The sequence below is a fragment of the Cygnus atratus genome, chromosome 9 (assembly GCF_013377495.2).
Source record: "Cygnus atratus isolate AKBS03 ecotype Queensland, Australia chromosome 9, CAtr_DNAZoo_HiC_assembly, whole genome shotgun sequence".
Classification (NCBI taxonomy): domain Eukaryota; kingdom Metazoa; phylum Chordata; class Aves; order Anseriformes; family Anatidae; genus Cygnus; species Cygnus atratus.
Genome location: NC_066370.1, coordinates 17,604,174 through 17,672,848, shown reverse-complemented (window position 1 = coordinate 17,672,848; position 68,675 = coordinate 17,604,174). Strand labels below are relative to the sequence as shown.

Sequence of the window (68,675 nt, the reverse complement as noted above, 5' to 3'; positions counted from 1 at the left end):
CACTAGTGCTGAATAAGCTAATCACCATAAGGATGAACCAGATTTTTCCAGCAACCTTCCTCTACCAATTACCGGCATATAATTGCTGGGAGCTTTCTCATTAGTTATTCATCTGATTAGAGCTCAGCATTATACTAAGACCCTTTGCTATTTTTGTTTGAAATAACCTTTTCTCTGAATATTGCAAGATCGGTAAGATGGTTTCTATGTATGTCATCAGCTCTGGCTTTTATGCTGCAAATACCAGTATCGACCGCTTCAGACATGAAGCATTGGCTTTGGAGACCTCTAAACCAAAGTGTAATGGACAACAGTGAACTTCAGACCCCAAGGAGGAAAATATTTATAGTCCTCCTTTGTTATGTGAAGGATTATTGATTGACAAAAAGAGGCAAACTCTCCTGATCTTAATTCTAGCCACAGCAATTCTATTAGGATATGGAGCCCATACCAGGAGGGGAGAAAAAAAAAAAAAAACACATTTGAAGTGTTAAGGTTGTAACATACACAATCAACAGAGAACATACCCAAACTTCGCACATCCAGATCATCTCTTTTCTACTTATTGCTAGTACAGCTGCGTGTGTTTGCTGCAGTTCTTTCCCCCCGTACCTGTCTGTTGGTGCTTGCACATCCTTGGAAAGTCCTAAGCTATAGGTACTGCATTGATTTTGGAGATGCCAGCAACTGTAGGCTAATCCTCTACATACAAAAAATGAAAAATGGCTGCTATCTCAGAGGTCCCCGAATTTAAAGGCACCAATCACTCTCCTGAAGTACTGAAAGATACCACTGCTGGCTTTGGATTTTCTTCACCTCTTCACGTCGCAGGTATCTTGAAGTAGTTCTCTGGTGTTAACTGGGAGTAACTACTCTAAGATCCCTGGAGCTCAACGCATGTGTTGAGCAAGGAGAGCCAGGTTCTGTCAGCAACTGTTGCTAGCAGACCAAAACGCTGTACATTAGCATTGTTTGGCTTGCACATACGGCTTGGAACGGCAGATAACTGCTCTCATATTCAGGGCCAGCCATAGAGAATTCATTGCCTCGGGGAAACTGGAAATCATACAGCTCGCAGTCATGCAGAGAAAGCAATAGCGAAACGCTTTGCAGCCCCCCTGTATCCCGTTGCCCTAGGCAACAGCCTGCACTGCGGAAGCGGCGGATCCAGCCTCTCTCTTATGAAGCCTGTAACATATGGTGTTAATATATGGGTTGATACTATGCAAGCCCTACAGTAGTACTATTGGGGTGTGCATATATTAGGTGATCCCGGTGGGTGCGTAAACAGTCTCAGGATAAGAGCTGCTGGTTTGCACCCGAGATCTTTGTGACACAGATGGAGATAACGGGAAGCACGGAGATTACAGCCTGTACTCACGGATGTGGGGCACCTGATTCGAGATCCTCTCAGCTGGGTTTTCCTTGAGATCTTACAGGAACTAACCCAAGATCCCCAAATGAACTCAGGAAAGCAGTTCCTGCACTGTGAAGCTTTGCAAACCGAATCCTAGTGTCCACTGCAGTTTGGGGTTGTCTGTTTCAGTTCAGTGCTTCATTCCCTATAGCATACAAGGAATATTCTAACAGAAACAGGAGAAAAGACTATTTCATAATGCTGAATTATTTGTGGGTCTCTTCCCTGAAAAGGCATCAGGCTTCTGTAATGCTGCTCTGCAAATGACAAGATGTGCACAAGGGTGATGTAGTTCACCCCTGAGTAAGTGCCGTTGTGTCAGATTTACCCCAGCCTGAGTTCACGTGCTGGACGTGGCTCGCTTCCAGTCCATGAGCTCAGTCATTCCCCAGAGGCAGCTATGCCTTTGGACTCGCATGTTAGCTACGTTGTGTTTACATGACAGAGGGACTCGAAGGTGCTGTGATCTCATCCTGTCTGCTCCCTGCACACCTGTCCCCATGCCAAAGTGGAGCCTGCCATCCTTTCCTCCACTAAATGCACAAGCTTTTCTTTAGAGTATTCTGAACTCAGAGCAGTACCTCCCTTTCTGCCATGACTTACAGATCTCTTAAGGTATTTACTAGTGATGTTTTTCCATCTATGCATGTAAGAGCTGGCAGTTTCTTCGCCCTGTCTCTCTCACGTTCCTTGGTTTCAATTCTGACCACGTGTGCTGTTCTGGATACTCTGAGTCACCAAAGATGAATGACTAATAATGAGCCATGTGCCATGCTATCCCTTTCACATCTTTTTCCAGCATTTTTGAGGTGACTAGGAGCAGGCAGCTGTGTAGAGAACTCAGATTTCTCCCAGTCATTGACCATCTGGGGAAATCCAGACATTACTGTGCTGCACCCCAAAGTGAGGTAGAAGAGGCTCAGTTAGTGGGCTACAACGCATCAGCATTAACACTAAATATTTGTGGTGTATCTTCCACCCAATCCTTGAACACAAGCCCAGCACTGAAAAACTGGAAGGGATACACAAAAGGGGCTAATACCATATACCAGATATCAAAATGATTTTAGCAGTCATCCAAACCTCATCCAGAAAGGTTCATCCTCGTCTGAATGCTGAGTCGTTCCTCGGGGAGAGGCTTCCAACGTGGTACAGAAAAAGGGAGAAGGAAGTAACAGCAATGAAATTGCTGAGCTTACTCTCCCCTCACGGAGATGGTGTGGTAATGCAAGTACCTTCCCAGGTGCTGAACCTGATTGCCCCAGGAGAGATGTCCTTTCAGGAGATCTCATGGATATGGGCACCATATGGAAGGCGAGAAAAGGAATTAAATAAAAGATGAGGCAAGAGGTGGAAAAAGGCCCTTGTATTTAATGAGCTGCCAGGAATTGTAATTGATGTCACAGCAGTTTAATTTACACTGAGGCCATCTGAGCTTCCCTATGACATGGAAATGGGGACAGACAAGGGCTCCTCTCTGGCTTCTTTTGGCTCTATTTGCTTTTTAATACTGAGACGAAGCAATGCAGAATGGTCACAACCGCCTACCCTGTCAGCAAGCGGTGACTTCTGCCAGCACCAGCTGCTGTCATTGTGCCTGACCCGAGAGCTCACACAGGAGGAAACCTCCTATACTTGCCTTCCCCTGGAGAGTCTCCCCTGCCTTCTCCTTCCAGACTGCCCTGGGGTTGCTCTGGAGTGTTTAAAAGGATAGGGAAGTGCCACAGTCTGAGTAGCTCAGTGAATGATGTTGCAATATGTCATTTTTCCCCTGCTTGCGACCTAAGCTACTGCGTTCTTCTTTATTACTATTACTTATTTTTTAAAAATATGGAAAACATTTGCAAAGGCCTGGTCTGGAAGTTGACAGTTCCTCCTTCCTGCTGTATTGTAATGACCATAGAGGGCTAACACCGTCTCAGGAAATGCAGTCCTGAGATAGAGGTGGGTTTAGGAAAGCCAGGAGAAGAGCTGAGCGCAACAGTAGACAGTCTCGCTTAATAACTTGTTTGAGCCCCAACCTCTTTGCGGGTGCCAACAGCCATATTACAGAGCCCAGGAGAGCTTTCTAAGGATGCAGTGAACCAAGTGCCTGGCATGCACAGCTGTGGAAGGGGCGATGGGCATCACCGGTACTAACAGCAAAACCCAGATTCTGCCATCTGGCTTTCCTTCAATAACTCTTCATGTCAAACACTCCTCTGTGCATTCACTCGAAGAAACAAACACCTACAAGCCATTGCTGAGGTAGACTGGAAAATACAGGACAGGGAGAGACTACGGTAGCAGCACTAGATTTCACAGCAGCAATCTGGGGGCTTTTGAAACAGACAGTGACCTACGGATTGACAGACTGGATCACACCTCAGCTCCATCCAGCTCAGTACCCTGTCTCCAACAGTTGCCATTACAAAATGCATACGAAGAAAGTGTGAAAATCCTGCAGCAAGCAGATGGTGGATGGTTGCTATTCCTACCCCTTTTCCTCCCCGGAATCCTGGTCTCTTACTGGTTTAAGAATGAAAGCTCAGGGTCTGGGGGGAATGAAAGCCAGTTTGGGAGAGGATATCCATAAATGAGAAAATAGCTAGGGTTGTAAGCAGCCTTTTGGTTCTGTGGGGCTCTAGTCCATGGCTCTGCTTACTGCTTGTAAGAGAATTAGTGGTAACAAACCTGGATTACAGGATTTTTCTAACATCCTCTTGAATTTTGTTAAGGATGGTGGAGTCTGAATCACACCCCATACAAAAAAAAAAGCATTCAACTAAAGTAAAAGACAGTGTAGAAAAAGAAACACCTCTGACCTGTTCTGTTCCAAAAGAGAGGGAGCCTATTAGAGAGTATAGACTACTGATTCTATTGGTTCTGGGAAGCTCTACAATCACCTCTCTCCCTAAACATGAGGCAAAACTATCACACAAATATTTTGGCTTGAAATTAAGACAACCAAACCAGTGGTCTGTATCCCCAGCTTGTAACGATTTCTCGTGGTCTTTATTTCTCATCATGCCTTGAGAAACCAGGCTGGAAAGTGAGCTTTAAACAAGTACTTGCAGTATTCTACATTTTGGAGAGTACACTAGACAAATCTGCACATTTTTCACGAGTTTCTGTAGATGCGTGATTTCCACTTTTAGGCATAAACTCTGCAGCATTAACAAACCTCTTTTAAACAGTTCATTATTAAACAGTTCCCAGTTGAAACAGCTGCACAGAATAAGCCATATTGAGGCAAAACTAATAACCACAATCTGGGAACAAAAATGTAAACAAGTAGCTTTTTTAAGCAGCAAAACTAGCAAAAATAAATTATTACTTTTCCTTCTCCCTTTTCGCTGTCTCATGTAGATTCTGTGAGGTCTAATAGAATGAGTTGATTCGCCTTTTCCTCCATATTTGCATCTTTTTCTTATCTCCATTCAATATTTTCAGATTTTGTATGAACTTAGTATTTTATGACCAAATTTGGTCAAAATTTGCCAAGAGTTCAAAAGCTTGATTAGGATACAGAGAGAAAGATGCAGGTAATATGATAACAGAAGGTCAATTTTTAATAAACATAGGCTAATGGGGAAAGGAACTACGAACGATCACTCTTCATTAGCATGAGATCCCAAGGAAATTTATCAAACACATTTCTGCAGTTTCTACTGTCCTGTTTCATTGGGAATGCAGTGATAGATGCATATTCTGAGCCTGTACGTTACTTTTGGGTAAAGAAACCTGGTGTGCTGCGGTCAGTGGAAGAGACCAGTCACCCCTAGGTGCTCACCAAAAAATTAAAAGTAGAAAAGAGCTGTGGGACCAGTGCTTCAGGAAGAGTTCCTGAAATGCATGAATGCTCTAAAACAAAGGGAAGAATCTTCTGTCATGGGCAGGGGAATTTCCATTGCCTTGACTTAATCCTTTGCATAGAAGAAGCAGAAGGCCTACTTGATACGGTGCCTTGGAAGGTAACCACTTAAGAAATCTCTTTTAAGCATCCTTGCTGTACACAGCCACAGATCAGAAACATTGCAATGGTCTATTCAGCTGTGACATATTAGATTATTTGTGGCTTTGCAGCATAAAACAGATTCTGTGACTTGTGATGCTTAGCCATCAGCCTTGGACAATCGCCAGCTCGGGTTATTCCATTCTGCTGACCTAAATTCCTCTCATACAGTCAACTGGATGCAGTGCTGTCCTTCACCTCCTGTCCCAAATTGTAGCACAGCTTCCCTGCACATACAGAGAGATTTTACACTGCTCCCCAGAGCTGGTGGTTAAGCTAAAAGTGGTAGGAATTGACCTACTGCGGTTAACAGACAGGAGTCCTAAGTGATTGTGTAAGTCCTGAGATTTCCACCCTAAACCCAGTTCTGCCACTGATTTCCCTTTTGATCTCTTGCAAATTGCTTAAATTCATTCGTCATTTCGTAAAATGGGAGACTGGGCAAATGAGCGTTTGTAAAACCAGATGAAAGCTGACATGAATGCGTGTTCTTTTTATTATGTCATTTATGCAATGTACTGCTTTCTGCAATTTCACACCAGTGCCTCCCCTACCAGGGATGCTGACAAACAGCTCATATGGATACAGTTGTCGTTTGCAGACGAGGAGCTCTCACAACTGAATTGGAAGTTACAGGGAAGAAAATCCTGTCTCAAATGCAGTATTCTTTGCTGGTAACAGAGAGTAATTCTGCTGTTTCCATTTCAGACAGCTGATGTCTATTCTGGCAGCTTCATATTTATTATAAAATCATTTTAAGAATAAAAATCTGTGGAAAATGGGGCACTGGGTGGAGATGCTCCTGTGCATAACTGTGCCCAGAACATTGCCCACATGCAGCAAAGCTGGCATCAGACTTCTGGGAACCAACTGCCAAGCGTGGGTGGGTAGCGGGTGCACAAAAGCATATTCTGGTGGGCTTCACAAGCTGGATGAGCCGTACAATTCCCATGTGCAAACACCCCTGCTGTCAGCACCAAGCACGTCACCCAGCAAAGCTTCTTCCCTCCCCATCACAGAAGAGCTGACACTTACCCACCTACCTGAATGACACATTTTTTTTCAAAAGAGATGAGCATTTCCCCAACACCTCCTGCCAATCAAGTTTAATGGAAGTAGGGTAAACTAAAAAAAGAATTCTGACGCAGTCTTGATAACAAGATTGGGTGACATTTTGTGCTACATCTTGTGTAGCAAGCAGAAAGCCTGCTAGCGTTCACAAATCACTCCTGTCCTAGACACCTGTGGTGGCCCCGTTACCTCACCCACACCAGGGCAATCAGGAATAATCCCAGACAGGCTGAGGGAGCACAGGGCTATTTAAGAGATTTCTTTTGGCCCTCTATTGCTTGACACTGTGTAAAGATGTACCAGAGGGGGCATGGTACTAAAAAAGTGCCAAGTTAAGATAGCTACTATGGACAGATAACTTAAAAGTAGGTAACTTGAACGATTTGATTTTAAACTGGGTTAAGCAGATAGATACCTGTCTGGAGTCTCTAGCAGGATAAGAGGCTCATTTAACAAGCACGTGGACTGTCTAACACAACATGAGTCAACTAATGAGGGACCAAAGCTTCTGCCCAGGACAGATAAGTTGAGCTCCAGGCAATTAACTTGTGACACTCTTATTGACACATTAAAAATAAACTGGTGTTTTATCTACTCCACACAGACAAAAAAATGATCCCACAAAGTTTGTATTTAAAATATAAATATATATCTAGTCTTTCTTTTTAATGGTCCCATAAAGGTCTTGTTTGTTTTCTAAATGTTGTGAATAAGTTTCCTCCCTCCTGTTATCACGGGATCTGAGAGCTGCGCTCTCAACCAAGTGTTGGCTGCGTTATAGAGAGACTGAAAGCCATTAGTCCAAGTGGTCCAATAAGAGGGTGACAGACACTGTAAAAATAGTAAACACTATAAAGTATGTTCATGGTGAGGGATCCCCTCAGTTTGCTAAGGATGAGAGTCCTTTCACTTATCTAAGCTTTAAAGATTCCCACTGAACTTTCAAGATACTCCAGCTGCTGCCCGGGAATTACTGATTCAATAAGATACTGCCAATTCAGCTAAGGAGATTCATGTTACAAGGTGTGATTCATAAACACGGTGCATCATCAGGGGGTTTGGAAGATGTTTTTGCCTTCAACCAATAACATTTTTTCATCATTACTTGCTTCCGCTTTTGTACAACTGTTTTTTCTAGTTACATGATTTGACAAAAAATGAACACTGTCTACAAAAAGGCAGCCAGATCCCACAAGCAGGGTCAGATTTCTAGGTCCTGAATGACTGGGAAAATGGTGAGATTGTCCTTCCCTGTTTGAAGATAGGGAAATAGGCTCTTGTCAGTGTGAAATGGGAAAACAAAAAAAAAAAAAAGACAAAAAAAAATACACCAAGACCTGTGGTCTTCATTCCTCTCCCTAGGACTGACCTGGAGGTTGACCTCAAGGAAACCAGTGAGGTTTCAGTCTCAGCCACGTGACTCAGAAACCTCTCCATTTGCCAAGGAACAGCACACAGGTTAATTAACATCTTTCTAGTGGCCAGAATGATTTTCTGCATTGCTAGATACTAACATAATGCTGTTATCTCTAACATATCCCTCCTGACATCAAGGAGGGTCCTCAGTACGGATGATGGAGATCCATATTGAGTCTAACAGGAAATACAGGAGACATACAAATCTCTTTGGCTCCAATGAAGTACTCTGTCTAAAAAAAAAATAAAAACGAAATGTGCTTCATACTGAAGTCTTCATAATAAAAATGTGAATTCTTATGACTTGTGTCTATCTGAATTTGTACAATTGCAAAGCAACTCATGTTGGCATCACTGGGTCAAAAAGACTGAGGCTGTGTGCTGTCCTGACAGTCACGCTCTCTCTCCCACATCAAGCCCCTGCACAGGTTATCAGGTGATCCATGGAGAAGAGATTGGAAAAATGGCACCTGGTCTTAAGCATTTTATTCAGTTTAAATCTGCTCTTGTGCTATTTCTTTAGACAAGCTACTGATTGCATTTGCTTTCTTAAACATATAGTTCAGCTGCTACAGGTAATGTCAAGCCCAAGAAGAATTTTGATCTAAAATCTTAATTGTGTGTTCTCTGAAAGCTGCATTTTGGTCACACTCTATTTCATATATAGATTTTGGAAAGGCAAAGGCATTTCAGAAACCTGTACAACAGCTTTGGTATTCACAACACACAATCTATTACAAACACTGACAGCTATAAAATTTGCTCCCATGCAATTCAATTAAAAATGTTCTCTTTACATGATGGAACACAGCCACAAGCTGCTTTAACTCAATTGCATGTAACAAGGAAGGGTTCCAAAAGCTTTTATCAGTGGACATTTTAATCTCCAGCATCTTCTGTCTTGCTAGCTTCAGGTTATTTGCTTCCCTGTAGTTTGGCCATCGCTGCTGGGTAGCCAGCATAGACTTGTAAGAATACCACTGCATAGTACAGGGCCCTACCTTTGTTCACTACCATTTGAAGGTTAGCAAACAGCATAATCAAGCCTAACACGGGGAAGAGCTTTTGGGATCCTGTCCTAGCACCTTCACTGAAACAGCAATGGCAATAAAAAAGGCTCTCTGAGAACAGTACATAGAAAGAGAATGGGTTGCAATTCCGCTATCACAACTAACTGCAAAGCATACTAGCACGGCTTTAGCATCCTTCCACCACCCCCTTTTCCATACCACCTCCCTGCAAGAAGGACTGCTTGGGAATTGTGCACAGATCACCTCCCAGGTAGGACAGGCTGCTTTTATTGTTTCCACCTTTCAGAAAACTGCATGCTTGAAAAACAAATCAAACCATCAGTAAAAGTAATTGCCCCAAATCCCCTGGGTTTTGCAGTCTGCTGATGGCTCCTGTTTCACTCACAGGTGTGATACTGTCACACAAAGGCTTCCTGCCTGTACATCAGCACCTCCTCAGGGAAAAGGGCCCCCCAAATCTACACAAATGTAGTGAGAAGAAACATAAAGATGTCTTACCCACATGGGTGATAACTGTAGTCAGTCGCTGGGTGAGCTCCTGATGTGACATCTCTTCTTCTTTTAACCAAAAAAGCATTTCACACAGGGAACTGCACAGCATCCAAAAAAAGATGCGCCCAGAGTGGGAGGCTGCACGCTCACTGCCTCGCTTGCACACAAAGCAAGGACCACTCCCACAGCACGGCCCTTCTAGCTCTCACATCTTCTGCCGGCTGCTCACCTCTTCCAATTTGCTGCCCTCCATGCATGGACCTAGAAAAGCTCCTTCCAAAAGGGGATTTAACCTCCCTTAACAATAGGAAGGGAACGGAGGTGGGAGAACTGAAAAAGGAAAAAGAAAGAGGCGAGCTGATTGCTTATGGCTTTTTTTCTGCCTTCTCCCGCGGATGAGGCAAAGGATAAAAAGACAAACCAGCAGGCAGATACCTTCCTCCAGGGAGACTTTTGGATGGTGATGCTGTGAGTCAGGGAAAAATCCTGGAGGTAGGAATGGCATCAGGAGGAGTGGAGCTGGCAGCAGAGCTGTAACAGCGGCAGCTGCTCTTCCGCGCTCTCCTCACCGGCGTGCCTGGCGGTTGACAACCACTCACTCGCAGCAGCCTCTGGTGCTGCGCCCCAGCCCCTGGGGCCCAGATGCCCTGCAGGCTGTCCCCAAGTGAAACCTCCCAACGTCCCCCCAAACCCTTCTCCTACCCGCTCTGTCGCCTGACAAACGGGGTTGCCCACATGTGTAGGGTGGGGGGCTGAGGGGGAGCTGATCAGTGGCCCCTTTAGGGGCGGGGTGGCCAGGGGCTTTGTGCACTGCTGCACAGACAGGGTCCCTGCGCCTTCGGTGTGACTGAGCCCACAGGACCCGCTCCAGCTGCCCGTTTACAAGAAGGGTGAATGAATTAGCCCTGGGCGCCAGGGTCTCACCTGTGGTCATGGCCACTGCCCCAGGGCACCAGGGACACAGCTGAGCCTTGCGCTGATGTACAGCTGCTGTAGGACAAACGGCTGCTGAACTGCTGAGAAGCTTTGTCAGCTCTCCTGGCTCCAGTGCCCAGCTAAGATCTGAGAAGAAGAAAAGAGGCAGACAAGAAAGTGAGAAAGGCCAGGATCCGCCAGAGACTTGTATGTCTCCCTTCCCTCTTTGCACCTCCTCCTTTGAAGTCTACCTGAAGCTCCACGCAAGACGTTTCTGGAAACAGGAAAATTTATTACATGCTTAGAACAAACAACAGAGAAACATGCAGCTGCCTGAAATATCTGCTCTATTCCCACAGAATGGATCCAGCTCTAATTCCATATTTCCCCACCCGTCTATAGGATTTTGCTTGGGCTCACCTTTCCACACATGCCAGAGAACATGACATCATGTATGTACAAGGTTAGAGCTGTAAAATATCCCCGTGGGCACATCAGATCTTACAGCACAATCAGTGAGCCAGTCCTGGTGTTGCAAAAGCTTTTATCTAGCTCTATGATGAGAAAATTCCACAAGCAGTTGGCTGACCTACAAGGCAGTCTGAGCATCACTGCTGTTGCCCTTGTTCTTGGATGATTGACCAACCGTACTGAGAGGTTTCTTCCACACTTCTGTTGAGTTAGATAAGAGCAAGTCTGCTTGAAAACAAGCGAGGAGGGGGAAGATGACTTGAGATAGCCACGCACCAGCCAATGTTTTGGCATTACAGCAAGAGCATTTTGTTCTGAGATCATCCTTCTAGCAGAGCCCATCTAGGGAGTAAAGTTCAAATTGTAAAGATTTTGACTGACATTAAAATGATTTCCTCAACAAGGGAAGAGATGCCATCAAGAAAGAAAAGCATAAGCAAAGCAGGCTGACAGCCAGCCATAATGTTTGGAGGAGTCTGAAAGATCTGGGATGCTTTATTTTTATTTTCCTCTCACAGGGTCACAGATCGGAGGTAGGAACACAGGACTAGAGGATTCACCACATTTCCAGGCACTTGACATACTTTGTTGTTGTTATAGTTTTTCTTGTTTTTCTTTCCTTTTTTTTTTTTTTTTTTCCTGCAGGCAAAGACACTGTATAATCCCATTCATAAATGAATTAAACTCCATTGAGAAGTGGTGTAGATGTAGATGGTGGTGGAGAGTGGTTTGCTCTCACTACTCCTACAGCAAGGCTGTTCAAGAACATCAAGGATAGCTAAGAACCTTTGTATTATTTCTAGCTAAAATTATTCTCAGCTATTTTAAGACCATATGCTCGTACACCAACATTGTTATTCAGTATCAGTAACTACAGACACAAGTACACTTGCTATTTTAAGATCCTTTTTCTCTTATTATTTCTTCTAGCTATGTTAGCCTGCTTTCCAGTTGTCTGCCATGCCTTCAATAACTTTTAAACCTGTTGATCGATTGCAATGTAATTCTGGAGGCCAAAACACGTTCTTGTAGGTTCACTGAAAATTAGCAAGGCATACAAAGCCCAAAAGGGGAAAGGATGTAATGAGGGCTGTCTAATTCTGTTTTGTGGCTATCTTACAGACTCGCTAGTACATACCAGCCAGTCATCACACTGCAGTCTACAGCCAGCCACAGCAAGGACTGCTCCTTGCCCAGCTTACGCTGTGGGGTGGGTTACGTATAATTCAATCCGAGATGAGGGTGCTGTCATATGACATGAGTTACAATAAACAAAAGGGGGAGATTGAGGTTATTTTGGTGGGAAGGGTTGAGCTACGTGACACAGCCATGGGGTAGTACACTCCACTAGTTTGATCAGTCATGGAATGATTTCTTTACACTACTAAGATCAGTGGGACTGCATTAAAGAAGCCTAGAATATAGGGATCTCCTGGAGAGGAGAGAAATGGAAGCCCTGTACCTGTCACTCAAGGAATGACTCAAAGATGCTGAAGCAACTTACTCCATCACTGTGATGGTAACCATTTGTGGTGCTCGGCGTATTTGTGACATTGAGCCAGCACTTTGACTACTACAAATACAAACTTTCCCTCAGTAGGGTAAAAGTCCTCGCTAATATATATGGGGTAGAGGTACAGAGGATGATGATTTACATTTCAGGCATGAGTCTTACAAGAAAGCAGGGCTGGGGGCTGTAAAAACACCACAGTTCCACAATTACAATGACGGGTGACAGGCAATAGCTTGATTTCTCCATAGAGTGAAAGCCTGACAAATCAACAGCCGTTTATTAGATCCTGAATCAAACAGCTGAGGCCAAAAGCATTGTAAGCATCTTTAATAACCAGTAAATTGCACACTGCAAACAAAAACTGTTTACAAGATCCTGTGGCCTCTCCAGATGGAAAGGGGAATTCTCACTGCAAAAATCATGGATTAATCTTTCCTTCTTCTTCATCCTATATAACTATACGTCCCTTTCTCTTATCTCTAAAAACCAACTGAGATAGAAAAGCCATTAAAAAATGAGATCCAGCCATGCAACTATCTCCTTCACTTGTATTACTTCTACTTTCCAAGTCCTAAAAACCCCTTATAGGTTCACCCCTCTCTTAGTTTTTCAGGCAAATTCCCTCCAGAACCACATCACTAACTTCTGGTGTTCAGAGTGCCCCTGAGGACTCCCTCATACCAGAAAAAAGGCAAGCTGATGGAATAACAGAAAAGTTTAGCATACCTTTCCCAACTTTCATTTTTGCAAGCAAGCAATACCTTTGCATTACGACTTTTCCTCCCTTAACTTTTATCTATAGACTCTCCGATATCAAAGATTAGGGCTCTATTACTGACTGGGAAGAACTGGAACACTGTTGGCACAATCAGGTAAGGTAATTATACTGTCACCACTTCTGACTGGTTATGGCAGCACTTCAGATGTGCAGTACAATTCCATTAGAAGAAGAAACGGATAAATAAGTCCCATACTTCTTTGATGCACACCTACAAAGGCACAAAATCATGCTGTTTCCTTTCTGTAACATAAATCCTTCAGTAAAGGAAAATATCACTCAAGTTTTCTTACTTTTGTTCTTTTTGGAACACTTCAGCCAACAGTGCTCCTGCTTAGCTTTATAGAGGGTCACATTCCTTGTGTTTCACTGTCTGTTCTTGGCTTTTCACTGTCTTCTCAGTCAGCTCCTACAACAAATCTGCGGTTCTTGGCCAAAACTTGCATGTTCACTTGTTCTCCCACACATAGCTCCCCCAGTAGTGCCTGGGTCCCTGCCTTCACACTTCGCCTCTTGGAGAGGCTTCTGCAAAGCCTGACCTGCTTTGTATCAGATGCTATGTTTCAGCTACTTCACTAGAAAAGGAGCATAGTTGCTTCTAACATCTGTTCTGAAGAAAAAGAGGCTGCTGAAGATGCTAGTTTTAGCAAAGCTCTCTGCTCTTCTCCTTTTCTTCCCTTCTCATCAGAAATCTTTTTCTCAATTGCAGCACTCTGTTATTCACGGACTCTCAGAGCTTCAGTTTGCATTTGCCTGATTATATTTAATACTCTATTTGTTCATGAATCTCTCTACTTATCTTTGAATCTATTTATATTGTTGACAGCCATGAAGTTTAGTAGCAAGATTCCAATTTAAATATGTGTGAAAAAAATACTTTTGATTTTAGGTCTAAAGCCTGATACTTCAATTTCAGGCCTCTGGTTCCTGCACCTTGAGAAGGAATGAGTAATTCCCTATTCACAGTCTCCATCTTAGCCATGACTTTCTGTATAGTGATCATATCCCTCAGTCACTCTTTCCTGAGTGGAGCCAAATGTTGTCCTAGTTACTGTGTCTTCATAAAAAAGCCAATTGTACCTTTTATCGTTCTTGCCATCCTGCTTTGAACCTTCTCTTCTTTATGCAGCTTGCACAATGAAAATTGCCAATTTCAGTCTGCTCTGCACTGCTTACGTAATTTTGACAGACGTCTTCTAATGCTGAAAGTTATTAGATAAATGTTTGCTGTTAAAGAAAATCAGTATATAGCTATTTCCATTGCATTCATTTCTTTAAATAATTTCTAGCATCTTTACTCTTTCAAAACAAAGCCTGAGTTTTGGAAAAAGCTGTTGGATAGTGATCCTGAATTTTTAGGATCAGATTAATTCCTAAATTCTCTTATTAGGTAGTTTATTTTAAGGAAGCCACTTGTCCACTTTCAGTGTCATAAGATAAAAACCCAGTGTCGTAAGATAAAGAGCCTTAATGTTAACTGGCTTCAGTTCTAGACTGATGGATACATGGACAGGCTTCCAGGGCACCGGGTGGAGTAATTTATAAAGACAGAAGTCCTCCTCCTCATCAGTTATTCTGCCCTGCTTCTCTCCCTAGCCCCTTACGTAGTTTTTCAGCCAATGAGCTCTTGAACCTCCATTCTATGGTTGTATACCTGCAAATGTCAGAGTAGGAAGGAATGGGATCAGGCTTCCCATCTAGATCCATCCATGTTGCCAGAAAACTTCCTTGCCACCCCAATGCACATTCTTCACCTCCTTACCCACCCCACGACATATTCCTACTCCTACCTCCTGTTTGCCGTAGTAGTAGTGCAACGTATTGGATCATTTCACTGAGCTCACAGATCTACTTGAACCAGTGGTGAAAGTAGACCTCAGGTATTTGGCAGATACCACTGCTCAAATGTGGCTGGAGAACCTGGCTGGGATGAGAATGAAGAAAGTTGCTCACAATCAGTATCGCTATTGAGACATCTGCCACTGGGCAGATATAATAAATAACCTATATTACAGTTTCTAAATACCAGTACATCCTGGGTCTTATGCCTTTATGAATTAAAATAGTCTTAGATATTTTTTAATACATTTTATAAATAGCATTATAAATGAAATGTGTCAACGCTGCTTCAAATTGACTCCCCCCTACTGCTCATCTCTCCTTCTTGAAGTCTGATAAAAAAGTTGTCAAATCCCCCAAACATGTTTCTGTCACACTTCAAGAGGAAAAACAAACAAACAAACAAAAATAAATATTTTTAAAGCTTTTTAATAGCTGTCTGGCTTTTTATAGATACACAATTATGTTAAAGTGCTTTAAAGAACAAATTCACCATGCATCAGGTGATTAGCATTTTAAAGCTAAACTAGTCTTTAGACAGTTTAGCTAGACTGTAGACAGTTTCAGTGGGCCACAGCCTGGAGACAAGCAAATGAGAGGACATCATAACCATTTGAGATTGATCTGTTGCACCTTTAGACCATAGATGAATGCAGAATTGAGAACGCGTAATTTTCAGTCCTTGTATCTATACAACGGAGGGAGAGAAAACCAGCAAGAGAAAGTGAGAGAGTAGCTTGGGATCACTTATTTCCTTCTGGATTTTTTTGCTTTTGTTAAGGTAATGAAATAAAAAGTTCTGTTATTAAGTTATGTTAATATAGCAGACAAGAACTTCCTTCGCAGAACTGAACCTGAGGCTCAGACACAGTTGATAACATCCTCAAGTGCTAGAGACATTTGAAGTGGCCCCGTTAAGGAGAGGACAGAATAACCACAAAATGGAATGAAACCTCAAAAACATAACAATACTTTACACAGCTTCAGAAAGAAAACTGATCAGTTCTAGCTGCTTATACATCCTTACCATTTCCAAGTCACCATTATTTGGAAGTATCAAATATAATCAGAGCCGGACAAAACAGCATTGTATTTTCGTCAGGATCAGGCCAACTTCAGGACTTGTGTGTATGGGCATCTCTTGCTGCCAAGGCATTTTCATGTTTCAGTAATAGAATTCTAGATGAAAGGAAACAGCTTATTTAAATTGCCCAAACAAGGATTACGGGCTTGTCTTGCCAGCAGAATGATGCATTTCCAGCTTCGATTTCCTGCATCCCCTTTTCCAAAGCCTGTTCATCTGTTGCCATAGAGACCATGTCCAGCCCCTGCACAGGTTCTGTTCTGGACGGTGCCTGCTGTGGCTGCTCAGGCCACTCTGGCCGTGCCTCGTGCTCAGGAGCAGCCAAGGGGAATCAGTAAAGCAGCACACCTGCAAGCACCCAGCATGCAGCTGCAGGGAACATAACTGATTTAATTTTTACACATAGAACAGGTACGTAGTGGGAGGACAAGATGACATGTGGGTGTGCATCGTGACTGCCAAATCTGCTGGGATGCTTCTGAGTCCTTTAGAGGGAACACATCAATCACATCCAGCATTTTTTAATCCTTTTTTTAAATTTATTTTTCCCTGTAATGCAGATTATTCGTAATAAAGGGAAATCAAAAAGGATCCCCTTTGGCTTAACTGGTAACTTTTGCACATACAACCCCTGCATTTGTACACCTGGGGGAGCTGCTCTCATGGCAACAGGAGACGGGGAAGGCTTGAGCAGTGCAGGCCGTACAGCCACGGAGGGCGGCTGGCACAGAGAGGGCTGAGGCACAGCCCTGGGCTCGCTTCCAGAGACCCCCCTCAGGCCGCCCCTCAGCCCCCCGGGGCCAGGCACCAGCTCTCGCATCCCGACAGGAGAGGCCCTCCTCCGCCAACTTTCGGCGCGGCGCCGATTGCTTTTGCTTTGTTCCTTTATTTCTGTTGAAGGAGCTGCAATCGGGAGGGCCGCCCAGAAGGCGCCGGCCGCCTGCCCGCCCCTCCCCGGGGGCCGCCTTGAAGGGAGGCGCCAAGATGGCGCCCGGAGCTGCCAAGATGGAGGCCGGACCTTCCCTCATCGGAGCACGCGCGGCGCTGCCGGCGGGCGGTGCCTGGCTGCGAGGCGTGACGTCAGGGCCCGCCTGCGGCGCGGGCTCTGTGATTGGCCGTGGGCGGGAGGAACGGGCGGCTTGGCGGGAAGCGGCCGAGAGGGGCTTGCGGGGCGGCGGTGACGTCACGCGCTCGGCTTAGCCGCGGCCGGGCCGAGCGGGGCCGAGCGGGGCCGAACGGGGCCGAACGGGGCCGAGCGGAGCCGAAGAGAGGCGAGCGGAGCCGGAGCCGGAGCCATGCAGGCCTTCCTGAAGGGACCCTCCGCCATCAGCACCAAGCCCCCGGCCGCCAGGGAGAGGGGCGCGGCGGGGAGCGGCGGCGAGGGCAAGAAGCCCCGGCCCGTGCCCTGGGTGGAGAAATAGTAAGGGCCGGGGGGGTACCCGGTGTGACTGCCCTCTGACAGCCGGGCTGAGGCGCCTCAAGGGCTCTCTCTCCTCAGGAGAAGGCTTTTGGGCTCGCAAAGTGACAAAATGTTGTTCCAAAATACTTTTGGGCTTCTAAAAATAACCTCGGGCCGCTGTTTCCAGTAGGAAGCCGTTTGTCTCTTCCTGAGAAACCGCTTCAGGGAGGCAGGGCAGAGGCACCGGGCGGGTTTCCTGTCGGGGATTTTGGCCCCAGCTGCAGCGTTTGCTGTAATTCTTTGGTACCAGTGTCATCGGAAAGGGAAATGGTTGTTTTGTGTGCTTTTTTTCCTCCATTCCATTTTTTCTTTCTGTTACATAACGAATTGCATTTCGTGTCTTTGTATTCAGTCGCCCCAAGAACGTGGATGAAGTCGCCTTCCAGGATGAAGTCGTCGCTGTGCTGAAAAAGTCCTTGGAAGGCGCCGATGTGAGTGTGGTGATAACGGCTGCCACGGCATAGAAACGAGCCAGTGCTAAGGAAAACTGCCTGCCCTTCTCTAGCGTGGCAATGATAACGTTTCCAGACTAGCTAAGCGACTTCCTGGTATTGTGTTGGGAGCAGTGTCATATTTCAGATGTTCCCAGTCTCCAAGTCTCACTGTAAAGTTGTCAGCTGCATGATGCACTTTGGAATTTTTCTGCAAAAGCTTGATTGGAAACATCCTGTTAATAATTTTGAGTCTGAAGGAGACTTTATTTTCTAGACACTGTTATTCAGCCAGTACTTCAGACATTCCTGATGAAGAGTAGAGGGGAAAACTTTCTTTTATTGAAAAGGGATTGACTTTTCCTAAATGGTAATTTAGGAATGACTGGCAGGACTGACAGGAATTCTAGTGACATACCAGTGCTTCTATGAAACTGCTTAAAATGCTTTTTTCAAGTCTGGAGAATTCCTTCCTCTTATATGTGCTGAGACTTCTTTAGCTTCCATGTTTCACCTAGGAAGGTCATTATTGTGCTCCAAAAGATGTTCCTGTTTACACAGACAGCTAAAGCCAGCTGAAGTGGTTGGTAAGGATGTTCCAAAAATGGCATTTGTGATAGGGATATCTAGTCACTGAGAGCTATAAAGAACGATTTGGAGTTTTCAGAGTTTTATGGAGGAAGCCTTTAACTTGTATTCTGATGCACAACATGCACTTGTAGTCTCTGGTATTCAAAAGTTTTATCTTGAGACGATTTGCTCTGCAATTCTGGTTTGACTAGCTTGAGACTATTTGATCCGAAAATGTTCATTTAATCAGAATGTGCAAAGGCTTAAGTACTTTGTGTTTGAGTGTAGGGAGCTAAAGTGAGCTGCTATGACAAAACTGGGGAAGACTTGTATGATTTGTTTAGTTCATGCCTCCAGATTTAATTTACTTCAGGAATGTTGTTGTAATGTGACCTTGTCACGTCACATTGTATTGTTAGAAATACCGGTTTCAGCAGCAACACCTCTGTGTTTTAATATTTGTAGTTCTGGTAATTAGTAAGGAACTATTAACAGCTAAGGAGAGCTGAGGTGCTCCCACCTATGCTGTCTGGACATATCTGTCTTGTACCATCACTTAGGTGATGGGTTGTCAGGTTCTATTTTGAGCAGCAGCTATTTAAAACCCTGCAGCTTCTGGGTCAGCCGTGTTTCTCAGATGATGAGCCTTGTGCAGTTGTGCTGACTTTTTGCCTCCTGAGTTGAAAAAGACAAATTATAACTTGTCTGTAAGGTGCTTACAGGCTTTGTATTTTACTATAGCTACCCAAACTCTGCAAGTTATTTGAGAACAAAATCATGCAAGTAGTTCAAAATATTTGATGCTTTTAAAATGTAGATATTTTTGTTAGTTCTTGAAAGAACTCATTCTGTCAAAGGCAAAAGTGTAACTTAAGGAATGAAGTGCCTGGCACTTGTTTGAGGAGTTCTCACTGACTTTGGAGATCTGTTGAGATCAAAGAAACAGCTGTGACAAAGTACATGACACAAACTTACAGCATTATTTAAACCTTATTGTTGGAACTGGAGAGCCAGTTCTATGCTAAGTTGCTTCTAAGTATTTGCGAGCCTTGGTTTGGGAGCTTATAAATAGGGCAAGTCTTCTAAAAACCACGATGTATCTCTTATAAATGGGAAAGACCAGAGTCCACGTGATTTTGAAATGGAGAAATTGATTTCTGCCTGCCAGGACTGTTGATTTAATGTTGCTTTTTGCAAAGAAACTGACATGTTATAGTATTCTTTAGTTTTCGGTTACTTGATTATATCTTACTGGGAAGAGAGTTAGGGGTAGGATTACGATTCCAATTTATATCCTCACTTCTACTGACACTTCTAGAAAAGGACTTGGAGTTTACCCTATATGTAGTAACTGCCATAAATAGGGTGATGTCTGCAGGTATCCTGCTTACCCATTTTTTCAAGCTTGCTGGGGGTAACAGATCAGGTTACAGTCTGTTAAAAATACTGCCTCAGAGTTACATGAAGGATTAGGCTGTGTTTGTTGAAAAAGCAGTGTAAATACTGGTGATAACTTCAGCGAGAAGTGAGCATAAAAGGGGTTGAAACAGGAAACAGTAGTAAAGTATGGATTTAATGAAATTAGGAAGCATAGATTCTTATTAAAGCTTCTTACCTGCTAACGCATGTTTTGTGATTTAGCACAGAGGCGCGAAATTAGGAGTGTTGCAAACACACAGCTCCACAAAACGTCTACTCTTACAGTATGCTAACCTAACATAGTTGATGAATTATCAGCTGTCATTTAATAAGCATTTCTTCACAGAAATCCCTAAAAAGACACGGGGAGGCAATAATGTTGTGGTGTCTAATTAAACTTGGAAAAAACCTTGTGTTGATATTGGATACTGTTTACTTACTAACCAGGGAACTGAGTAACAAATGATCAGCAGATAGAGGGCAAAACTTGAAATGGTTTTACTTACTATAAAATATTGAAATTCTACTACTCGTACTTTTCCAGTGCCTACACAGTTGCATCTGTTCTGTGTCTTATCTTAGTTGCTGAAATGGAATACTGTTGCCAAAAAGGTCTGTCTTTTTTATTTTCTGACTGTGGATCATGTACTCCTGCAGTTCTTGCTGCTCTTTAGATACCTTTGGTTTTGCTGTTCCGATTCTGTCTGCATTGCTTGCTATATTCAGCATAAAATTCTTTAATCTAACTTTAGTTGACTCTCTAAAAATAGAACGTTTATTAAGGGCTGAAAATAAATCAGACAGAGAGGCTTGTCTTCTTACTGTTGTTTGGAGGGGACTTGTGGATTCTTGTTCTAAGAATGTAGAACCGGAACATCTACTGTCAAAGGCAGCTGTTCTAAAATGCAACTGGCTAAGTGATAAGAGGGACTACTTGGAATGCTAGTATAGAAAGTTATCGCTCTTATGCTTCTTGTTTTCATCCAGATTTTAGTTGTGGCTAATTTGCAGAAATTTGGTTTTATGCCAACTTAGTTCTGTGTCCCTGTTGCTGCACTGATATATTTATGGAGATCAGTGATGCTCCCTCTCGGCTCTTGTTTTGCTGAGCTAACTTTTTTTGTTTTTAAAAGTCATTTCTTATAAATAAGCCCTCCATTCCTGTAATCACCTTTTCCAGTTTAGATTTATTTAGATTTATCGTCCTTGACTGAGGATGACCTGAACTGTGTGTGGCTTTCTAGGTGGAGTCTTGCTAGCCCCTTGTTAGTATTAATAATTGTGCATTTGTGTTGAAAGTGAACATCTTAGGACCCCTGTGTTACAGTGGTCAGGAACACAGGAACAGTTCCCTGACTGACAGACAAAACTAAGTCAGCTTTTATTTTACTTCCAGCTGATGAATTCCAGACATCTAGCAGATACTTATATTCAGCTGTCTCTCAAATAGTGAGCTTTTATGCTTTGTGCTTTTAACTGTTATCCTATAATTCTTACTGCAGTCTTTGCTGTGCTTCTTTCATCTACCTGTGTCAGCATGTTTTGATAATGCATTCCTGTTTTTCATGCTAAGGTTATTAATGAAAATATTTGAAAGACCAGTTAACCTAATCTCTTTGAGAAATGCCACTGGTTTCCTCCTTTGAAAAATTATTGGGTGGATATAGAAAACTATTTGCCGGTGCTATGCATTCCTGTCAGGTTTTGCAAGCTTCTCTATGATTACTCTTAGGATATGTCTGCGTTGCGATCACCGCAATATTGCGCTGACATTCACAAGCTACCTTGTACTTACTGCAGTGGAGTTAAGGCAGCAGAGAATTCTCTGAATGGCTTTCAAAGGCAGAGCTGAGAAGGTATGAGGTAGTTAACCTATGGCAAATTTTATTGCAGCTGCACTGCTGGTAGTATGCTGACTGTCTGAAGGGCATCATTGGATAAATTTGCATGTCACTGCAGTCATATCTATAACAGTAAGCTCTGTAGGCTTTAGTAATATTGGACTTGACCTGGAGGCTATATATCAAAATAAAATATGACTTGGAAGTGTCTATTTTGATAGGAGGTATGATGGTGCCACCAAATAACAGCTTGTTCATGCAGTCTTATAAACAGCTACTGTTTATCCTCCTTTAGAGCACCATGTGCAGTGACCTAGAATTTGATATTGTTTTGCAGGAGGAGTATATAGTTTCTATCGGGTGCTCAGATTTTCAGTAGGTTTTCCTGTTTTGTGGGTTTTTTTTGTTTGTTTTGTTTTTGTTTTGTTTTGTTTTGTTTTTTTAATGCTGCCTTGCTTTTCCAGCTTCCCAATCTGTTGTTCTATGGCCCACCTGGAACTGGAAAGACTTCCACTATTTTAGCAGCCGCTAGAGAACTCTATGGGTAAGCTGAAATTGAATTGCTTTGGTATAAGCAACTATCATGTGTCTTCTAGTCGTGTGCCTCTGGTTGTTGCCTGTTCTTACGTTGCTTCTGGAAACTTTCTCATACTTTTAAATTCTTGTTCAGGAATTGCTTCATGTTCTAGTTCAACTCTAAAATGAGATATCTTTCTTGTTTGTCCCTCATAAATCACTGATTGCTGTTACCAACAACACTTCCTTGAGGCTAGCAGCCATGTAACCCTGTGTCTCTTTAACTATGTGTTCCTAGCAGAAAAGAGCATGAAAAGAAATGGCTTGCACGTGCCTTACTGAACTTTGTAAAGGATTTCCAATTCTGATACTATATTCAGTAAGCTGTTAGCTAAACACAGATCTTGAGGCACTTCACAAAATGTCTGTGTCATAATCTTTCTGTTACGCACCATTGAGTAATATCAGACTAAAATTTAGTATGCGTTATAGTTCTTATGAACTCTGTGTACACTCACCAACTGAATTCTAACATCTGAGTGGTTTTGAGTAGTGCTTTCAGAGTAGGCAATAAGCAAAAAATGGATGAGAAGGTGGTTTGATGGTGTGATCTTATCTAATGTTGGCTCTGGTACCTTTTCCCTTCCTTGTCTTTAATATTTGTCTCATGTTGTTTTTTGGAGAGGATAACTTCTAGACAACTCTATGTTGTGTCTCCATCTGAAGTCTAAGAATTTAAATTCCCCTATATTTAATTTTTATTTTTAAATCAGAGGTGCTGCTAAATACTACCTGTATTATATGTTTTAGATATTTACTTTCTGGTAGTATTGCAGTGGCAGACCACTGCCAGTTACCGTATCTGGGGATTTAACTGTTTTCTCTACATTGCTAACAGCATGTAAGTAGAAGGACACATTATGTAGTGCTCTGAGCTTACAAACCCAGCTTCCTACTTTTTCCTTGTAACAGGTATAATTTTATGCTTTGTTGTTTTCTTCAGTGTGGGAGTCAATTGTAGAAATAGCTAGTGGAAATTCATACCTAACATTTAATTATCTCAGCTGTATTTTAACAAAGTATGTTTTTCAGTAATGCTAGCAAAAACAATACCTGCAGTTCAGAAAGGCCCTCTGGCCTATACACTTTGTAACATACCATTACAAGCATTAACAGCTAATATGTTGTAATACCGATTTTGCAGTCCTGAATTATTCCGACAAAGAGTCCTTGAGTTAAATGCCTCCGATGAGCGTGGAATACAAGTGATCCGGGAAAAAGTGAAGGCTTTTGCTCAGCTAACAGCATCTGGAAGTCGTTCAGAGTAAGTGCTGAATCCAGGCTGGATCTGTTGGATGGACTGACTTGCTTAGGACAAAGTATGTGATTATAAAATTAACCTAAATAATAAAAATTCTAATACAAAAGATGGGTCAGCACTGGTCTGAAGTTTGTAACAAATGCAATACTTTGGCTAGGCTTTGAGTTCACGTCATTTCATATTGAGAGTTTGAATAACTTTTACTAGTGCTGTTAATGTTATACAAGCAAAAAGGGGAGAAAAAAGGTAAGACTGAGCCTTCTGGACTTACAGATACATTGTTGTCTTTGCAAAGGTCGCCTGACTACCACAGGAAACCTTATTTGGGTAAATTGTGGAAGTTACTTCTCTTCTACCTCTAGTTCCATGGAATCATCGAATGGTTTGGGTTGGAAGGGGCCTTAAAGATCATGTAGTTCCAGTCCCCTGCCATGAGTAGGGACACCTACCACTAGACCATGTTGCAGCTGAGGTTGTTCAATTTGCATCTCATGCAAGATGGGTGCTAGCTTATAAGATGCTGAAAAGAGTCTGGTATTAGGTGAGAAGCCCTGTAAAAGGGAAGTTGTGTGTGTGTGTGTGTGGTAAAAAATGGATTGAGGAAAGTATCAAGAAGAAACTGCATGCCAGGACTACATGGCAAGAGATGGTCTTGTGTCCTGAAATTAGGCTGTTGTAATGTTCTTTGAAGTTCAGGTAACCAGGAAGCCTGAAAAAAAGAAGTGTTGTGTTAGTTATTAGAAGAAACTTAAAGCATGAGTACATATTTTAGGGGAATTCTGCAGTGTTCAAGTACCAGTCTTTCTATGGGAACTCAGTTTGCCTCCCCTGCCCTTTACAAATCCTAGTCTTTAAAAATAATCAAAAAGAATTGAATGTTTAATTTTGTTCTATTTGTTGTGTATAAATATTGAGTAAAATGTGACTCACCATTTGCAGTGATATTTTTAACTTGATCTAAAGAATGCATGTCTCCTTGTCTTTCAGTGGTAAAGCTTGTCCTCCTTTTAAGATTGTAATCCTGGATGAAGCAGACTCTATGACTTCAGCAGCCCAGGCAGCCTTAAGACGCACAATGGAAAAAGAATCTAAAACAACACGTTTCTGCCTTATTTGTAACTACATCAGCAGGTATGTGAGGAACCTGTTACTTTTTTGGACTTGTTCCTCTTCCTGTTCACAGTACTTTTTATTTCGTTTAGGTTTCAGCTTTTGGGTTTTAGTGTTGCAATCTTAAGGTTATGTTACCCTTGCCTATTACGATAGCTTCATCTGTATGAATGTGGCTGTGTGATCATTTGGCAAGCACTTATTTTTCTTTCTTTCAGAATAATTGAACCTTTAACGTCTCGATGCTCCAAATTCCGCTTCAAACCTTTGTCAGACAAAATCCAGCAGCAGCGTCTATTGGATGTTTCTGAGAAGGAAAATGTGAAAATCAGTAGTGAGGTAACTTAGTGCTTGCCAAGTAATTTTATTGCTTAATCCGGTACCTAATTGCATTGCAGCGAAAGGGACTAAGTCAGCATACTTTTCCAGACTTTTCAATTGCACTATGTACAGTATATAAAATCATTCGCATATTATTCTCCTTACACAGGTGATGATGAAATTGTAAAAGTCTTCCTAAAATCAGAGAAATATCCACCAGAGCAAATTAGAGAATAACTGTAGGGCTTTTTGTTCTGTACTGAGTGTACTTGCATTAAGTCAGTATTTCATTCTGAAATTGCCAGCACATATTTTGCAGCACTTGCAACTTTATATAATTCATAATGTATACAGTGCTTATTTTTCCTGGATTACATTTCCAGCTGCCCAAGATTTGTTTATCACCATGGGGTTTTAAGGCTGGTAGACGTGTTGTGACAAAATAGGTACGCTATTAGGTAATTTTTATTCCTTTGTATTGCTCAAGTGGAAAAGAAAGTTCAGAACTTGTACTTTAGCATGTAAGAAGAGGCTGAGATAGAACTAGGTGTAATTTACTCCACTGAATATAACTTTGCCCCCATCTGAATCCATTGCCTCGCTTGTCAGAGAGTAACTCAAAAGCTGTGTGGGTAATACAAGTTACCACAGTTACAATACAAATACAAGTGTGGGTAAAATGGTGTGGATCATAGCACAGTTGTGCACTACTGTCCCAAGTCTCATTTCAGCTGTGAGACCAAGTAACTTGAGAACTGTTTGGTGACACATTTGTAACATGAAATCCTAGTCCTGAGAGCTGTGGTTTGCATTAGACCTGTGGTAGCACTTATATTAGCAGAGAGGTTGCATTGTAACTTGTGCATTGTGCCTAGCTCTGACCATCTGCTTCAGGCATTACCTGATGTTCTCAAATCAGTTTGCTGAGGAAGTTGTACTTCCACTGTTAATTAAGATCCAGTACACGCATTGCATTTTCTCACGTTCTCTTTTAGGCGGTCTCTTACCTTGTTAAAGTGTCAGAAGGGGACTTAAGAAAAGCCATTACTTTTCTTCAAAGTGCCACTCGCTTAATGGGAGGGAAGGAGATCACAGAGAACATAGTCACAGAAATTGCTGGGGTAAGTGATGCTTTACAGCTTCTCCTGTAATAAGTCTGAAAAGTGTTTGTGTGCTAAGTATAGTTGCTACCTTTATCTACCTTTGGTCAAGGTTTGATTAAAAATAAATGGTTTTATGCTTGTTAGCATTGCTAGTAGGGTACTAATACACAGTCTCCCAGGTTTTTAAAGACTGATGGAGCTGAGGAACTGAAAAAGTAAATGAGCTTTAGAGAAGGACACTCTTCCCTTGAAGGTGCTACCGTCACAGCCAATTGTAAGGGTTGAGGGGTTTTCGCTTGAATGGAGTGGAAATAGAGGCAATTGCTACTGTCCACATTTCATAAAGAAGCTTTGAAATCAAACTGTCCAGACAGTCAACCGACAGGAATGATGATGAGTAGAGGGGCTGAGAATGTCAGCAGTGCTTCCCTGCTCTGAGCTAAATGGCATCTGTCAACTTTTTTCTGTTCTGATTTATTGACTGATCTTGTTGCATTGGTTCCTTTTTTTTAAAAAAAATTATGTCCCTGGTGCATCACTGAAGAGAAAATTAATTTGCTGTTTTGCTTAGGCACAACATGGTGCAGAAAGCATTGCCTATTTAAATTAAGTCCTCCAATTAGTGTCCCAAATAAGTGATAGTGAATTTTGATTTGTGAATGTGACTTTGACAATTCAGTGTCATTATATAGCTCTTATTTCTATCACCAATGTAAGACAAATATTAAAGCCTAGCTCTCAGTTTTATTTAAAAAAAAAAAAAATCTGGTCTGTCTTAGATACTTGCTTAAGAGTGGTTGGTTCCCTGTGTAGAGGAATGAAATGCTGATTGACTTCAGTTGTGACTGACTTATAAGTGTACAAAGTTGAAAGTAAGCAATGTAATTTGTTACAGGTCATCCCTAAAGAAACAACGGATGGACTGCTGTCTGCCTGCCAGAGCGGTTCCTTTGAGAGACTGGAAACAGTGGCAAAGGTACAGTCCCCTTGGTGCTTCAGCCTGAGAGTTTTTCTAGGTCACTGCCCCGTGTATTGTTTGTTACTGCCTTGCAGCTGAGGAACATGTGGCCTCAGGTCAGTTGGGAGGCCCATTTCAAGAAGCTTGTCTTTCACCAGTTAGTATGCTGCTGATCTTTCCCTTCTGAGGAAGAGTTATGAAAGCTACAAATAAGATTTGCTACCAATGTGACTTTCTCCTGAGCTAAACTGAGGTCACGGGGAGCTGTTAGGCTGAAATAAGCTGAGAATTACTAATGAGACACTTAGCACAGAACATTAAAATTGCATCCTCTGTGGAAAGGACCGGTCTCTGGACTAGTCACCTTTTTAGTTACAGAGACTGTGTTAGATGAGAAGTGTCTGAATAAAGCTGTAATAAGGCGTGGGTGTATCTTGTGCACTAGATTGCGCTTTTTTATTTTCATAAATTTCTGTCTACTTAAGTGGCTTCATGGAATACTCTTTGCAGTGCTCTGTATGTCTGTAACTAGTCACTACCAGATGAAGAAGATAAATCAAAGTTGGCCGCACTTTAAGATGTGAAGGCTGTGAAGCTGTGCCACATGATTCTGTAGATGCTAAGCTTTCCTAATTTTAGAGTGAGATTGGGCAGGTTCATCGGAGGTGGCTAACTGCTTAAAATGTCTCTAGCTAACAAAATCCCTGAGATGTAAATTGTCAGAAGCTGGGAGAATATTGAGGCGAATGTGCTGCTGTATGTCTGCCATGTTCTCCTGGTCTTTCCTAGGTGGTTGCTTTGGGTCACCGTTGGGCAGGGTGCTGGACTCTGTGGAAACCACTGACTTGTACTTTAATGCTTAAGAGTTCCGTAATAGGTTCCAGGACAGTCTTTGGCTCAGACAGAATTTTTCAGATTGTTTTTCCTCTTTATGGTGTTTCTGCTGCTGAATTACGTCCCTTTTCTTATACCCTGCCACAGAATCTCATAAATGAAGGGTATGCTGTCGGTCAGCTTGTAAACCAGCTTCATGATATTGTTGTGGAGAGCGATGATTTCAGTGACAAGCAGAAATCTATCATAGTTGAGAAGCTTGCAGTAAGTCTGTAGCTTGAGTTCTCTTCAATAATTTTACTTTTCCAGTCTCCATTGGTTAATTTTTCTTCTCTCTCTGTAATTTACTCTGATTTTTCATTCTGAGTATTTCCTGTTACAAATTTCTGAAATTTTGTTCTGAGAAACTTCCTGAGAAGGAAGCGAAGTCCAGTCAAACTAAATGAATTATTAGCCATGTTATTCTAATGATGCTCAAGCAGGTTTGTGGGTGTGCTCTTTTTGATATGAAGGGGGAGGGAAAATTAAGATGGGTGTGATGTGACTGCTGGAGAGGCTGGTGCTGATTAAGTCAACAGCTGGCAAACTTAATTGTGATGTGGTGAACTGTCTCAGCCTTGTGGTATGAGACAGCTGTCTCCAGCACCACCCTTTTTAAAGGGTTTTAACTTCTCTCCATTTGCAGGAAGTGGACAAATGCCTGGCAGATGGTGCTGATGAATACTTGCAGTTGATCAGTCTCTGTGCCCTTGTGATGCAGCAGCTAATACAGAACACCTAACTCCTCCAGCATGGGCTGGCAGCAGCTTGGAGCTGTTTCAGGGGTGGCTGTGCTTCCACTAGCAGGGACTCATGTACTCTTTTTGTATAGTTTTTGCAATAAAATTACTGCTCAGCAAGTGAAAATGCCCATGCTGGGGTATTTTGTTTTCATACAAGCTCATAAATGAGACAGGTTTTTAGTCACCCTTTCACTAGAAAGTAATTCAGCAGTAGGCATGCTGAAGTACAGTGGTGCTTGGTCAAGGAGGGGTCTCCCTCACAAGGCCCTTGCAATCACAAGAGTTAAAGCCCCCTCTTTGAAAGGGGAAATCTAGGCCCCAAGCACTGACATGCACTCACTCACCCATAAAAAGACATCCCCCACCAAGAACCATTTACAATTTAAGTGAATATAGAAGTATTTTATTGAACATTCAAACTTCATTAAGACATGTGCAATATGGCAAATTTTACTGGGTTTAACCCTAACTAAGACAATAGTATGATTGCTTGCTTGCTGGGGCTTAGCAACAGGGTCCAGATCACACTTACCACTAATTAAATACTTTATTGAATAAATACATATCAAACAAATGCATTTTAATGCTCTTATAAAAGTTTAGAGATTTTGAAAGGCCTTTCCAATTCAATCTGAAGTATAAGTACATACAATAAAGGAAGGTAGGCTAGTTTAACATAATTGGCTGATTTTATACAGCACTTATATCTTTTAGTCCATAAGTAAATTATTAAATGATAAAGAACATCTAATACAACCACTTCTATGGAACTAGGAAATAAATTTCTAATAAAGAAAAAATTTACAGACCCCATGACTTTCCACCCAACCCCAACAGTCTAACCCTAAAGTGGATAAAGCCAGTGGCTTTCCCCACAAGAGCTCACGACAAAAAGTCGCTTCGCTTATCAAAAATCTGTATTTCTGATCCGTTATGAGCATTGAGACAAGATTCAATATATCCCCAAAGAAAGAAGCACAATGCACGTTGTGAATCGCCTATTCAGCAACAGCGAGCACTGCATTCAAACCATCTCCTCCCCAGGGATTAAATGAGATCAGCCACATTCATGGGCATCTCCTCCACTGTAGTATTGTAGAATGTCTCAATGTCTCGCAGAATCCTCTTGTCCTCCTCAGTGACAAAATTTATAGCCACGCCTTTCCTGCCAAAACGACCACCTCGGCCAATTCTGCACAAAACAGAGAACACATTTATACACAAGTTAACTACTCAATTCGCTTTTTAAATATTTAAAACGATCCATTCATTAACTGCTGATCTTTTATCTGCCAGCGGCCAGTTACGCCGTGTGTACACGACTAGCTGCTAACCATAGTCACATCTGGTTAAGAAAAACTAGCAGTTAGTGCCAACAGTACAGAAGAAGTGTCCATCCTATGGAGAGTAGCAGAGCAGAAAAGGTTACTCTTTTGGCTGCAAAATAAGATCTTTATTTAATGGTTGGTACTGTGGTATGAAGCCCTAGCTGTCTCCCTCCCCTCCATGAGGATTAAAACCCCATACCACATGCATCCAATGCCGAGCACATGGCATACAAAAGGTAACTGTCTTCCAAAAAATTTGACTGTTCCTGCATTAATCCAATTGTATCCAGTAACATGGAACAGCGTGACTGCTGAATTAAAATTCAGTGAAACTGTTTCCAGTGGGAAAACTTAGTTTGTAAAAATAAGCTCAACATAGTTGTATAAACACAAGGCTGTCAAACGCTATTAGTTACACCCACCATCAGTTCTACCTTCCTGCAACTGCACAATGCAGCACCTGATCATTATGAGCTAAACACACACAATGGCTCACAAAACTTAGCAAATAATCATGACAAAAGAAATATATAAATACCGACTCGCTCTTTATTCAAACTGTGCCGCTTACGAATCCACGTCCTAAATTACGTCAACGCCGTTTCTGAGCACCATCTTGTGTCATCAACTGCTGCTACCGACTCCTGTATTTTTTTACATCAAGTAACAAAGCACAGTTTACTTCATTTAGGGACAGTCACTAAAGGCAGTAAACTAAACCTAGGGAAAAAAACAATTGCTACCAGAAGACACACCACAGAGGAAAGAATACCACTGTGAAAGGAGCCACCAAGAGCAAACAAGACATACAACATGAACACACAATTAGACTTCCAGGAATGAAGACAGTTCTGTACTACTAGTCTGCTGAAAGCGTTAAGGGCCAGTGACTGAGCAGCAGCAACTGAACAGTAGCTGGGACCTACAGATCCAGCTGGGACCTACAGATCCAGCTAACAACCCTGCTTTCAAGATGCTATGCCAATAACTTCCAATAATAACTTCTGTCATCACACTCTGCAACCTAGAAAAAAATGTAGTTCAGCATCTGGCAGTTTCCCTAGATCTCAGCAACGCATGGTTTAGCCACTGCTGAACACTTCATCCATCTAAGTTTTCCCACTGCTTTTTTTTTTTTTTGTCTCAAAGTTCTGCTCCTCCCTCATTTCAGGACCATATTTATGCAAGTCAGGGCTTTTTGTCAAGCCAAAGAGCTTACTTTCTGCTAGTTTTTGTTGTTGTTAGCAGTTACTGTATGCATGGATGGGTAACACTCCCATCACCAAAAATGACTAACAGGAAAATAGGTGAGGTTCTGTGCTGATTTCTATTGAGAACATGGCACTCGGTGTAATGAGCCAACTACAGGGCAGAGCAAACTAACCTGTGAATGTAGTTTTCACGATTGGTCGGCAGGTCGTAATTTATAACCAAAGAAACTTGCTGCACATCAATGCCACGAGCCTGGAAAGCAATATGGAATCTTTAACACGTCACAGACTTTTGACTACATTTCTCATCTCCTGATTTTGTTGACTACTTTGTTAGTGATGAACTACAACTGTGTAGTCCATAGTGGAGCATAGTCTTCACTCTTCCAAAAGGCTCCAGATAGTTCAGGCTACAAGAACCTTCACTGAGTTATGAAGCTTTTGGCACCAGATTAAAACAAGAGCATGCTCACCAAGAGATGATACTCACCAGCAAGTCAGTAGTGATCAAGACACGGCTTGATCCTGATCTGAACTCTCTCATGATAACATCCCGCTCCTTCTGGTCCATGTCACCATGCTGTAGAGTTAAGGAGTTAGAATTATTACGGTTCCAGTATTCCAGACTGGAATATCCTCTCAAAACAGAAGGATGTATGAAACCCAGCGTCCCTACCTGCTGTGGGAACCAAGCAGGTAGGGATAGAAGGAAACGTTTTTCTTTTAGCAGGGGGAACGATAATACAGCACCACACAGCTATATCATAACTTTTCCTGCTTTTACTCAAGTGTAGCTCATTAGGGATTGTTGTATGTACACGTCGCTGCACAAGTTGTAAGTATCAGTTCTTACCAGAGCTGAGACCGTGAAGTCTCTGGCATGCATTTTCTCTGTAAGCCAGTCCACTTTTCTCCTTGTATTCAGGAAGATAACAGCCTGCGTAATGGTCAGGGTCTCATACAGATCACAGAGAGTATCCAGCTTCCACTCCTGAACAGAACAAAATTAGCAGGAATAAGAACTCTGAAGTAATGGTCAAATTAGGGCATGCCCTAACATGCATTTATAATTAACATGACCAGAAAAACTGGAGGAATACCTAAGGTAAAGTTTCTGCATGAACTGTTGCACCGAATCTTAAGACACAGGACACTGGACATTAAGAAAGAGGTCCACCCTAGTCATTTTCGATCCAGTGCATCATTTTTCTTCTTCTTGCGTGTACTCTACTAGCATTATTACAGAAACCAAAGCTGAGCCTCAGTTTCTGCAATTTTAGCACAGTGCTTTAACAAGAAGGTAAAAAAAAATCAAGTTTCTTAACTCTTCTAACCAGAAGCACAGCTCATACCTACCTCTCTTTCAACATTAATGTAGAATTGCTTGATACCCTCCAGTGTCAGTTCTTCCTTCTTCACCAGAATACGAATGGGATCTCTCATGAACTTTTTGGTCACTTCCAACACATCCATTGGCATCGTAGCCGACAGCAACACAACCTAGAGAACATTTACTCCACGTCAGCATGTACAAAAGACATTAGCTTCAGGTCCATCACCATCAGAACACTGAAGTCAACCTTTACATCAGTGACTACCATCACGATTATCTTAGAACACAGATCCTGACCTTCTGCGAGGCAGACAGGACAGCACCCAACAGCTTTAATTTAGACAAGGACAGAAATTCCTTGTTTGTCAGCTACTTGTAACCAAGCCTGTAGCCATCATTTCAACCACACTTCTTTTTTACCTGGATGTTTGTGCTCAATTTCTGGAAAATCTCATAAATTTGATCCTTAAATCCTCGGCTCAACATTTCATCAGCTTCATCCAGAACAAACATTTTGATCCATTTAGGTGCTATTAAAAAAAAAAACATTTCATGAAGTTTCAAGAACATATTAAGTACTACTGCTAATGTTACTCTCCCTTAGGACTGAGTAGTCCCATACTATCTACAGTGACAGCAAATTCATTACTTCAGCTCTTTACAGATGTGAAATTTACACTAATGATTTCTTATCAAAAGCAAAGTTCAACTCATACTTACAAAGATAGCGTCTGTTTAACATATCAAACACACGCCCTGGAGTTCCAACCACAATGTGTGGAGCTTCAGCCTGAAGCTTCTGCATTTCATTGCGAACATTTGTGCCACCAATACAAGCATGGCATGTTGCTCCCATATAGTCTCCAAGGGCCAGAATTACCTTTTGAATCTAGAAGATAAAAGCCTTCCATTAGTAGCAGCTACTGCTAGCATCAGTCCTTTATCACTGCTGCTTATGGACTATGGGCTAGACAATGATTACACATTGCTAATCACTACAGAAGTCTTGCTACTGATTCTGCCCAACTGCTTGTTAAATATTTAAATTGGTCTTCAGGTCACCCTTACTAGTTAGCTAGTTAAAAAGCAACTCTTCCTGGCTTAGTAGATGCATGGAAGGCCTGCAAAGCAAACTCAAATTTTGCACTGGGAATACGTGCACATAAAGCACTTGCAGAAAGCTGCTACACAGTGTAGAAGTACACTGCTATGTGCCAGGCTTTGAAGTCGCACCTCACCTACTCTTCAAAGTAGAAAGAGACTGTACCATCAGATGTTTTTGTTCTACTAGCTTTGGTTTTTCAAGAATTCTTGCCTGTCTGATCTAGTTTTTAGATTTCTGATCTAGTTTTTAGATTTATCTTCAAGAATCTTCACTGTAATACTGGCATCTCAGTATATTCTAGTTGAAAAACAGATTAAGTTATATACGATCTGTTTTCTCCTCCAAGTTCTGCTCTCAACATTTTACCTTAAAAGCCACCATTACTGAACTATATTAGTGCTAAGTATCCTGCAAGCTTTGTTCAGGCACTTCCACTTACTAAAACAAAACACCAAGCCTTGAGGGTGAAGTAAGCATGCAATGTAACATTAAGTCAAGACATCACGGATTACAAGAACAATGAAGTGACTACATGCGCACTGCAGTTTTCACGTTGCACAACTGCATGCAAGTTCAAAGAGCTTCCGAAGTCTTAAGTTTCCACTCAGAACACTGTACTTGAGTAACATTTTTTTTTTTTTTGGAGATGCTCCCTCAGAACTACACGCAGCATAGGAGCTGGTTCCTGCAACTCTGCCCCAGCATACCCTCCACATGCATTGCAACTCGACTTTTCAAGCAGGCAGAGAACTTGTGGGACAGAAGCCAGTTTAGTTTCCCCATTACTCAACATAAAAAGGGTTCTGAATGGATATTGGTTACAGCCCCTTAAGAAGTCTGTTTATTGTCTCACAGTTGTGAAACCTGAAACCTATGCAACACACAAATAGCTTTTGTTTTTTTAGCTACACTATCAATACCTGTTGAGCCAGTTCTCTGGTAGGGGCCAATACTAGTGCTTGGGTCTCCTTGAGATCAATCTCCAACTGCTGCAGGATGGAAATAGCAAATGTGGCTGTCTTGCCAGTACCTGACTGAGCTTGAGCAATCACATCATACCCTAAAAAAAGTAGGATACACATTTACTGTTCCCACATAGGCCATTCATATTTTGTTTTATTGTATTCCTTTTGAAATAAGTGATCAGCATTAAAGAGTTCTCTCCATTTCAGGTCAGCCCCGAAAGATGGTGTACCATCATATCACTTGTTCAATAAAGATTAAAAACAGGCATCAATACACGAATAAAACTATTAGCATATACCTTTTATAATATTTTCCTCATTATCTGATATTAGCAATAGCACATGAAATCACTTGCATACCTTTGATACATGGAATAATAGCTCTCTGCTGAATAGCTGAAGGCTTTTCAAAACCATAAGCATAAATGCCCCTTAGAAGGGATTCTTTTAAATTCATATCATCAAAATTGTCAACAATCTCATTCCAATTGCTCTGCAAGGAAGAAAACAATACATTATTGCATTCACCATTCCTCTGCATCAGTACTCAAGTCCTTACACGAGGTCATGTGCTCACCTCAATGACACCATCGGGCTCCATTCCCTCGGGGCCGCCATGGTCTCTGCCAGCAAAGAGAACGAGCAGTTAGCACAACATGCGGAAGGGAGCTGACCACCCTCGGCTGCCAAGAGCCGCGTCTGCCCGCTGAAACCCGTGACAGATCATTCCAGCAGGTGCTCTGATGCTGTGCCAACCGAGTAAGCCTCCCGCTCTGCCCACCGCCCGTAATCTGCAGCCCACCTCCCCGCAGCTCGTAACGCGATACGGGACGATCCGAGCCGTCGCACCCCGCCGCGTTTCAGGCAGGGAATAGGGAGGCGAGGCCCGCCCGCCCCGCAGCGCCCCCCTCCCGAGGCAGCCGCGCGGGGAGGCGGCGGGGAAATGGCGGCGCCGCAGCGCCGGGCGGGAGAGGGGGCGCTGCGGTTCTTCCACCCCCCCCACCCCGCCCGCGTCACCAAGTCTCGCGAGAGCTCCACCCCTGGGGTTGCGCAAAGCGGGCGCCGCGAGCAGGCGGAGGAAGGCGCCGGGCGAGCGCCCAGAGGGCCGCACCCCCCCCCCCCCCCGGGAAAAAATGGTCTCGCCCGCCGCAGGGCCCTCAGGGCTGGGGCGAACCAACGGCAGAACCACGGGAGGGGGGGCGTTTATTAATTAAAAAAAACGGGGGGAAAAACGTAACAAAGCGCTCCTCTGTTTTAATTATACGGCAGCGCGGTTAAGTTAAGGAAAATAAAAATAGCCCTTTTTCGGGATGTGTGGTTGCTAAGAAAACCTACAGCGAGAACACGAACCCTGAGGAAAAGAACTAGATCCCTCGTGAAGTCAGGGGGAGGCGGGATGGAAGCGTCTAGAAGCTGGGGGGGGGGGGGCGGGCAGGGCACCAGGCGCCGTCTCACCGCAGAGCGCTCGTTGGAGCGTCCCCCTCAACAATTCCTTGCTTTTCTTCTCCCCTGCGCCTCCGCTCAGGCTACGGAGCCTCCTGACGGAAAAAAAGAAAAGGCTCGGGGCCTCTGCGCGCCGCGCCATACCTGCTATAGTCCGCGGAGCCGCCTGACATGTTCCGATCACGAGCGCTGTCCTCAACTGAAAAGGCAAAGCTTCCGCGGAGGCCGCTTTATATATCCGCCCCGCGGCCGGACTCGTTGCGCTTCGCTCTGCGCATGGATATACACCTCACGCCACAGCCAAAACCCCACGAATCCCTCCAAAACTGAGGCCCCTTCCCTAGCGATTCCCCTGAACACGCGTGCTAAGGTGCTCCGAGGGGGTCCTTGAGCCCCACGGGTCCGCGAAGCCAGCGGAGTCTGGAACTACTTTGTCTCCCCCTCGCCTCAGAGCGCGGCAGGATATTGCAGTACTGGTGGAGTGACAGCGCCGCACTCCTTCCTCCCGCTCCGCCTCCCCCCCCCCTTGGCACGGGGTTTTCCACCCCGGCCCCTGCTGCTGCGGCGCGGGGGAGGGGGGCGCGGAGCCGGGGTGAGGGGCGGTGAGCGGGGCCGGTGCGGCTCCTTACCGCGGCGGTGTTATTTCTAAATAAAAAACATAATAATAACCACCGTGTCGTTTTTCTGTAAAGCTGTGCTGCGTGGAAATGGGGGTGATGGGGGGTGGGGGGCTTCCTTGGGCTCTCCCCCGTGCGCCCCACACGCAGAAGCGACCTCCGCCCGCCTCGTTGTGCCAGGCGAGCCCAAAATTTTCCCTTTTTGCCCGCTGAGAGGTGGTGGTGGGAGTGGGGTGGGGTGGGGGTCTCCCCGCAGGATGGGGGCAGCGCCGGGGGGAGCGGGAGCTGCGGCGGGAAGGGCCGTGAGGTGAGGAAGGCAAAATGGTGGCAGCGAGGTAACGTGAGGCGGGGCGGCGGGGCCTCCTCTGCCGGGCTCTGAGGCGGTAAATCCATCCCGGGGTGTTAAAAATGGATGTTTTTTTAGGGGGATGAAGGCTCGTTTGGCGAGTGTTTGTGGGGATTGAGCTGGATGGGTCCCCAGAGCGCTGCTCGAAATGCGGCGCTGTGGCCCGCAGCCATTCCCCGCATAGCGATGCGCCTGAAAAACTTGTCAAGAGTTGGAGGTCAGCGCAGCCCAAAGGAAGGCAGCGAGGAAAATGTCCCTCTGCCAACTGGTTCGATGGAATCAGGGATCCTGCCCATTGCTTTCATACTGTTTTAGAGGAAAAAAAATGGTTTCAATACACTTACCAGGTTCTGCGATAGTATGTTCATCGATATTTCTAATGTAGGCAAATAAAGTAAGTTGTAAGCAATAATTTGTACCAACTGTAATGGGTTTTACATGAGTCACTTCTAGAGTTTGTTTCCATAGTGATTATATATGAACAAATGGAGTCGGCGCTTGAAAAACTCAACCCCTTTACTTGTCTAGAACATTGTAAATTGTCTAGAAATGTCTAGAATATCTGTAAAGATAATCTCCAAGAGACTAAATTACTTTATCTCTTCCTATGGTAGCATCAGCTGGGGCAACATCATCTGTAAAAATAACACCGCACTTGCCGATATCCAAGCTAAATTATGTAAACACAGCTTCTCTGTTGACCCACCGTAAAAATCTCAAGTTTTGCCCCCCCATGCTGGACGGAAAGGATTGAGGATATTGCTTGTTTTTGCAATTTAGGCAGCCCCACGACAGTGACTGGAGGCCTTCCTGAATAATAGCAGTTTGCCTGGCCCCATAAACATCTGGCTGTAAAAGCACCAGGATGGGCTGCAGAAAGGACCCGAACAACTTGGGGCTAGCACAGTTAAATTTCCCATTAAAAATGACTTTCAGTTTACTCTGAAGAACTAAAACTACTGAGTATTTTTATTAAGAACTTTGAGCAGTTATTAAAAAACCCGTAGAATGTAGATACTTTAAAATATTTTATTAGGCCTTACTTTCTTTGCAAAACTGAGTGAAAAGATTTATTGGCATCTGGGAAACTCAGGAAGGTAATCCATCATTTTCTACAGATTTTAAATGCCTTTTAAATAAACATTTAAGCCATCATCTCAGATTCCTGATTTATCTTTTCCTGTAGACAAATTAGCATCAGATTACTTCAGATTACTTACGTATTCAAACCACTTTGAACATTCTGTTTTGACAGAAGTTAATTTTAAAATAACAAGGTTTTCTCAGCTTTCTTTAAGGACAATTACGGAAAATTAAGGATAAACTCTGAATTTGCTACAAGTCTTGTTTTATTCCACTTGACATCAGGTGTGGTCTCCAAACTTCATCCCATTCAAAAATAAAATTAAGAAAATGGTTTTTGACCATTAACTTCAATCAAGGGATAAATTTTTTTAATTGTTTTTGTTATTTAATATCTATGGTAACAGCATCTGGGAGTCTCTCAATCCGGTGCCAAGATTTCTTTATTCAGACATTAGTCGAGTATGGAGCCAAACAACATACATGCCCTGCAGAGCTCATGATCAGTGTTCTTTATAGAGGAACTTGAAACTTCCATGTTCCTGAGGAACTATTCATATGTGATTTACTTGATCCTTTAATATAAGAAGATTCTGAGTGCATTGGTATCTGTTGTCACATGGTTGTGGCAGAGTTTGGCAGAATTTGAGAAATGCGATTCGTGGGCCATATTTGCTCTTGTTGTTCTTCATTTTTATCCACTGCTGTAGAATCAGATAGCCAGCCCAGTCAGTAACCTCTTGCGAGATAGTATTTGCTTTAAGCATAGTAACAAAACATCAGTTCCTGTGTTAAAGAAATTCATATGAATGTTCAACATCAATAGGTATGGAGAAAGGAATCCAGTGTTTCCTCCAGTGAAAATCATTGACTCATTTCACCAAATGAAAAGAGGAAGGACTTCTGTTTCATTAACTTCAGATAAGCAAAGTGTTGGAGACACTGAACCAGTCCTCTGTGAAACACTACAGCAAAAATCCAGGATTGTCATCCACGACGAGGATGTAACAGACCTGGTATAACTGTACCAAAGGAAAATTTTTGGACATGGTATACTCTTAAAGGCTGTGTTCCTGAATACACTGTTTGAGAAATACCTCTTTGATTATAGTAGGTCAAACAGCCAATTTGCTTGTGATCTCATATCTAGTTTGTGTATTTTTAGCCTGGTGGTAGCCATGCTCTGCCTGGGTTCTGAGCACGAAGCATCATAAATGTGTCCAAAGGTCAGATTTTGTCACTGACAAAATTTTTGTCACTGACAAAATCTTGGATTGACGCTGGGATTTGTTGTATCCCTTGGCTTTAAATCGTATTAAGCTTTCTAGAGCAGTCTCAACTGAAAGCTTGCTCCTCAAGGACCAGGTTCATGTTATCATCAGACAGAAGTGACACCAAAAAGAAACTAAATAATAGTTTAGTCTGTGCTACTATTATTAGGATCCATGGCCACATTTATGCGCACGCTATATGCTTCAGTAGAAGACAAAAGACAATCTTGGTGAATCATGAGATCTTTGGTGGGAATGAGCATAATAATTATGCATTTATTAATATGGGGTAACAGATGGACTAGCTGGTTTAGCAGCTGGGTTTCCAGTCATTATTCACGCAGATTGAAGTAAAGAATGATGTATCTAAAGACAGCAGTAGGAGTCAACACCTCCTGAAACTGAGCTCTAGTTGAGCAGTCCCTGCTCGTCAGTGTTCTGGCAAAGACAACGTCGCAGTTTGCATTAGGAAATTTCAGAAACCTCCTTTTAGAAATCTCATACCATGATCTGAGCATACCGTGAAGCTGTCACGCACTTCACGGGAAACATGGAAGATCCCAAGTTCCTCTCCTGCATTGCACTCTAGTCTTTGCTGGAGTTCATACCGTATATTACGTGATTCCCACAAGCGGGGCAGAGAAAGCGATTGTAGACAGAGTTTATTCAGTGTAGGCCATGCTGAGGATCAAGATGACTTGTTAGAGTGTTGTTAGCAAGAAGTAATGTTTTTCAATTCATCATTCCCAAAGGATCCTGCCTAAACAAAAGCATGCTTCCTCGGATGTAGGAGTGGATAGCAAAGATTCTGGAAAGTCTCCAGCGGAGAAAGAAGGTTTGAATTCCAGGAGACCCGTGCTTGTTATTTAACTGCAGTCACAGGGCTTCATTAATGCTAACTCGCACTTTTTTTTGGTCATTCCACTGAAATTACAATCTGAACAAATGAAGTAACAGCAGTTTATAAAATGCAGTGTTTTTAATGCTCTGAGAAAGGCCTGATTTGTATTCTTTAGTATCTTGGGGTAATTTGAAATCCACATCATGGTGATTTTAGCACTTTAGGCTGCTAGGTTTGCTTTGTCATCCTTTTAAAAAGTCATTTTACAACTTTGTTCTGTTCCGACAGATATTTCTATTCTTTGTAGCTGTAATCAGACTTTTGTTGTGAAATCTCCAAGATGCCCATGCCGAGTGAATTGAAAGTACTTCCAGACACGGAATTTTCTCTCCTAGTCAAAGCTTTCGGCCATTAAGGAACACTGTCAAAAATGCTTAACTGAATTAGGAGCCAAGCACTATGGAAAGCCAGTGGGGTTTAGGCAGCTTTAGTCCATTTATTTGTCCCACCCAGAGGACACTGGGTGGCCAGGACCTTTTGCTGACCAGCTGACTCACTTGTCTGCAATGTGCGCACGGTGGTTTGCGGCTTGCGCTCCCTAATTGCTTCGAGCACAAGTCTCCAAGGGGTGTTCCTGCTTCAGATTTGCATGGTTTGTTTCTTAGCCTAAGTCCTCTCCTTCCCAGCAATGTTACTGAATATTCCCAGCTCAAATACTTAAAACAGAAAAATAGATTTTTCTATGATTTTCTCAGTCTTTCAGGCCTCTGCATGCTGTGAAACGCGATGTTCATAGTTCCAGGTCTTGAATTCTCTCCTTGATCGAGTGACTACATTATTCCTTACTGTTGTTAAGGCTTGTAGTCGTGCCCAGGACGTGGCATCAGCTTAGCTCTGTTCTCTGTTATGTAGAGGACTCCCAGGGTGACCACAGGCATGTCATTCTAGCAATAAAATTGAACAGGTAATATTTATTAGGGACTTCCCGTTGACTTTTACTGGAACAAGAAGTTTGCACTTCATTTTTTTCCTCTGTAAGGTGCGGTAATAGTATTTGCCTCAGAGGTTACATATGGGCAAACGTTTGAAAAATGTGGAGATAGGTAACGGGAAGAGGCTTACACAGTCTTTGATAGAAGCTGCGTGCATTCTTTCGGGGTAAAGTTTGTTCTTTCTCCTGCAAAAGCAAAGAAAGCTGGACAGATTAACAGGTGGCAGCTGCCGATAACATCCTGGCAGAGTCCTGTGGTAACGTTTGTTTTTTAAGGCAATTGGAAGACGTCTGCACTACCATGAAATAGTGCATGTCATATACTTCTGCGAGACAGTCTGCAAATAGCATTGTTTTCATTTCTGAGAAAAAGGTAAATTTAACAATATAAGTTTTTATAAAGAAACATTTTTTCCTTCTAATATTGGTAAACCATCCATGTAAATTATTTATTCTCATGGTTCAATTTGGAATCCACTGATGATGCTTGAGATTTATAATCTCTGAGCTGATTTCTGTCATTTCATTTTTGAAACACCCACTATACTTTGTATTTAATTCTGAGTACCTCTCCTCATCGATTTAAAACCCAACACAAAACAGAGTGCTTTTTATGTTCTTACAAGGAGGACCTAGCGCATGCAAGCTGAGAGAAAAACTCCCAAAATGCCCGAGCAGTTCTTTGATTTTACAGGGCTATATTCACAGGATCAGATTTTGTGGTAAAACAAAAATCCCTTATGTGCGTTGCAGGTATGCCTACCTTGATAGATGTCCGCGTGCTCTGTGCCCTGTTTAATGAAGTCGTCAGATGACTCTTTCCCCATCCTGATTTCTGCCTTGAAACATCAGGCACGCTGCTCTTCAGAAGGATTGCACGGTGCTGCAAGTTACGAGGGCCCATCTCAGATCCGTGACAGCAAAATGGCTAGGGTTTGAGCTGACACAGCATTGCACAGAAAGCTGTGCAGTGTGCTGTGAGCATCTTACAGGCTTTTGTTGTCAGAATATTTAAAATGTGTACATCTTTGAACAGCAAGAGCAAGATATCACAGAAATCACTTCGTTATTATTTAACAGAAGCCCTTTCTGTTCATATCCAGCCCTGTATGTCTGCTGAAGTCTCTGTCTCCTTCTGTAGCAGAGCATTTTAACCTCCAAAACGGAGTATTTTGCAGTCTGTAGAGCTTGTTACAACATGTAAACGTTAACAACAAAGATAAATAGTCTGTCGTTAATAAAATGAGCTATGTAGTTAGAGGTAGGGCCTCAAGGCAAACCTTAATTTCTTCAAACTGATAGTTTTCTACACAGCTTTAATGTTTTTTTAAGGAAATGGAACCTATGCATTTCTGCAGGTAGCTATAGCTCAGATTCGCTGAGCTTTATTTCTGTCAGCAGTACTGGCTTAATATGAAATTGTAGATGAGCAGTTTCAGCTTTGTGCCCTTATTTCATCTGCCTGTAAAATGGGAATTATAATCTCCTGTTTTAGAAGTATCCCTTAGATTGTAAACTGTTTACGGCTGAGGCTGATTGCTCTGTGTGCTGGGCTTCAGCCCTGCAGAGCAGTCATTCTGGGTGGGGAGCTGAGGTTCCACCTGGCTGAAAGTTTTTTAAAAAATTAAGTTAAACATTGATATTTGTTTATTCACTTTTGTTTTGTTAATCCTTCTGAGATTTTTTGGATGACAAATGTAAATATTCCAAGGTCTTTAACAATATTACAGATGCATGCTGTTGTCATAACCGCATCTGAAACGTGCGCCTAGGTTGCCAAGGGGGCTGCTAAGGAACTAGCCAGTAACTTTTCAACTCTGTTCTTTGCTGTTTCTTTTTAGGGCTGTGAAACATCCGTAGGCCAGTCCTTAGTTCCAATTGTTTGTGCTGTAACTCATTGCAGAATGCTGTAACATTTTATTTTGTGTGCTGATTGAATACCACCAGATACAGCAAAAATCAACATGTAAGCTGCAATTCATTCTTTTATTTTCAGGTTGTGCCCAAGAACAGCTGCCCAGATTCTCCCAGGATCCACTGATGCAAGCACAGACAGGATGCAGGTGATCACGTTATTTTAGCTCGGAATTACTGTGGTGTTTCTTGTACTAATCCAGGGCATGCAGTTCAGCATTTCTGTCACAGCCATTGGCAGTGACCAGAAACCTTTGTTCTTTACACAGCAGGAGACAGAAGGGAGAGCTCATGTCGAATTACAGAAGTATATTGACTTCTTTATTTCATGCGTGTCTGAAAAGTGATTAAGTTATGATTTACTGGCATTTGGCAATAAGAAAAGAAAATATAAGTGCTGCTATTCAAAGTCATTTTATCTTGTGCTAGATATTTAAGAGCTTTTGGCAATAATTGTTTCTGAGTCTTATGCAGTTGTTTTTTTCTAACATATTCAGCCTTTATTTGTAGCACGTTTTGCTGATTAATTTAAAAGTGGGAAAGTTAGGAAAATCCTAATTTATAAGCAAGTGGATGTTATAGCTATTCAGTAACTACTCAGTTACTGGTGCTTTTTCTTTGCTTGCTCGTTTGTCTTCTGTAGCTTGTGTTAACCATTTCCAAATACATTCTCATATATACTTTTCCATGGATTGCAAGACTACAGGATCTTGCATAACATTATTCCTTTTGCTTTAGCAGGAATTTAACAAGCAAACCACTCATTTTAATTTATGTGTTAATAATAAATAAAGACTCAGTCAAACAATTACAAAATAGTTACAGCTTTCTGGACTTCATTTGGATGTAGTATTTTGTGCATTTTAAACTTAGATTTTTTTCATTTTTTTCACATTTCTGTCCAAAAAAGGCTGAGTATCACAGAGATGAATTTACATAGCTTATCTTTATTACATAGAAGGATTTGTCTCCTTTCCTTTACTATTATTCATTTGCATTGCATTCAGCTCTTTGGGGAATACAACTTTGTACTGTTGGGAGCATATTTTTTCTAAAATCAATCAGATCAGAATTGTGTTTGTTAATTTACCTCACATTGGAATTGTCTTTGTTAATTTAGTGGGCAAAACAAGCCGCATATCTTTATGCAGAAGGAGAGGGAGAAAAGTGAGAAGCATCAAGGACTGCTGCCTTAGAGCTGCTGTTGCCATAGAGCTACTAACGAGAAAAAAACTGCAGCATGGATTTCTGCTGCTGCTGAAGGTAAGATGAGGGCACAGCAAAGGCTGTAGGAGGGAGGGGGAAGGGAGGCAGAGGGAGGGAGAAGAGGAAGAAAGTCTGCGTCCTTGCTGTCTAAAAAAGGAAATTCAGTTTCAGTGTACATGAGCAGAACTGCTGGTGCAGAAGAACAAAGCTATCTCAGTTGTTTAGGGTAGCAAGAGTGATGAGCAAGCAAGCAAGCGCATTCCCTTGCTTTCGGGAGGAAATGCTGCAAAGAAAGGAGAGAGAAGAGTGATTAACAGTTAGAAAATACTGCTGCTTCAAGATACCTGCTTTTTGACGCTGCTTTGGCATTAATATTGTTCCCCTGGGTAAAGACAGCTGTAAAAAAAAAAAATCAGGTAGATAAGGAAGAAGAAAAACTAGTGCTGAAAAATTTCAGCATACGCTTAGGAATTCTATCTGTATTAAAATGTGTCAGTTGTTACATTCAGATGTGCAGCACTGTGAAGCCTTTCAAAGTGCAAGTGCAATTATATTTTCTAAGAAGAGATTCTTATGATAAATTGATAATTTATCAATCTTTAGTTCTGAATGCAGAACTGATATCAGACCTGCTTTCAGTGGAATCTTTGGAACAGGGTGAGATTTGTAGGCCGAGACTCTCCATGCTTTCTGCAGAATTATCTACTAAACACTCATCCCAAAAGCTGCTGCCGCTGTTTCTACATCTGTTTAGCCTGTCACATTGTGCAGCTTTTTGCTCTCATTCCCATGTTCATTCTCTCAGTCTCTTTTTGAGATAAATTAACCCGTGTGCCCTGCCCAGCAAACCCAGCACACCTGCCATGTTTGCGTAGCAGGACCTCAGAGGGATACTAAAGGCAGTGATAACACTGAGTGTCTTCGTTATGTTGATAATAGTATGTTGATATTGCTCAACCAACTGATTGATGTATTATTGAGTATGCTCGGATAGAACAGCCTTTCCTTTGCATTTTTTTATTTTGTAGTTATTGCCATTTATCAAATGTTTGACCATTTCTCCTGGAATTTTGTTTGAAGGTTGAGTCAGAGTGAATTTCTCCAATAGCAGCCTTTTGGCTTGGTCAAGATTCATCAGTTCAGGTTGTAAATAAATAAAAGTACAATTGGGATTCTGAATTTTGTTAGCAGTACAGTCTCTCACTGTGAAATTGTTATTCCTTGAGATTATAGCATTTATACATGCCATTTCTCAGCTGTGAATGACGCTGGGATAGCTATATCGATCGTGAATACATCAGTTGCCATTTCAAAGGCATGTCATGAGGAACTGGATGTGTAAGTGTATTTTTTAGGAGTCAGACTCATTTTGTGAGTCACACTCATTTTGTCAGTGTCGTAAGCTGCAGACAGCTTATCTGCGGTCTTTGGAACCATTCTTTTTACTTACCGTAGTCCCCACTGCAGGCAATGGTTGATGACATCCTGTTCAGTTTTGCATGGGTCCCTTGAGCCAGCACATAAAAGTCAAGGCTTAATCCATGATCGTGATAATCCAGGTGTCAAGGGTGTAGTCATCTTCTGCTCCAAACAGTTGCTAATATCTTGCTGGAGTGAATAATTTTGTATGTGTCTGAGTTCTACAGAGCATTAGGCTCTGCGTTTCATGGAAGTTCACTCACCCTGTGTACCAAATCAGTTTGGGTTCTTCAGAGATCTGAGATGATGCTTCAGTCAAGTATGACCCCATATAATAAAACCCTGTGTGTTGGGTAACTATTCAAGAAGGAATGGATGATCCTTATGCAGATAAAATTTAGTTGTTGTAGATAAATATTTAGTGGAAAGTTATTGTTGCAGTCTTAGATGAACTTAATGTAGGTCTGTGTTGGCAAAAAGAGGTAGCCAGAATCAGTCATGTTGCTAATTGACAGGTTATTCTCATATGCTGCAGGTAATTATCTCTTGCTTATAGTTTGTGTATTTATTGCCACCATCAACTGGAACCAAAGTACATATTCACACTGAAAAAGAGAAGAGCTACAGTAGCGCTACTACACACATGTTGTGGCTGATTAGCTGTGTCCAGTGTGCAAAACGAAGTGCAGATGCACTACAACTGTCTTGTTGTCTTGTGCTAGACTGTGTAAACTACAACTAACCAATCTATCAGCTTTAGAGGAAGTTTCAAAGTCTTCTTGGTTGTCTTTTGGTAGAAAAGGGCCTTTAGATAAAGGTAACCTAAACAAAGGGTTGTTTGTAAGTCTATTAATCTGTCTGCACATTTGTACGGAACTCTGAGGAAAAAGGAGATCTTGTACTTTGTGCTTGTTTTTCTGCTTCTTCAGTTTGGTTTATTTTGTGGGAATGGTCAAGAGAAGAAGGAAGTATGACAAAACATTGCCCAGAACACTCTAATCTCTGTATTTGAGCCAGGAAAAAAAAAGCAATTAAGCCACTAGTGCCGCTGTGATTATTGCCAGGACCTGCACCAGTTCCCAAAACATTTCTAAATGCATGAGCTATTTTTGAGAGTTAATGCTGTCCATAATCACCTTTTTCTGTCTTGCAACTGTACTACTCAGTGTCCAGCTCTCTTTCAAGTAATGGTTTTTCTACACCAAAGGCACTAGCTGAGTGCTCCAAGGCTTGATTTTTAGACATGCTGAGCACTCACAAAGCTATTTAAAGTTAATGGGAGCACTGGTTTCTCAGCACAATTTAAAATTAGGCCTATGTGCTTAAATAAGATTTTTCAGTTTAGGTGAATTCAGAGCGATTATTTAAACAGTCTTATGACAGCTAGACACCTTCTGGAACTGATTTTTCTTTTTCTTTATGAGGCATTTTGTCAATACTGGATTGATTCCTGGGAAGTTGTGTTATGTTGCATTATATCCCTTGATTATCGTTATTATTATTTTTGGTAATCATTGCTACTATTTTAGTTAATACACAGCTAGTAGAACAGCTGGCACATAGGTAATGAAGTGAATTCAGCTATAGTAGATTTACTTTTCTGTGATGCTTTATGGGATTAATCTTTTTTCCTATTAAATTGAATGGAAAGGAATTCACTTCGGCTAAAATGCTTAAGGGTTAGAGAGAAATAATGTTCCTTTATCATTTAAATTTATTTACATGTGTCTGGTGGATTTTTCAAGGTACTGAACAGTAATGTTTTGGGCATGTAGGTAAAAATATTTCTTTAAATGTGCTACGGATCCCATGTTTTGTTGATGACCATGACATTTCAGTAGTACTCTGTTCTTATCTACCCCAACTGTTTTTTTCCTATAGTAATCTAAGTTTAATTAAAAAAATGCCCTCCCTGGGTAAAAGGTATACCCTCACTCATTCCCCGCCTGAATCAGTTTTGTTTGTTCACTCCCTTGTTTTGTTGTTCACACAACTACTCTTTCATTTCAAGTAAAGTTGTGTACTAGGTCTCCTGTAATGAGTGCTTGCAGTGGAAGATGGAGGGGTCATCCACTGTACTTGTACAGTGACTTCTCACAAAAGATGTTTTGGGTTCAGGCGTATCGGTTTTACAGCAAATGTACTTCTTTTGCATGAATCTGGATTCTGTCGGGAATTCTTTGTGACTCACTTTGAACTGAAACAGCAAGGTTGGTTCACGGTGTGAAACCAGCAGTTTAACGTCTGGTTTTGAAATCACAGCTCAGCAATGTGCGATCTGGTATTTGTGGCAGAAGGGATCACAAGATCAGGTTTCTGTGATCTGTTATTACGTACTGAGAGGAGTTACTCCTTTAGAGCTTGTGTTTGAGTTTTCACTGAGCAGCAGATTGAAACCAGTTCAGTAGCAGCAGTAATTTTAGTATTCATTGTAGCAAGATGCCTTACCCAATTAGGAAAACTTCCACTCTTTCCTCCTTAAAGCAGCCTTCCTCTTACTTTGGAATGCGATAGAAACATTGCTATTAATTACATTTTACCAAGACAACTTTGCTTAAAGCATAATTAAAGCTGTGGAAGCTGAATTATACAAATCTGGTTTTTGTAAACACAGCAGAATCGAGAATCGTGTGTGAGTAGCTGGTTGTGGAACTGAAAATATCTATCTCCATATATATATATATATATATGTATATTTTAAGAATACTTGAGGAATCTGAGCTTCAGATTTGGTATGGCTCTGTCTATACATCAGTGACCATGTCGTGTTGCCATTTCTAATTTTCTAGCCATTTAGACCCATTTTATCCTCAGAGCTGTAATTTCTGAACTGGGAGCAATAACCTTGCTGGCTGGGAGACTTAAGAAAAAGAGGAAAGAAGTGGGTTCTTACATCTCATCAAATCCCAGTATTCACTGTTAGTTCCCCCCGTTTTCTGTTGTTCGGTGCCTGCACATCTCTTTCCCCTGGCTAGTTACACGATGGGAACATAGCATTAGAGGATGACTGGAATTGCAGAGTGTGATTAAAAGGTCACGTCTGAATTACAGCAGAAACCCAGCAGGCCATTCAAAGTAAAGCTGGGATTTTTTCATGTCGGTTAAAATACGTATTTTTGTCTCATTGCCACAGATGGAATAAACAAGAGAGAAGAGAGACAGTAGCAAAATGGCCATCAGGGGGCTCTGGTTCTCAGCAGTATCACGAACAGGCTTAATTCAGACATATTTTCACACCCTAGACTCCTATGTCCAATTGTTTATACCAGGCACACTGCGTTTTATCTGATGCAGGACTAACTATTATTTTTTTTACGTTCACGAAATTACACTTACAGCATTTATACACCTGGCACATAATAAGTGACTGGTGAGCTTTTTATGCGCATTTGATGGAGCTTAACGTTTAATCCTGGTCGCACAGATGTGGTGTTTGATTTGCAGTGTTACTAACACAGACGAGGCGCTGAATGTTGAGCCTTTCCTGGCAACCACAAAACCCTAATTTGGAGATCGCGTTTGAGGATCAGGGATTTTACTGCAGCAGAAAATCTGCCATCTGCTGGCCGAGGAGAAAAGTACTTGTTAAGCGTTGGGGTGCAAGATGAAGAGAGCTCCAGTGACAGCAACGGTAGGAGAAACTGGTAGTTTTGCAGAGCTTTTCAGCAGCAGGTCTGAAACAAGCTGGGTCAGTAATTTTCTGACAGCATATCTTTCCACCAGAAAGTACTGTTCTGTTACAATTAAAACCTTCTGTGGGAGCACGTCAGTGAGAAATTGGAACGTTCCATCCTCAAACTGTCAGCACATACTGTTTCAAAATGTTTAGACTTGTGCACTGATTTCTAGTCCAGAGTGATTTTTTTTTTTTCAAGTAATGATTTTTGTACATTATAAAAACAAGAAGTCAGAATTGAAATTGACTTCTTTGTATTAAACATTAATGAAACCTTTCATTATCACTATGCTAAATTCAAGGCAGTGAAGAGTCCAGGTTTATATTATCCTGCTCTGGCCACTCAATCTCTGCTTCACGACTTCTGGCCATGTATCCATGGCTCTGTAGGGAGAATATGCCAAGGCTCTGACTGTCTTCTCATTCTTAAAGATAAACTGTTCAGAACTTACACTCTTTTTAATAGTATAGCATATGCAAAGAATTCTCAGTTATAGCCAGAATTATCCTAGTCAATATTCAGAAAAAATAAAAAATAAAACGACATAACTCTCAAGAATTTCCTTTGTATAACTCTATAAATTTAGTACTTGTCATGTGCTAAAAAGACAAGATAGACTTTGCATTTTATCCTGCAAGGAAAGGAATGAATGAAAAAATTGCAGGAGCTGATTAGCAATAGATCTTGGAGTTCATAAGTGTTTCTGATCATATATCACCTGTCATGACAGATAATTATCTAATAGATACCTATATGGTGGCCAATTAAACTGAATTAAACAAAAGTTTAGATCTAACCAGACTGAATTTATATTCAGAATGACATTTTTTAATTATGGGTATCATGACTTCTTAAATACCATTTTTATGGGGTTTTTAATACAATTAATTAGAAAGAAGAAAAAATGGTGTACGCAAAATCGCACGGATTCTTCCTCAATGACTCTTCCTATCAGATAGGCAGAGTTCGTCTGATCACAGTGTGCATACCTACCACGTGAGCTAGGGAAATAACACAAGTTTGTTTACATCTGGAGGAACCAGGCCCAGGAGAGGGGAAGTGTGTTTACAATGTCAGGGAACGTTTAGGTTCAGAAAGTATGAGTTCAGTTCTGTGATTTGTAGGGGTCTGCCCTGTCATGATTAGAAATACCCTCCTGCAGAAGACTCTTTGCCTTTTTTTTTTTTTTTTCCCTTTTGCTCTTATCTCCTGTTTCCAGTTACCATTTGTAGCACCTGACCTTTTCAATAACTTTTTATGTGATTGCATAGTGGTTCTAACTGGTGAACTGATCTGGCATTAAATCATTTATTTGTCTATTTATTGTGGGGTGTTTTTTCAGCCGAGCGAGTTATTGGATCCATACACAGTGAAAATGCATTTTAATTTGCTGGAAATATTTGCGTTTTAGTTAATGTATTCCACCAAAATCTCAGACTTTGATAGGTACTCAGAGACTGGGCTGAATTTTCTATTCTAAATTAAGCACACTCTTATAGTGGAAGAAGGTAGACAAATTTTAGATAACTTAAGTGTTTGTGGTTCTGTCATCTGCTCTGTAACGTTTGTGCACCTCTGCCGTCTGAAAATCTCACTCAGCAGGCCTCTGCTGTGCAGTTAACATACTATGCACAGAGAATAACAGAACGGCTTTATTGAGGATTCTCTCAGCTTTCCCCATTACCTTATTCAGCAGAACAGCCTGCTAGTGACGGACTGCTGGCAATATTGCTTCGAGTCAAGAAACTGACAGGTGAAACAGGTTCCTTTATTTTATTTTGTTTTTTAAAAGATACACTTCAGGAAATTAGAGAAATATTATTTCAGATATCTAAGAAAGGCATCCTGGCATTACGTTGGCTTGCTTTTGTCTTACACATACTTTGTTGAGATTTTTCATGTAGTTTCCAAATTTTTTGTGTAATTGTTTTAAACCTAATACAGTGAGAAGTGATGCAGTGGTTGACTGTGTGCTTCCAGCAACGTGAGGCAGGCGAGATAGTCATGATTGTAACTTCTACAGCAGAACACTGTTGACTTGCCTGGTCCCTTTGCTAGACTGGTTCTGAATCATTGGTGCCACGCCTGAGTTATGTTTTTGTCAAATATGCAAAAGATATGCAAACTCAAAGTATTTATATATGGTCTTAGGTCCCTAGAAGCTGGTGACCTACGTGAGTATCTTAGCTAAAAGAACAGGAGCTTTTGCCTCTTAGATCTTATAAATCTCAAAAGGCAATAATTTTCTGTTTTTTCTCTGTATCACTTCCGGAGAGGATCCAACAATACTTGAACTATGGTAAAGCGTCTGAAAGATCAAAGCTCATCTCTTCATTTTGGGGAGGCGCTGAGGTTTCTGTTGTAGGATTGACGTTTTCCACAGCAGAAGGCAAGAGATCCTCATTTGTGAATTCTCTGGGAAAGCTAGAAGGAACTGGAGGGTCCATAATTGATTTCCAGGGTTTTCCAGGACATCTGGGCAGAGGAGATTCTGGGCGATCTGGCAACCCATCAAATAAAGACATATCAGGAAGATCTACTGATTCTGCAGGACTACCAGTTTCCTTTCTTGCAACCCCTGAGTTAACTAGCTCTGATGCTGTTTCAGCACTGGGTGATGGGAAGGTTTCCTTTTGGTTAAAAACCCTTTCACTGGATTCCTCAGAAGATTCAGATTTGGGATGTTTATGTTTACCATTTTTACTGTTTTTTCGATGCCTACACCTGTGGCTGGTTCTGTGCCCGCAGTCAGTTTCCTGCCTGTGCCTTTTGGCAGACTCATCATCCTTTTTAAATCCATGCCCGTGCTTATGCCCATGCTTATGCCCACGTTTATGCCCGTGTTTATGCCCAGGTTCACCTTCACCTTCTTGCTGCTTTCCATCATCTTTTGTTTCTTTGCCAGGTGCTTGATTTTCTTCTTCATTTCTATCAGATGATGGAGTTTGATCCATCTGTTGTAGCGCAGCAAAGCTTCGGAAAGGAGTGAATCCTGGAGGCCTTCGTAGAAGTGTAGTCTAAAAAACATTGCAGCATTAGCTGTATTCGTTACACGAACAAGAGCAATAGCTTCAGATTTGGGGAATTCAGAACCTAATTGCAATACACGAGTCAATTATCAAAAATATGTTATTAGATTTTTGCAGCAAACTTAATAATCTTTTCTATCTCTAATAAGCATGAAAATACAAATATCCTCCCCAGTAACTCCAGAGTATTTTAACAGCTCTCTAATAAAAGCACAATTTATTTACCACTTAGCCCAGAGAAGCTGTGGATGCCCCATCCCTGGAGGTGTTCAAGACCAGGTTGGACGTGGCCCTGAGCAACCTGATCTAGTGGGTGGTGTCCCTGCCCATGGCAAGGGGGTTGGGACTGGGTGATCTTTAAGGTCCTTTCCAACCCAAGCCATTCTATGATTCTATGAAATTCTGCCAACTTAACATGGGAATGATGCTACGGAGAGGAGCACACATAAGTATGTGTATTTGTTTTAATTTATGAATAATACAGTTGATTTCTAGGACTAAGTTTCCCCGCTGGTGTTAAAGTATAACATTTTAACATATAAAAACAATTTATTCTGAAGTTTGACACATCTCTGTATAGTCTAAGTGCAAGAATATACAAATGATCTGTCATTTTGTCATATGAAATATAGGTATGCAGTTTTTCTTGATTTGACTTACGAATTTCATAGGATTGCTTAGAAATAATACATGCAGGTTAACACTAAAACACTTATTTGTTACTGAGGAATCTCTTTTCCTCCATCAGTGTTCCACTGAAAGGTGAAGACTGAATGCCTGGTGAAAACATGGGTTTTGTTTCTGACCACCAAAGTGTCTGATCCGTATCTAACTGCAAATCAGGGTTGTTTAGGGTGGAGCTAAATTTGAAAGTTGTTATGGCTACAATATTTTAATGGAAACAAAAGAGAGCCATTTATTAGTTGATATATAATGAATGAATAGATAGTTATGAAGGTCCTGAGCAGAGTGAAGTTGCTGAATACGAATACAGGTTAATTAGTTTCACTTTATTCAGTATGTCTTCTCTTCTTGATCAGGGAGCATGGGGATCCCTGGATTTATTTAAAAACAAACAAAAACCTGCAATCAAATATGTTTTTGGCAATGAATTACAAATAATTCAAAGAAGTTGATGGGGCTCACTACTTCAGAACTTAAGTGATAACGCATAGGAGCAGTCAACAGACAATGTTCTCACTGCCCTGTTGCCTTTTGTTTGTATTTCTGTAATCACTGTTGTCCACTGTCTCATGTCGTGGCAAAACTGACTTTGATGTCACAAGTTGCTGAGGTTAGAGGGCGAGAGGGAAGAGTGTGGCATTGCTGAGGTCTTTAAAAGAACAATGTATTCCTTTATTTTTGGTACAAAGTAGGGGATCATTTGGAATGGGGAAAGAATTTAATGTCTGTCTTTGTTCTATTCTCTTCATTACCAATTATCATAAGTAATCATACCATTGGCTGGCCTTCAGAGCAGTTAACCTTGGCAGAGGTTTCATCCTTCCATGGGACCACATAAATTTGTGCTTCACAGTACAATGGTGGCTGTTGACAAAACAAAACAAAACAAAAAAGCATCTTAAGGCAACAACAGAAAAGAGGAGTGCACGCAAAAATATTAATTTTTAATACTTTTAAATACTAGAAATTTTACTTGGATATCAATGAAGTCTGTCTTAGTAATGGAGAGGTCTGTATTGAGACAGATAACTGCTTAGCTTTTTGAGGTTATAGGATGCATTCAGCTTTGGATTGGAGATTGGATCTTAAAAGACTGGGTTGTTCATGCCCAGCACTTTTGGAGCATTATTTAATCTTCAAGATACTCCTAACAAATATTGTTTGATGATCGTATTACCTCTACTAAAATTTCAGGAAATTGGGGAGGAGGAGGGAGAAGCAATTTCTTTTCTAGGTAATGCCAGCTGTACTAACAGTTTTAACTCTCGGAGGTAAGCACTGTTCATATGGTGGGAAAAAGAAGTGGAAATAAGGCTTTTCTTTCCCAAATAGCTCCTTCAACAATGTTTTCTGGGCCTATCAACACTGCTTTCCAGTGTCTGGAACAGATTTTCAAATTAGCAGCACGTACTCCAGAAGCATAATTCCTTTGTGCACCAGTAACACTAAAATCTCCTGCTTTCTTCAGCTGAAAGTGCCACAGGTTCAGGAGCATTGCAGTCATTTCTTATCACAATAACCTCCTTTCTTTGATTCTTTAGTATCATAATAAAGTCCTTTTTGCTTTACAGTGAGCACTACAATACTGCAGTTGGAGTGACTCAGTTTAAGCTTCATGTTTTACTGCTATTGTCACTGGTTTGGAGTTACAAACACTGGAAGGTATCCTTGTTGAAGCAAAAACTTATGGGGAGAGGTAACAAGAATCGGGATCAGATGTGAGTTTACTTCATGTGCTTACCAGTTCACGTGCAAATGAATTTGTCCATTAGGAACATTACAATTGGCAACATCCTCATTACTTACACTGTCTGTTGTGGCTTCACAGTTTTCATGAAGCTTTTCAAACTCTTTCTTTGAACAGTTTGTCTTCTGGGCTCCAAACGTTAGATGGTAGTTTTGTCCTGCAACCACCTGAAAAATCAGCAAGAAGGCTTTCTGTGGTGAAGGCATTTTTACTGAAAAGGGTTCAGAGAAAAGATGGCTTTCTACAAGCTTATACTACTTGTAGTCTGTAAGACCTGACCCCTGGGACAATATATGTTAAGAACGATATTAAAATATTTGACAGCAAACCTGTCTGCTTCTAATCAACTCACGTATTTATTCCAGTTTCCATTCTCAGAAATTCCAGCATAGCAACTGTAGGAGGGAGAGAGAGGTCAGAATAACGGGCCCACAGTTTTGGCTTTGTTTTATTGGAAGCCTGTCGTAATTTATTAATAACAAATGAAATCATTAGAGACACTACTGCAGGGAGCCAAATATGATGTAAGAAGAGTTGAATGTTAGTAAAATGAAGTGCGTGGTGAACAGGCTCAGTTGAAAATAAATGCATTTGCCAAATGTATTAAGGAGAGAAACCTCATTGTTTGAAGAGTGTGCCTGGTACAAGCTGTCTTAGTATTTTTACACAGCCCGAGATAACGTATCCTGCTATAGAGACAGCAGGAAAAACATGAAATTGTCTTTTTAAGTCCCTTATTAAAAATTATGTGTGTTAATATTGATCATGATATGAAACATGAGAAGGAAAAAATGTTTAAATGATGAAAAAGCAGAATTCTTATTAGTAAGATAAGTTGTTCGGGAAAACTTATGTATGCTTCTAGTGCATTCTCCAGTGGTACTGCTCATGCTCATGAGAAGTTCTCATTTGAGAGAATTCATTCCTTCTCATGCTCATGAGAAGTATTTTCTGAACTTCTCCACTGTTTTATCTTCAATTCTTTCCTAAACCTCTGTTTTGATATGTTGGGACAGTAAAGTAGGCAAACAGAAATGCTGACCAGTATTATCCTCGTGGTTTCTTGTTCTTTAGCTGGATTTATCTGTGTATCTTGTTATTGCAGAGGTGTTTTCTTGTGGGCCTAGTTGGAGTATTATTAGCAGCAGAATTAGTGTATGAAATAACAGATTTATGAGGGGAATTGGGAAGCCCCATTTCTTGGAGCTTACAGCTACTGTAGATGATGCCTAAAATAACATACAGAGTATTGGTGTTGTGGATCAAGTGAGTAGTTTTGCCTAATAAATCTTTTCTACTTTTAAAAAGTCTATGGAATGTCACAAAGGCTGATTAAAAGGGGTACTGATACAGAAATCAGATAGACAACAATTATGTTTAAAGAAAAAAAATCAAGGACTGGAGATGTTTCAATCCAAGCCAAGGTGGATTAAATTTCACCAGAAAAAGTGTGTAGATCCCTCAGCTACCATGCATATCAAAATATAGAGAGAAACATTATTTGACGTTGAAATATTAATGTTAGCTAACACTTAGTTCAGACCAGTAACACTGCTGTGTCTGTTCTTCATTTCTGTGGTATATGGAGAATCAGTTCTAAAAGGAAGAGTGAGTCCCAACCTGCACTGTTGCTGATTCTATTGCTCCAGCTTTATAGTAGAAGTCATCATTGGTCTCTGAGTTATACTTCTCCATAGAAACCTCCAGCAGTTCCTTCAGTTCTGGACTGTCGTTGGGGATAGCCCTTGGACAACCAGCGCAAATGAGAGTGGGAGGATTTACCACGTCTTCAGCTGCAAGAAACCAACAGATTTCAGATCTAAGGAACAGAAGTTTCAACATAAATAGATATAGGCTGGGAAAAACAGTTATTCTTAAACCCCTGCCTTCTGGCAAACTTCAGATTTGAGTCTATCAAATTAAGCCAAAACAGAGTTGTGTTTTATATGATCAACGTCATTATATATTGGTTATCTCAAAGAGCACTTAGTGTCACATTCGATACGTAACAGAAAAACAAGAATTGTGTGTACTGACTGCAGATAGCTAGCAAATAAAGGCAGGGAACAGCTACATGTATGGAAGAACCTGAAGCAGGGAAAACAAGTGGTGCATGATATTGGCAATGAATGGGTGTGTTGAGGAATATCATTATAATTTATGGGAGAAAAGCAAACCAATGGGTGAAAATGCAGCACTTACTGCATAGAGTAATGCTGTACTCCCTGTTCTAAAGCTCTGAAGCTGTCACAATCTGTGTCCAAATAGATGGCTGCAGGAAAAAGTGACAGTAAGAAAACCATCTGGGGGTGTGATTGTAATGAACTTAAAATTCTAAGTAGCTTACTTACCAGAGGAAAAGAAGACAACCTCTAATGTATGAAATTTAAGTATAAGTATTCAGTATGAAATACATAATGGTAGTATCAATAGCTGAATTACCAATTTTGGACAATATCTTAAAGTCCTCAGCTCCGTTGCCTTTCAAAAGAATACATTAGAGCTCTTCGGAAGGTTAGGTGGAGTTACTTATTTAGTGTGATTTTAACTTGGTTGTATTTGTGATGGAGAAGGAAGTAATTTTTGTAGGAAGCAATACTCTGAGTTTATATCTGAGAGTCAGCAGGCAGCGCCATGTCATAGCAATAGGGCAGTACACAAATGATAAAATAAAACTTTCATTTGCATATGAAATACTTGTAGGAAGTCAAAAACATTCCATGGTAATACTTCATTAAGAGGCGATGCCATTTTTATCTCAGAATAATTGCTTTCCTCTTGTTATTATCTGTTCTTATCACTTGTGTTTTTGTCTCTTTTATGACTGTGAAAAACAATGAAATTGTAGAATTTTCAGAACTGATCGCACCAGTTACATACCTGGGAACTTGCACTGGCTTACAACATCTACAATCTCTGCCTGAATACTTTCATAAGCTTTGGCATCACATTTTCCTATACGCTGGAATTAAAAAAAAAAAAAAAAGTCCTATTATTTAGAAATAATGAATAAGCTCACATCCTAATAGCTTCTTGCTAACAGAGTAAGTCAAGCATACTGCTGATAAATCCTTCCTTTGATATACTGGGAGCAAGCAGCCTGACAGACAGTTTGCACAGCCAATAAATGATCAGGGTTTAAAAGGACCTCTCAGAGAAATTAAAACCATAAAGGAGAAGCTGAAGGAACTATCTGTATGTATTCCAAAGACAGGAAGAGGTTTACAAACAGAATCCTGTTTTATGGAGAACTCACTGGAATTTGTCTCAAACTGTAAAAACCAAGAGGAAGATTACGCAACTAACAAATCAAACACTACTGAGTTTCTGGGCCTGCTTGTATTCATCCCAGTGCTCTAAGGGAATTGTGGTAGATGATGTGCTTAAGATTGCCGTGGTATTTTAGGGCTGGAAGGAAAAAAAAAAAAGTGATCCTGTTCTTTTTTACATGTCATAAACCCATAAAACTTATGTCTGTACCCTTCAAATTCTTAGAATAAGGAAAGAATTAAGGGGCATGAATACATCAAAGGGAGACGGTTTTATCGTTGTAAACAAAGGTTGTATTTTGTAGATTTGTCCAAGTTCTTCAAAAGGATCGACAAAAGTGGGTAGAGACCTACCTTGTTGATAATGTATGCTTATGGTTTCAGAGAAGTTTCAGTGAAGTCACTTATCAAAGACTCTAAAGGAAACAAATTAACTGTAGAATAAGAGGAAAGGCCCTTGGCATGGATAGATATCCAGTTAAAACACACAAAACAGCATAGGGCTAACGATCAGTCTCACAAAGGCAGGAATTCAAGAGCTGGGTATCACAGAGTTTTGATCTGGCAGAAGGAAATTAACGTAGAGAAACGTGAAGTGGCGCACATGGAGAAACCCATCCTAACGCCATGCTAGGCACTGAGCTGGCTGTTGCGATTCAGGATCTTAGGGCTAAGACACTTGAAAATGTCATCCATGAAAATGTCTGCCTTGTAGTTTATAGACAGTTATCTATAAACCTGGATTTAAACTTCATTAGGTAAGTAAGACTTATAAATACATATAAATAAAATATAAATATGTATTTGAGTCAGATCTCAACCATTATTTTTTAATATGATATTTTTGTGATAAACAGGTTTTGAAGATTACTTACGCCTCTAGAAATGGTTTTGCACTCTTCAGTTAACTCTTGAAATTGTGCTTTGGAGCAATTCGTCTCTTTGATTTCATATTTGATTATGTAATTCCATCCAGCTACCACCTGGAACAGATATTTAGGAGATATCTGTGTTATGTAAACTAATACAAATGTAGAAGTTAAACTATTAAACTCAATCAGCAAAGAAAGCAACACCAGCCTTTTAGTGCCTCCCATCCATCGAATGACATTGAGCCATACAGTGCTCATGGCAAAAACAAACCCAAAAAGTGTTGTCCTTGTGATACAGGAAGTAAACGAAGTCATGTAGTAATTAGAAATGCAGTTTGTATTCAGATCCTGCTTCTGGCAAGCCTACAGCCTTGTAATGCATGGTTCCATGCACTTTCCTCCCAAGAATCTGTTCCTTATTACTCCCAGTGACGGGAAGTTGCTCTAGATGGATGACTGCACTAACGCAGCTTGGCAGTTCCTGTGTTCCTGAGTAGGTGACATAGTAAAATAGTATGTGAATAATGTAACTTTACACTGCTGGCATCGTTTGTTATTGAGTGTCCTGCATTTGTCATCTACTTGTAATTCTGTCTGCTTTGGGCTTTTTCCCCTTTTCCTTTTTTGTCCAGATTTTTGATCTCTTTCATTTTCTCTTCAGGAAGCAGTTCTGTTTCCCTCACTGTGGCTATTGATCCTCACCCATGGAATGTCTCCATGTCAGAGTGTTGTGTCAGGTAGTATTGGAGTAAAAAAAGGGAAATAAGAATCAAATATAGATGCTTCCCATCACAGATCAGTTAAAGTAGAGGGCTCTGACTAGTCTCTCTTGGCCAGAAATGACATGATAGCTTAATTTCCAGCTGCTGAATTGCAGTCTCTGTGACATTTGGTCATATGGCTTAAGTCTTGTGTAAGCTTGTCTTTCAGCTAAGAGGATCATTGCCTTCAGTAAATAAAGGAAGAACTGTGAATTAAATCATGGGTCAAATTGACATGAGACTAGAAGATTGTTTTTGGCTAAGCAAATATGTACACCTTCAAAGAAAATGGTTTGTAGCTGGTGTCAGGTTATTATAAGCTAGTTAAAAAACAAATTAGAGACTTTGCTTTCCAGCAACAACACACCAGGAGAGCCTTTCATGGGGAAATAACTGTTGCATGGGATACTAGATAACAAGGAATTTCTGCGACCTGAGCATTCATTTCTTGCAAAGCAGATATTCCTCTGTGCAGAAATCTTTCAGCCAGTGACATGCTGACTTCTTGTTTTTCATACACATTTTTTCCTTTATTTGGTTTAGCTATCCTATAGTGGATATCAGCTACTGACATACGGGTCCTATTGCATTGCCAAAATGTAGGTGCGTGCTACTGTTTGAGAGGCTGTGGAGCACCCGAGACATCTGCACAGGCTGGCACAGACCGTAGGAGAGGCCTGTTCCTGCTGGAGCTTCAGGGAGAAGCCAAGAGGAATACTCGAGAACATCTGAGATGACACAAGATGCCTGTGTCAGCACTGAATAAAAACAAACTGGTGCTGAACACTGGTTAATTGCAGCTGCAGAGAAAGTGTTTAAAATCAGTTTATAAAGTTGACAGCTCTGGAAATTCTGTAGGTAACAGTTTTTGATTTCTTACAAGTGGAGTTATTTACACGGTCTACACTCTATATGCGTTCCATTCACTTCTGTTACGAAATGTAAAACACCTTAAAATCAGAAATGAATACATAAAACAAACAAAATACCTTTTTTTTTTTGAACATGTAGAGAAAAGTCCCATACAGACCTGTCTTTTAGCTTCCTTTATTTCCACAAGTTTAAAGAGGGTGACTTCACCACTGTGCTTGTTAAACTTCTGAATGGCTCGCTTCAGAATTTCTGATACTTGTAAGCTGTCGCTTGATATATCATGAAAGCATCCAAGACATGTAGCCTTAGAAAGCGTTATCTTGGGTGGAACTGGAAAAGAAAGAAACCAAAAACATGCAGGGCTTCGTGTAAAGAAGCCTAAAGTTTTAATTTTTCATGTCTGGGAATGAAACAGAAGGTTCAATGAGCAAGAATCTTTTTCTGCTTGTAATAAGAGCGATCAGCAAAACCCAGATTTCAGTTTCACAGAATCATCTAGGTTGTTTCAGGGCCTGCAAAGACATTCACTGTATTTAGATGCTTGCTTCTGTGTGGGGCGGTAGGGGAAAATTTCATCCATGATATTTGGATCCATCAGTGAACTTAATTCAGAGGAGTAAATGAGTTCAGGAGCCATCAGATCTCTGAAAGACTTTCCAGGTAGTTTTGGCACCAACAAGGAGGAGTGTTATCCTCATCCACCTCATCCAGTTAGGGAAGAAATCAGTGGAGGTCACAACTAGAAGAGATGTTCTTCAGATCCTTCAGAGCTCACCTACGGTGTGCAGCTGCTTCCTGTGCTCACCGTGTTTCAGGAGGGGGACTTGGACAGGAGAGTTTTGGCTCAGCCACGTGAACTGCCCTGACTTTGAGCTTCTTAGGGACTGTAGACGAGCTTTTCTACTGCTTTGTTGCCTGAACTCTCCCTGCTAGTCACTTTGGCTGCCAGTTACCACTTCGTGTTACCCTCAGGCTTAACCAACTTGGTTGTCGATAGGCAAGTTTGATGGGGATTCTGTTTCCTTCTACTAATCCTATTAACTCTCTTTCCTTTCTGGTAATCATGGATTGGATTTTCATAAATTAATTTTATAGTTCAGTACATAAATTAATTTCATGATTCAGTGAGCTTGGGAATCAAAGTGGGACATTGTGTGGTCTCTGTGGAATTGAAATAAAGTTTGTGTGCCTGATCCTCAGCTGGCAAAAATTGGCTTTAATGGAGTTATGCCAGCTTGTACCAGACAGGGAACAAGTCCAGGGTCAATATATATATGTTATAGAAAAATGACGCTGTTTTCAGGGAGTAATCGCCAAGAAGATAATAAAACAGCACACCCAGTTCTAAAAGGACTGTGTTCTCAACATTTTTATACATTTTTATAAAAGCTGAGCAAATGTATATGCTTTTTTCAGTTGCTATAATGTGGTAACGAGATGAGCTTCTTAGGCTGGATATGATTATTTTTTTTTTTTAATTCATGTATGTTTTTTTAGCTTACTGAAAGACCCAAATGCTAATTTCCCATGCACTCTCTGTGAGATTCATGCACCTTTTGTTGGCAACTAGATGTCACCATTGCCCTGCAAATGTATTTGAAACCAAGTGGCCTTTATGCAGTAGTAGAGCATGGAGTTTGTGTGTACTGCAGTTCCTAGAAAGACACTGATTGTAGGTACAGATATGGTAGCTTTAAACAAGATAATAAGGAACAAAAACCAGAGATAACCTGCCAAACAATTCAGAAGTCACGGTAAATATTTTTGTAGTTAATATGCACTTAGCTCCATGCTACCGGTTAGATGGATATTTTAAAACTAGCTTGGATTTGTCTTACATGAATGCTAGTTATAGATACGTAAAGATCTCAGTTGCAAAGCTTTCAAACAATGCGACTTGATAAAGAAAAGTACTTCTTTTGATAAAGAAAATTATTATGTGAACATAATAGTCATATATGAATGTCTTATAGGCAAGAAATGTAGTACTCAATGTTAAGGTCTAAAAGATAGTATACCTTCTCTCTTACTTGATTCTATCCCTACTGGATTTTATTATTTATTAGATGAAAATTTCAGTTGGGACTAGATTTTTCTTTAGGTAAGATTTAACAGAAATGATATCGTCACTTTTAGTTTGGAGAAAATTAAGATACAGTTTTGTCGTAATTTTTTTCCCTATTCATTTCTGGTACAATTTCATACTTGAATAAGTAAGGACAGAAATTTGAAGTGTGATAAGGGGTATCTAATCTCTAGGTTACTGATGTGCTTTTTGGTCTAAAGCAAATTAATTTCAACCTGGTATAATTCTAATGTTTGAAGAAACTTGCTACACACCCAAGTGCCACTTTAGATCACCAGGTAACAAGGTTGTCTCCATAGACAGAAGTTACCACTGCGTCACTGGCTTAGCTTATATATGCATACAAGTGGAGTGAAAATTTTACCTTTAACATGTAGTTGCTTATGCAAGATGATTTATGAGTGTCTGAACAGAATGATGAGGAGCTCCTACCTTTAAAATTTCCTGAAAGCCTCAGTACGATGTTTTCCCCGTTCTTATTTGTCAATGTACTTTTTGAATGCTGTCCCCAAACAATTACATACCTGGAACAATTTTGCAATCTTGTGAAACATTACTTGTTCCTTCAACATCGTTAATGTGAACTTGAGCTGTGCATTCTCCTGTTTTCTGCAAATACATATGACAACATTTGTCTTAAGATTGCTTGATGAAGAAAAATACTGTGCTATATATTCCTCTAGTTATTGAACAAAGCTGACAGTTGCAAGTTCAGTTTGGGAAACAAGTTGATATGTTCATTTGTAGTTATGTCAAATTTGCTGTTTTGTTCCTGGAAAAGGATCTGTTTTGTTGTTTGTGAGGAGAGCAGGGGATGAACTGAGCATGTAATTTGGAAGATAGCTTTGTATCATGGTTGATGCGTGTTAATTAATGAAGAATTTACAGTCAGAATAAAGGAAGTGAACACATCCTCACAAATAAATCTAGATAAATACATAATTTAAGCAATTTCCTCTCTGCTGATACAATATATACAACAATGATCATGACATTCCACATTGATTCGCATGCTGTGGTCACTCTCAGCCCTTTCTTTGCATTGTGTACAGTGTGACATATGAGTGACCTGCTGGCTATGTGTAGCATTCCTGCATGCTACGTGGGCCTGATTGCACCTCCTTTAGGTGCTCTGTAGTAGCATGAGCCAGACAGGCTTTGCACTGCTAGCCACCCTCTGGTGAATGTTCTGCCACAGTGGCTTCCATATCAGTGGTTTTCTTGGTGCCAACCTGAAGACAGTTTGGTTACGCAAGTTTACATCAGACACAAGTACCAGAGAGTCTGACAGCCCTCACACTCTCGTTGTGCAAGTATCTTCTGTTGGATTTATTGTGAACCTTCATACTGACCCTCTGAAATGATCCTTTCTGCTGATATTTAGGATTTTAATGGTAAACTCACAAATATTAGTGGTTAACTTCAGGGTTGTAAACAGTTCTGTACTGTACTTTAGTCCTATAAGATCCCAAAAGCCACAGAGCTAACAAAGTTAAATTCTGTATTGTTTCCCAGGATGCTGCAGTCCTGGCCATTATACTGATGCTTCTCTACAGAGAACCTTTAAAGAGGTTAGACACTTACTGCTTCTGCAGATGCTTTGTAATCACAATCCTGCCAGAATTTGTTCTCCTCAGCGGCACAAGTGGTCTCTTGTATTCGATATTTCACATGGAGTTGTTTGTCAGGACCTACCTGGATGAAAACAATATATAAGTCATCATTTGCATAGTGATAAATCTGGACATCAGTGAAAAGATAAGAGCTTTGAGGGGTAAATACTATCCTGGCAATGCCTAGCCTGCCTTCACATCACGGTAACAGGGTACTTGTGCTGCCCTGCCTACTTGGGGGAAAGGGGCAAGGTGGGGCTCTGGAGCCAGCCTTTGGCTGTACTTGCAGTTTTTCTATAGGCATTAAAGGCTGAGCTGCTCTTAGGGGTGGCCTCAGGAATTCCCTAAGATGAAATACAGACAAACTATTCAGCAAAGTTTAGCCTGACCAGTGGAAGCATTTCTGATGTTGGTAAATAAGTAGGGGGCATTTTCTCCTGGCCATAAACAGAGCAGTAAGCCTCTGCCTACAGGGAACGTTAACACACTGCAGTAATTGTGGTTCTTCCTTCAGAGGACATACAAAGCCAGAAGTTCCTAGTAATTTACTGCCACTAAAAATGCTCTGCTAGCGTACTATTTCAAACACAGGCAATTGCTGTACTTTAATATTAATTCTCCTAGCAGTATCATTTAAGGATAATGAAGTAATCATTCTTGGTTTAGTGGTACCAAGAAAGAGAAGCTGAGTTGACATGGGTGGAGTATTTACACCGGTGTAGGTGAAGACAGAATTATATTCTGTGTTCTTTCAATTCCTGTTGTGTGTTGCTACACCTATGTAGTATACCTAAGTAGAGGTATGCGATGTAATGGCTGCAGGCTGTAAAACAGGATGAAAGGGTCTCTAGAAATATAATGGAGTTAATCCTCAGCAGGTGTAAACTGACATTTATGGAGCTGCATCAGATTATACTGTCTGGGATGTGGATTTAAAGAGCCAAATTGTGTTGTCTGTTACAGTTTTCTAAATCTGGAATAAATCAGTTCAGTGAGTAGATGAAACATGTGAGAAGAGACATTGTTTCTGCATGTTATTTGTTGTTGGTTTATTTCATTATTATTATGAACAGTTATGTCTTTAACTGGGGCAGGTTCAGTCTTCCACCAGTCAGCTTTTATGTTTTATTACCTTATCAATAATGAATGTACATGAATATGTAATAACCAGCTATTTAATTAATGCATTCAAGATTGTGAGACTAGCAATGAGTAAAATCTATACCCTTTTTGGAAAAAAGAATGCACAATATGAAGAAAGCTCTTTTGTGGATTCCTTTTCTCTGTTTTTTCTTAACATCACAGTCTGATCAGTGATTCAAAGTAATAATTCATTTCCACCTCAGATCTTTTAAGAAAAGGCAGTATATCGAGAGAAGGGAAGAAGAAGAATTGCAATAAATGTGTATTCTTAAACATAGAACGTTATTTAAGGTAAAATACTGAAAATAACATCTGTCCTTTGGAGAAGGAAGCAGTGTTATAACTCTAATAGAAGGAAGCAACAAGGAAGTCGGTGTTATAGCTGCGGTATAAAGATGTTTGCATTTGGCTGTTGTTGAGGATGCATGTAGTTCTGTGAAAACAGTGGGATTATTCATTTGTTTAATATTAATTATATAAAGGCCTTGACAGACTTTAGTCTTTGTCACTACAGGCGAAGATCTCCCCACTTTGAAAACAGTAAAACCAGAGGATAGATGCCAGGAGGTGTGGGCGGTTTCCTGTAAGGCATTTAGCAATTCATGTCCCCTTTTGAGCTCAATTTCTATCTGGGTAAAAAAAAAAAAAAAAGTGTCTTGTGACTCTGGAGTGCAAAATATTCTTTCTGACACTGAGTTTCTTGTGTTTTGCATCTGAAAACCCAATTCAGTAGAAAAAATGCTAATGTTGTTTTCAAGTAAAGTAATGCTTGTCATTATTATGGTAATACCATTTTTGTATGCCTCTCAGAGGTAAATACTCTTTGTTAGATTAACTTTGTACAGAAGGACTCCAGGCAAAAGATCATGTTTCATTCTTTTTTTCTTCTGTAATTTTAGCTGTCACCCTGTTTGACTAAAATATCACCTAGTGCCTTTAGATACATCTGTGACTCAGGACTAGCATCAATCAAATAATATTCACAAACAATTTATTCACAGTATTGCTGAGCTTTATTGGGTCATTCTTTCTTTTTTTTTTTTATGCATGACACCAGCTCTTCCCAATTCAAGATAACATCCATTTTTTTTAATAACCATTGATCTGAAGAACCTTACTGATGATAGAGAGGGGTAGGATTCCCAAAGAAAGGAGAAAACTGAATGGACAAGTAAGACACGTTTTATTAGTGATATAAGTTTCCTGTTCTCTACTCCTTGCATTAATAAGCAATTCACCAGCACCACAGCTCCATTGATAAGAACATCCCTGCTTGTCATGGTGACAAATACCTCACCATGCAAGCCATTTCTTTTATTTTTTTAAACTTTTTTTGCAAGACACTTTGCTGTCACGCTTGCTATATTTTGTGAATGAGACGGAGCAAATCTGATTCAGAGCACATAAACAATTCCAACATGTTTTTTTTGTGAAGTCTACTTACTGTTCTCTTGGCTTCCATCACCATGTACAGAGCAAATTGATCACCAGAAGTGCTGTCTCCATTATATTTCTTCAGTGCTGTGTCAACAGCTTCGAAGACATCAGGGTTATCACAGTCCAAAAACTCAAATGGAAGAGGGGTGGCTCTGCTAGAAAGAAAACTACAGCAGAGTGCTAGCACAATGAAAGGTTTCATAACTGGACAAAAAAAGGCGCCCTGAATGAGAAGGGTTGTTAAAAAGCAAATGGAAAAGGAATGCCTGACAAAGATTTAGTTACCTCTTCTGTTTTTCAGGACCAATAGCAAAGTAAACAGAATGAGCAGTTGCTGGGGTTGGTTAGTTCTCATCGTGCCCTGTTTATACTGCAAATAAACTTCTGAGTTTCTCTAAACAAACTTTGTGTGGTCACCAGAATGACACTAAGGTTATCCACCTGCCATCAAGATAACAGCTAACTGGCTGCAGCTGGACGCGGGTTTAGACTAAGCACAATGACCCCCAAGCAAAGGAGAAAGCAGTGTTTGTGGCTTTCTGGCCTTTATTTTAACACCAAAACTGCTACTCGCAAAGAATTTTAGGGGGGTTACATAAAACACCCAAGAAGTTCGCAAAGGTAATGAAGTTCTAGTTCTAGACAACAGCACTGTAAATTTTATAGGTGTTTAGTGCTCACACTGCAATAGTTCCAAGAAGTCAGAACATAAGTAAAATAAGTCTTTGGACAGATACACATCATTAAAGGTCACATAACTCTTCAACAGCAGCTGATAACCCTCATCCTTCACCCTGCTTTTGGAAGTGACTGTCTTTGCCATCATGTGGAGGCTACCATTGGATCATGGTTTAGCCAGTCTTCATAATGTTTTGTTATCATTACAGATGGGAAAATGATGCCCGAGAACAAGGGCTTAAGGAATGTTGCCTGTATTGGGCAGAGCCAGAATTAGAGCTGGCTGGGAACATCTGGCACTTGTTGGCAGTGAAGAGCCCAAATAGCTCTGCTTTGAATCTGTGCACACTCCAGGAATGCCTCAGATCCTGCATTCTACCTGGGTCTTGCTAGAAGTTTGGGTTAAAGAAATTGTACTTCAGAGACCTTGTGGATGAGCTATGCCATAAATAAGGTTGTTTGTACATTATAATGCGTTTATAAAAAAAATAGATGGCCTTTACTCAGTTACACAAAATGCCGTCCCCATTTTGTTTCTTTTTCTTCAATGTACCTCTCACTCTTTATTTTACTTCATGCTATTAACAAGCTATTTTGAAGAGCAAAATTGTTTTTTTGTTTGTTTTAATTAGCCCCATGTTCTTGCTTGTGATATAGCAGATCTGAACTAACTCTTTGGGGTCCCAGGAATGTCTGAATTGTCTTTATCTTGTTGGGGCCTTCAGTATAAAGAGACATCAGTACCCTTTCTTCCTGTTTCTCCCAACTCAGTTTCCAGTGGAAATGTTCAATGATAAAGAAGACATTCAACTGAAAGAGTTATTACCTGCTTCTGCTTTTCCCCTCCCCTGAGAGCAATTATGAACTGTTTGAAAAGGGCTGTCCTTGAATGCAGCATTTCTGATATCTCTACCAGTAACTGCAGTAATGAAAGCACCTGTGCAGGCCACTCTGCAGTGTTACAACACAAGTCATTAACTAGTCTCAACCCTTTTCTAGATAACCTGGTAACCCAGCTACAATTAGTCAATTTATGCTAGACTATGC

The 68,675-nt window shown here is 41.1% G+C and overlaps 3 protein-coding genes and 3 non-coding genes across 7 annotated transcripts; 1 reads left to right on the top strand and 5 right to left on the bottom strand.

Annotated features, from left to right (window-relative positions):
- Positions 1–17,113: 17,113 nt before the first annotated feature.
- Positions 17,114–28,810, top strand: RFC4 (replication factor C subunit 4). The gene is made up of 10 exons (XM_035557207.2): positions 17,114–17,441; positions 17,833–17,911; positions 22,206–22,285; positions 23,462–23,581; positions 24,566–24,709; positions 24,907–25,027; positions 26,005–26,130; positions 27,008–27,088; positions 28,052–28,168; positions 28,590–28,810. Exons 1-10 carry the CDS (start codon positions 17,317–17,319, stop codon positions 28,683–28,685), a joined length of 1,089 nt encoding a protein of 362 aa, XP_035413100.1. The 5' UTR covers positions 17,114–17,316; the 3' UTR covers positions 28,686–28,810.
- A 263-nt stretch (positions 28,811–29,073) lies between these two features.
- Positions 29,074–36,572, bottom strand: EIF4A2 (eukaryotic translation initiation factor 4A2). Of its 2 annotated transcripts, XR_004780344.2 has the most exons (12): positions 36,216–36,327; positions 35,206–35,251; positions 34,989–35,121; positions 34,584–34,723; positions 33,279–33,447; positions 32,979–33,088; positions 32,582–32,725; positions 32,079–32,216; positions 31,716–31,805; positions 31,399–31,478; positions 30,553–30,658; positions 29,730–29,878 (listed from the first exon to the last, which is right to left on the bottom strand). XR_004780344.2 is itself a non-coding variant. In XM_035557205.2 (11 exons), the coding sequence occupies exons 1-11, from the start codon at positions 36,242–36,244 to the stop codon at positions 29,734–29,736; spliced, it is 1,224 nt and encodes a 407-aa protein (XP_035413098.1). In that variant the 5' UTR covers positions 36,245–36,572; the 3' UTR covers positions 29,074–29,733. The 2 variants fall into 2 exon arrangements, 1 of the variants encoding a protein (XP_035413098.1); XM_035557205.2 differs by lacking the exon at positions 30,553–30,658 and having other exon boundaries at positions 29,074–29,878; positions 36,216–36,572.
- LOC118253216 (small nucleolar RNA SNORA63) lies at positions 31,878–32,005 on the bottom strand. Its single transcript, XR_004780364.1, has one exon. It is a non-coding gene; the product is annotated as a small nucleolar RNA SNORA63 (small nucleolar RNA).
- Positions 32,347–32,527, bottom strand: LOC118253219 (small nucleolar RNA SNORA81). Its single transcript, XR_004780367.1, has one exon. It is a non-coding gene; the product is annotated as a small nucleolar RNA SNORA81 (small nucleolar RNA).
- Positions 34,801–34,871, bottom strand: LOC118253215 (small nucleolar RNA SNORD2). The gene has a single exon (XR_004780363.1). It is a non-coding gene; the product is annotated as a small nucleolar RNA SNORD2 (small nucleolar RNA).
- Positions 36,573–51,223: 14,651 nt separating the features above from the next.
- Positions 51,224–67,152, bottom strand: KNG1 (kininogen 1). The gene is made up of 10 exons (XM_035557293.2): positions 66,958–67,152; positions 64,342–64,452; positions 63,282–63,366; positions 60,829–61,001; positions 59,041–59,148; positions 57,777–57,858; positions 56,517–56,689; positions 54,956–55,063; positions 53,924–54,013; positions 51,224–52,453 (listed from the first exon to the last, which is right to left on the bottom strand). The coding sequence occupies exons 1-10, from the start codon at positions 67,150–67,152 to the stop codon at positions 51,731–51,733; spliced, it is 1,848 nt and encodes a 615-aa protein (XP_035413186.1). The 3' UTR covers positions 51,224–51,730.
- Positions 67,153–68,675: the final 1,523 nt, after the last annotated feature.

Excerpts from the sequence above, each read along its gene's own strand:
- RFC4 (XM_035557207.2), top strand. The coding sequence starts at position 17,317 with ATGCAGGCCTTCCTGAAGGGACCCTCCGCCATCAGCACCAAGCCCCCG. Across the intron at positions 17,912-22,205 it reads AGTCCTTGGAAGGCGCCGAT|CTTCCCAATCTGTTGTTCTA; the intron begins GTGAGTGTGGTG and ends TTGCTTTTCCAG. Across the intron at positions 22,286-23,461 it reads GCCGCTAGAGAACTCTATGG|TCCTGAATTATTCCGACAAA; the intron begins GTAAGCTGAAAT and ends CCGATTTTGCAG.
- KNG1 (XM_035557293.2), bottom strand. The coding sequence starts at position 67,152 with ATGAAACCTTTCATTGTGCTAGCACTCTGCTGTAGTTTTCTTTCTAGC. Across the intron at positions 61,002-63,281 it reads AGATTGCAAAATTGTTCCAG|TTCCACCCAAGATAACGCTT; the intron begins GTATGTAATTGT and ends TTTCTTTTCCAG. Across the intron at positions 59,149-60,828 it reads TAAAGGAAGCTAAAAGACAG|GTGGTAGCTGGATGGAATTA; the intron begins GTCTGTATGGGA and ends TATCTGTTCCAG.
- EIF4A2 (XM_035557205.2), bottom strand. The coding sequence starts at position 36,244 with ATGTCAGGCGGCTCCGCGGACTATAGCAG. Across the intron at positions 32,726-32,978 it reads AATTGAGCACAAACATCCAG|GTTGTGTTGCTGTCGGCTAC; the intron begins GTAAAAAAGAAG and ends AATGTTCTCTAG. Across the intron at positions 32,217-32,581 it reads ACATTAATGTTGAAAGAGAG|GAGTGGAAGCTGGATACTCT; the intron begins GTAGGTATGAGC and ends TGTTCTGTTCAG.